Source organism: Hyalella azteca, unplaced genomic scaffold (genome assembly GCF_000764305.2).
Source record: "Hyalella azteca isolate HAZT.00-mixed unplaced genomic scaffold, Hazt_2.0.2 contig16719, whole genome shotgun sequence".
Classification (NCBI taxonomy): Eukaryota; Metazoa; Arthropoda; class Malacostraca; order Amphipoda; family Hyalellidae; genus Hyalella; species Hyalella azteca.
The window spans coordinates 58,362-130,450 of NW_025946528.1; the positions used below are offsets into that span (position 1 = coordinate 58,362).

Consider the following 72,089-nt stretch of genomic DNA (forward strand, 5'->3'; position numbering starts at 1 on the left):
GGAGACGTTCAAGAGACTACTGGACGTGTTCCTGGGCACAATCCCTGAACGACTGCCCTTGCACCACTACCAGCGGCGGAAAGCCAAAAGCTATAATTTTTTGGCCAAAAAAACTTTACAAATACCACAGTAAATTTGGCTGAAAAGTTTTAATACCAAAAAATTTATTTCTATCATATTTTTATTTGATCTTTCTCGCCATGATTTGCTAAACCAAAACGTAAATTTCACCAATTCCAAGATAGTCATAGGAAGTCTCACAAGTGACTGTTAGGTACCGACCAACCATTGGCTTTATAGGCACGAAAGGAGCAACGAAATACCCTGAAGTGAAAGTTCCTGGATGGTTTGCAAAAGTAGGATTCAAAGAATACTTTGAATTATTTCCAAGCCGAATCCGAAGGTACTTAGCCCAGTTTGTAGCACCGATGGCAATCCTAATTTCGTTGACCCTAATTGGTTCAAAAAAATCGATGTGGTAAAAGGGATAACCCGTCGCTACAGAAAGAAAACCATCATACTTTACAGAAGAGTTAGGACAAAAGTATCCATCTAATGACCTAGAAACATTCCGGTTAGCATCATGAAGTGGTGATGAAGTGACATTGGTGTTTTGATTTATGATGTCGTTTTCGATGGCTGTTGCCGAATAACAAGCGTCTACGGCCACTGTAGCAGCGGGCGGTTGTTGGTAGCGACGACTGACGTACGATGAGGAGAGAATACAAAGACGCGTTGTCTCTACTGTTGAAGTACAATTATTTTAGTAAAATATTCAACTCGCTGCTGAATTTTTTTCGAAACATCTCGTTTCGCAAATAATTTGGTCGAAGTGAACGTTTCAAGTTAGAATGAAAGCTGAAATTCTTTCAAAATAGATCCAAAATAGTAAACTGGACAATAGTGGACATCAATAGTGCCAAATTAACACTTTTAATTTAAAATGAAGCATCAAATTTGCATTAAAAAACATGATAATCGGCAGAATAGATTCATGTAAGAATAAATATGCAAGAGTATTGAGTCACTTAAGTTAACAGTAATGTAATCGTGTATAATATAAGTTATATGTTATTAAAAATTAGTAAAATAAAATAATAATTCCAACCTATAGGCTAATTTTTGTGCTGACCTGTGATAGAGTATATATAGCTATTGATTGTTGATAAATGACGTAGACGCCAAAGAATTAAAAGTGATATTTTATATATTAAATATTTAAAGAAACTTACATGAACCATGCCTCAAAAACGACAGTAATTCTAGAAGACCATAAAAATTGCGTATCCATTTTGCCTGTTAGATTTAACAAAAAAAAAATCATATCCGTGCAAAAAATGTGTATCGGTTGTGATCAGGGCATAAAGATTCTAGGAGCGCTACTGCGTTGCAAATACCTTTTTGTAAACCTATTTATTTCTGAGCTAATAATATTCTATCTCACGACAGCAACATCTAGTCATACAACTCTTGCTTTTGGACACTAACAGTTTAATTTCGCATATTTGAACATCACTGATGAACAATGAAAATCTTTTTATATTGATAATTTCATCAGATCTGTTAAATTTACTATTCTTTCATTGTTTCATGTCACCTTATTGACGACAAACCGAACAAAGCTGCTCTCGCAATTGAAGGGCCTGAACGTCAACGGTCCCTTTGCAGGGCTTCAACAGACGACGCGACAGGGAGTAGCGCCTTCATGCACTAGCGCAATAATTTTTAAATAAAATGGTCTTACCAGAGCAAAATAAATTGCAAGTGTCGGTTTGAAGGCACAAGGAACCACAGAGCGCCACCATATTGCCTCGGGCTTGCACAGGCTTGCTGACGAAACAAGCGTCCGGAAGAATTTTCGTCACGTTTGATAACTGGAATAATTTCAAATTCCAATTCAAACTTATATCTAGATTTTTCTTGAATTTCTAGACAAAAATTTAAATAAATTTCCACGTATCGAGTATGAAGAACAGGTCTTTCCTTAAAACAAAATCGGCAGACTCCAGGAAACTGCTAAATATTTTATGATTGAAAAGAAGTAATGTTACTTAGCATGAAATACTTCTTACTGCTAGCCGGTGTCGGAACAATTTACGTGAAATTATATTGATTGGAAATGGTGGCATAAAACCTTCATTAATATAATTCATCAAATATGCTTTGTACACAAAATCATTCAGATGAAAAACAAACTCATTGCGTTTGAAAACACGTGGAGATATTATTTTCAACGTGAGAACTACATTTTTAGCTTGTTTTCATTCGTGTCAAATTCTATATTCTTCTTCTCGTTTTACCCGCTTTTAAGGGAAGAAATTAACTCTGCCGATTAACCGACAGATTTATTGCTTTATTTCTACCTGCATTGATAATTTAATCATATACCTACTAATTGATTTTAACATATAATGGTATTAGGGATAATAATATTATAAAAGAAAATAATATTAGAGCGGAACGAGAAAATTTTTTAAATAATTTTTTAAGTAGCTCATATGGAAAGGTGGAGCCTAAACTGGAAATCTACATTATGCCGTGTCCTGGATTAACTCTAGTATTTACTGTGTTATTTATTCTATGTTGAGTTAAACTGAGAACTATGTTGTATTTATTGATACACCAGTTTTGTTTTATCATTTCTCACGCTCGCTCACCATCTTAAACGCCACCTGAATTGTAAGTAATTAGTCATCTTCGTCTGCACGCCTATTTTAAAGGCAGGTGACACCTTTGAGCACATTGACATTAATTGTATTTTTTTATACATAATTTTGGACAAATGTGATTATTGTATCGATAATATGGCAAAAAATTGTTATTATGTCTATATCTAGAGCAAAATATTTTAATGAAAATGTATCGTTGATAATTAAACCTGCATCACGTCACCGAAATATCACAATGGAAATGAATTTAAAAAAAATGAAGAAATGCCTACTTGCAATCCACTCTACCGAAATAATAGGCGTTGAAATGAAATCTCCCGAAATACAAACTTTTTCTCACCTGCACGAAGGTTTTGTTCGTGATGATGGCTCGTACTGCCAGCGGGCAGCAGCACACCAGCAGGGCAATCACGATCGGATTTTTTCGTTGGTCAATCATAGTCACGAAATAGACACAGTGTAATTAAAATAAATATTGGTCCTTTTACGGAGGGCTTACTCAAGCTTCAGTTCAGAATAGGTATATACCTTTTAACCAAGTGTAGTTAGAGGGTTTTGCAAAAAAAAAGATTAATGAGTCAAATGGTTGTTGAGGTAAATTTCTACAAATGATTTGTGCATATGGTATATACAAACTTCCTTCAAAATTGGTTCTCCGTTTTTTCCAGTTAGAGTCTTACTTGTCACACTGAGCAATATATTGATGAATTTTTTGTTTGTGGCAATCCTGGCGATTTCAACACAATTTATTTATTTATTTGTAACTTTGTTATGTATGAGGGATTTCTAAGAACTAAAATTGGCGATTACGATGCTTCTATGCTGGTGAGAAATTAGATCGAATTATTTCAGAAATAAAAATGTCAGCTAATAAAATCATTTACAGATCATAACAGAAGAAATATTTGAGAACGCTCTTCATTTCATATAAATAAGAGTTCTTGTTTGCGAACTTAAAAGTTTGCTTGTGAAAATTAATTTTCGAACTCAGCCTTGTATGTTGCACATCTCCTAAATCACCCCCTGTAGAACAATGTGTCGTATTTTCGGTGGCCAACTGAAAACGGATGGCCACTCGTCCATAAATCATCCTTGATATAAAACCAAATATCATTAATTATTTGATTTGAACTTTAACTGCATGTTAAACAAAGAGATTTACCTTTTTCTCTAATGGTCATCGCTTTGAATTCCTCTTGGGTTTTGTCTCGCGCAAACTTAATTTTGAATCCAAACATAACAATTTTAAAGTAACAACGAGCACGTCATTATAAAAAACTTAATCTGCAAGAACGCGTTACATATGTAATTATGTATTGAACAGCGAATTTTAAAAAGTGCTACATGAGCCACATATTCTCATGGAATGCATTTAACCTGCATAGAGTTTTGCCTGTACTTAAAACCATTTTTCATATAAAGAGGTTTGTTCTGAAAATAATTTTCGCATGATCCCATTTTATTCGCGTTTATGCATATTTTGTTGAAACATGATACATTCGTAAATTTGGCAGGAAAAGTGGCAGGAAATGTGGATTAGAAAATTCATGACATTACCTCATATTTCTTTAATACCTTTCCATTCTAAGGACAAAACACTACTGGTGGAACACAGCACTTCAGCGTTCAGGCGTCTGATTGATCGAAAAAGTTGGCGATAGTTATTGGGGTACAGGCAGAGCGGGGTAAATGCTTAGACTGCGATTATTACCTAGGAGTTACTACAAAAGTTTAAGTGTGTTCTCCAAGAGACATTTCGCCTTTAGACACTGAATGAGTGGCCACTTAAAAATCCAATCTCACAGCGAATCATATCAGCATATAATTTGCGAAACTCTGTTATCATTTCGTGCTGGGGCAAAGCTTTGAATTTTTCGTTTGGCTGATATTTCAGCAGGCGAAGGTCCTGTCCATCAACCGACTAACAATCTCATACCGTGACATTACGAATCAACTTAGAAACTTTATTACAACTTTTAGCCTGTCTATTACCTGAAAAGCGATTCACCATCGATAAGTATATTCGAAGCTGAAGTAACAGCTCGAGAAAAACGTATTTCATACGATAACGCACAAAAAATTTTTGTTCCGAGCAACGATATATGATTACGTCCGGGATCTATCGATGTGTAAGTGCATACGAAAAGTTTTTAGTGCTACTCAGATCAGTCGCTCTTTATGACGGGGTAGTTATAGCTGGACAGTGAGAAGTTATATCTAAATTTCTCGCCGTTACTCGATCTGAAAAGTCCATCTGTTCATTTCAAACAACAATATTAAAATATTTTCATGTGTTTCTGGGATGTCCAGTCAGCGAAGTCAGTTTGCAGTAATGCGAATAAAAAATCAGTTCTATTTGGAGTTGTTAAATTGACAGAGGGTCGATTATGTCAACTCCCTGCACGACAAAAATTACCTATCTAACGTCAATCCAACGTAGGCCTTTAATATAAATGATCTATTCTATCAGCAAACCTAAATCTCAACTTTCTAGAGAAATTCAAAGAGATTTATATTTATTTTTCAAACCATGCAAACCGAAGTTGTGCCTAGAATATAACGGCTTTTATTGATGAGCTTCAAATTCAGTGCCGTATCTGCTTATAGTGCTGACTGTAGTCTATATATTTATATAATCTCATTTACTCAACTGTGGTAGTGGCCTAATTTTGCTGTTCCGTTAGTTTAGTTTCAGTCGAATTGATGATACGATTCATGTGCAACGTAATCCACGTTGATATTCATTTTCCCCGGTTGGCCTAAATCTGTGATACTGCTTGTTACATTTTAATTACAAATGATGCATTAATATCGCTTTCATGTCTCTCGAAACTCATGAGTTAATATTTTATTATCAATTTGGAATTGAATAATAATAATTAAAATAATAAATACTTTAAAAGTTAATTTTCACGAAAGAAATTAGCAGCAGATTTTTGTATTTCATATCTAAGTTTTTTAAACAGGCACTTTTATCTACATTCACAATTTGTTGGACATGAATAGCATTTGCGAACATGCATGCAATGTGCATGTTGACTTCCAGCACCGACTTAAATACATTATCATGTTATCCAGCACTTAAAAAATACATTTTTAATGTCATATAATTATTACACTCAATAGATAAAATATGACGAGTAGTGAACATGATTAGCTTTGGAGTAGTGAGTTACGGGTTCAACTTACAGTTAGTTGCAAAAATTTTACGATGTCTCAAATGCGTTACAATCCAGACTAGATTACTAGTATCATTCCTTCATACCTTTCTCGTATCACTCTTTCTTACCGAACTATTCCCACTTGTTCATGCTGAATTATTACTACTCGTTCTTACCATTCTGTTATCACTCGTTCATACCGTTCTAGAATCACTTGTTCAAACTGAACTATTGTCACTCGTTCAAACCGAACTATTGTCACTCGTTCAAACCGAACTATTGTCACTCGTTCAAACCGAACTATTGTCACTCGTTCATACACCTGAAACCCTCCCCGAGGCACCTGAACGGCCTCCATTATTAGATGCAGCAGGTGAAGGAATACCGCGCGAAACCACATCCGAGTAACTAGGCAAGGAGGCTTGTTTTTCGACAAGGAGGTCAAGGTCGCACTGGAGTTTGGAATTTGTTGAGATGAGGTTTTCAATTTTGGTCAACATTCTAACATTTAGGGAATAAACTGAATTATTACTACTCGTTCATACTATTCTGTTATCACTCGTTCATACCGTTCTAGAATCACGCGTTCAAACCGAACTATTGTCACTCGTTTATGCCGATTTATAATCACTCGTTCATACCGAACTATTCCCACTCATTCATACTGAATTATTACTAATCGTTCATACCATTCTGTTATCTCGTTCATACCGTTCTAGAATCACTCGTTCAAACCGAACTATTGTCACTCGTTCATACCGAACTATTACCACTCGTTCATTCTCAACAGTGCTAGCAGTGGGAGTGCAATTCATTACAAAGTTGTAAGTGACAGCATTGCAGTGCACCCTGATAGCCATGAATTGCACCATAGTGAAGTGCAAAGTAATGTACTGGACTATTCAACAAAAATGTTCTGGACTAATATTCAACAAAAATATGTGAGCATTCGCAAGACAGGCCTTCTTTTGACAGGTGGTAAGATTAGCTACTTATAATTCGCCTGGCCTAGCATTACATGAAAATATTCATCTGTAGCAAAATTTTGAATAATGATTTCAAGTAATCACAAATCAAGTAATAAATTTCGATGGTAGGATCACCTGTCATGATATTTTATTAAAAAATTCGTGGGGATTCTTTCAATTATGAAGCTTTTCAAGTAAAGCTAATTTTAAAGTCTAATTTGTATGGCAATTTGAAAAGTTGAACGGTTATTGACAGGAAAACCAATATTAATTTAAATTATTTTTTCAATGAAGAAATAAAGAACATCGGCTAATAGCAATGATTGATTTTATTATAACAAATAAAATATGTAATATAAATTTTGGCACTATTTTCCACCAAACAAATTTCACTAGGAAGCAGATGTATTGACCAATGATTGATATTAATATTACGCAATGTAGTACGTTTTGGTCAATTTAGTACATATTGTCATTATCACGGAAGCGTACTTCCACGTCGATACGTAGTAATTCCCTAAGCCAACTGAGCCATTATGGCGCCAATAATGATGGCAAAAACCAACGTGAGAAGAACTGTTTGGACCAGAAAACTTTAACTTTCATTTACGTTTCTTCGGAGTAAGGCAATCAAAATTTGAGCTATATCACTGTGAGCAGAAATTCTAGCATTTAAGAACTAAATTAAACCTTGTTGTTGAATCATGGCTTATCTGTTGCTATTAAGAAACGATTTAGGGAAGTTTCTCAGACAGCGAATTAATGATCCATCCATCAGAGAGCCACACATATGACTTTCACCAACCTTATTTTAATAAAAATAGCAAGTTAGAGAAACTTAATTAGTTACTAATTTCAAAGCCATTCCGGCGTTGCTTGATCAAATTTATGGAGAAAAATATCGAAATTTCTTATTAAAATCTAAGATGCACTAACAAAAACAAAATCACACACCGTCACTGAGACCCAAATCATGAAATACATCTTTATATGCTTTCACTTTATACGCAGGCATAGCACGTGTTGAAAAGGAAAGTTGATAGAGGCGTCAGAGCAAACGTAATCAATTTATTTAGTATAACAAAACAGACCAACATACCGTTTTTATTGAAAGACTTTGAAAAAATCAGAATGTTGCTGCAAAATTTTCAAGATATCAGTTACATCACGCAGATAAACGATCAGTAGTAAATAAAGGCAACCACAAACACAGGAGCTAGAAGTTGAAAATGAAACGTCTTCCATGAAACGTCGTACTGACGTTGCAATGCAACGTTATATCAATGTTGCTACTACGAGGTTGCTGCAACATTGAATTCTCTGGATGAATAAACGTTGAAGAACCAACCTTGTTTTCGACCGTAGCAGGATTCGATCCCGGGATCGCTGGAGACCTATAGCTGTCCTGACCACGGTAGCTCGCGTGCATGGGCAATAAAAATAAGCTACTCCTTTTCGACTGCTTGAAAATTGAAATGCATTCTCTGGTCATTATTCGTGTACTTACATATATGTATATCATTTAAGATTGTTGCGATAACATTAGTTCCATGCTGGTAAATAGCTAAACATTCAACTTACCGATATGGACCATTATTCAACGTTGAAATAAGGTTATTTTATGTCTCTTCTTGTGTCGATCAGATTACAACGTTGATTTGTCATTTAATTTTGGTTGTTCAGCATTTCAACCTATATAATCAACATTGATTCGGCGTTTAAAAATTAATCAAGATCAAACGTACCAATATCGACGTTATTTCAATGTTGAAAAAGGTTGTTTTACGTCCTTTCTAGTTTTGGTCAGTTTTCGACGTTGACTAGACGTTCAAGCTAGGTTGTTCAGCATTTCAACCTGAAAACAACGTTGATTAAACATTTAAAAATAAATAAACACTTAACGTACCAATATCGACGTTATTTAACGTTAAAATAAGGTTATTTTACGTCCCCTCTAGTTTTGGTTAGAATTCGACTTTGATTGGACGTTTAATTTCGGTTGTTCAGCGTTTAAACTTGAAATCAAAACGATTCAGTGTTTAAAAATTAGTTATTACAACGTACCAATATCGACGTTATATCAACGTTGAAATGAGGTTGTTTTAGAGTCCGTTCTAGTTTTGGTCAGATTTCCACGTTGATTGAACCTTTAATTTGGGTTGTTCAGCATTTCAACATGAAATCAACATCGATTCAACGTTGAAAAAGAATAAACATTCAATATACAGATATCGACGTTTTATATCAACGTTGAAATAAACTTGTTTTACGTCACTTCTAGTGTTGGTCGGATTTCGACGTTGATGACGTTTCTTTTGTTGTTCAACATTTTAACCTAAAATCATCCAATAATCAACGTTGTTTCAACGTCGGATGGTTGCTGGGTTACTGCTATCCCATATAACAGAATTTCCTATTACCCATATAACAGAAATCCTTGTTATTATTATTAGTAAAATTACCGCGGTCAATTTAAATACAGTATGACACCAAAAAGATAAATTTAATCTATAAACGTGCCATTTTTTATTAACTATGATATACGCCGTATCTATAATAATTATTTTTATGTATGATATGTAATTTATATATGAACAATTAACTAAACGCCAAGATCAAAAATAGATTCGGCATGTTTGTCTCATCACACAACACTCATAACATAAACGTATGTTTGTCTGATCACACAAAACTCATAGAAGACACGTATGTTTGTCTGGTCACACAAAACTCATAGAAGACACATATGTTTGTCTGATCACACAACACTCATAAAAGACACGTATGTTTGTCTCATCACACAACACTCATAAAAGACACGTATGTTTGTCTCATCACACAACACTCATAAAAGACACATATGTTTATCATAAAAGACACGCATGTTTGTGTCATCACACAACACTCATAAAATACACGCATGTTTGTGTCATCACACAACACTCATAAAAGACACGCATGTGTGTCTCATCACGCAACACGCATGTTTGTGCCATTAACGACACGTAAAAAAATGTGTGCGAGTGTCTCATCACACAAGACATATTAAAGACATATCTTTTTCTCGTCACGTGATGCATATAAAGTATGTAAAACACATGCTGGGTGTAGCAGGGCGCTACGCGGGGCCGCGGCCATCAAGCTGCGCAAGAGCCAATGGGGCGACCGCAACCTCGACGTCATTAATTCAGAAGAAGGCGGCAGAGAAGCAACTCCTTGGACTCAAATAAACTTTACATTACTTGCTGCTCCTTCTGTTCAAATAATGTCAATATTATTGCGCTCTACCCGGGTTCAAATTATGTCAATATGATTGGGTTCTCATTCCATTTTATTCATGTTAAAATTATCGGGCTCTTCTCAGGTTTAAACAAGTCAAATTATACTGGGCGCTCTTCAGACTGGAAAAATCACAATATTAGCGAATGTTCCTTGTGCTTAAAAAATGTAAAAGACATTGGTTACTCTTCCGTGTCAGATGATAAGATATTTTTGGGTTCTACTCGGGCTAAAAAAATATTAGGTATTGGATTCAGCTTGGACTCAAGTAATGGCAATATCATTAGATGTTCCTCAGACTTGAAAAATCCTAAGTCACTCGAATAAATTCAATATTATTGAGTGCTCCTTGTGCTTAAATAATGTTAAAGTTGTTAGTTGGTAATGGAACTCGAATAATTTTCAACTTTTTTGCGTACCAAGAGACACTTTTAATTGTATTCTATAAGTTATGTGTCGAGGTAGCACTTCGTAACCCTCGCTCCTATCTAACTTGATTCAATTATGTGTCGTTATGTTTCAACTCCCTTTACATGCTGGATCTCGTCTCGTCTTTGATACGTGAATAATGAAAGCTCGCTATTAAATTATTTCCAATTGCACTAAATTAAAATGTGCACTTATACCGTACGCTTATTATTATACTTGACAGAAATAATAGCAAGAATAGTGATGGCTATAATGACAACAGTATGTCTAACTTACTGTGCTCGATATGCAGCCGAGCTATATACAGTGTTTGCCTCTCTCAAATTTACATTTGTCACGATATTAAATATTGTATAGACAACAGAAACTAATTTACTGAGCGTGAGTGCATCAATTCTGTGTATAACGCTCTATCACCACACACGTGACATGTGCTGTTGGAAGCCTACATCAGTCTTGCTTGCCATCATCAACACACTCGTGGCATTAGCAGTTCTATGCCGTCGTCTGTCAAGCTTCCTGCTCGCCATGCTGTTGTTTTAATTGCCCATCCTGGTAGTGGCGACTAGGGAGAGGTGATATAGATCAGATTTTAAGAGCACTGAGTCCACTGGTAGTTCCACGACCATCACTGGCTCACTGACCAACGAAACTATTTTTGTTTGCATTAAGCAACACCAATTGGGCAAGCCAAGTACTAATTTATCAACCATAATTGGATGGATAGCTGAGTTAGCCAGGAGCTGAAAGAACTCGCCTTGGATGAGTGTGAGAAATAGTCTGTAACTGAACGAATTGTCTGGAGTAACAAATTTCCTGCATACGATCTGCGACAACTCAATCGTATTCTGAAGGTCAATTCTTTCGCTGTCACGATATCCGGGATAGAAAGATACTGGAAGAGAATATTAGATACAAGCAGGGTTGACTTCCGCATTCGAGACATTTTCATTGGAAAATCGTGCACCTCTGTCCAGAAAACACAAGTCGTTGACATTACAGATTTTTAATAAAATAATGCACGTTTTCTTTGTTTACTCAGGTAGTTGGAATGATTAATGAATGTGCATTATGGCTAATTTCTTATAACCAGGATAAGAACAACGGTTCACAGTAGGTTGTATAAATGTAGATCAATCAGTTTAACATCCGTCAGCGCTGCCGTGTTGATATTAACTTTATCGATTCTAGTTTAGGTTTTGTTCGTTAAAAATGAGGGCTGTGTCATATGACTTGCGTGCGTGCATTAAATGACGCACTCAAATGTAAGTCTTGGTAATTCGATTTGAATGAATTAAGTTTGACCACCAAAAGATTTTTGAATAATGGTGTCATGCTCTGCAAATCTTCACGCAGCGAGTGCTGGAACTATATCTGATGATGATGATTATTATTAAAGATGAGCTGGGATGCTGATTGCGCTACAAACAAGGTCTTACCATATAACGTCTCCTTACTATTCTTTTTTAGCGCAGTAGAAATCAGCCTTAGTTCAGTTCCTAGTTCAACTAAAATGTTGAATTGTTAAAACTTTACATACTATGAAAGGTAATGAAACCACTCACCAATTTGTTCGACTTCAGAAATGTGTGAGTTCGAAGGCCAGCTCTACAATCTGAACGCAAGCATCGGGTGCCTTCTCTGTACCACAGTCGGCGTCACGTACGGTGGTAAGTCTTGATAAAATTCGATTTCACTGTTCTTATTCTTAACAACTGTTCAGCTTTCGATATACTCAATTATATTGAATCTTATCAACTTATGAGCTGCCGATGCGCTCTCACCAATTGACTTGACGGATAATTTGTTGAACACATCGGTCTTGAATGTGGAGAATGGGCTACACCTGAGGATATAGTGTGGGTGATGGGTTACACCTGAGGATATTGAACGGGTGATGGGCGACACCTGAGAATATCGAACGGGTGATGGGCTACACCTGAGGATATCGAACGGGTGATAGGCTACACCTAAGGATATTGTGCGGGTGATGGGCTACACCTGAGCATATTGTACGGGTGATGGGCTACACCTGAGGATATTGCGCGGGTGTAGCTCATCTTTCATATTAATTAACGAATGCACTGTCGCTGCGAGTGATCAATCACGTTAACTCACCGTCTGATCGTACTGCAGAAATTATTATGACGATGCTTTTAAAAATGAACTTTTGCTCAATCTAATAATCATCGCTTTTGCATGGAGAAGGCAAAATTTTTTATAATTTGTATTTCCCATTTACATTTCAGTTTCGTATAATCTTTGTCTCATTCATTAGTTTACTCTCATATATAAACCAATTCTAATAAATTTCAACTTTCACTATTTCAACATTCTCTGATAATTCTATTTTTCCACCTATGTTCCACCGTTCCCAAACCTTTGTATATTCTCGTACATATAAAAGGTCTCCAGCAATTATATGTTACCACCACAGAAAGGGAGTCAAGGCATTCAAATCAATGGTAACTAAGATACGCTTAGCTCACCGATGTCGCAGCAAGGGGCCACGCCCAACACCTTGGAATGTCAGGCTACATAATTAGCTGAATTTTCGATACACGCAAGTGATTCAAAATTCCTTTTGAATATTAGGTCATGTAAGTAAAATTATCTATCTGTGACATTCCTTTTAAATATTCTATCATATCAGTTAACTTAAATGTCTCGGAGTGTGCACTACGTAACCGTGCAGTCAGAAATATTTGGCATGCGTTTAAATGGATGCGAGTAAACGCTTCTGCCTACTCTCAGTATTCCACATACATTCAGACACGTATTTAAATTACTGAAAAGTGTCCACTTTCCTGTTCAAGCAACAGACCAGAGTCCTGTTATAATACAACTCACGATTTTGTTTCGAGTTTTGATTAGATATTTTGTCGATGGATTAGGCATTTTGCTTTTAGATTAGTTCCCGATTGTAGAAACAATGTTTATTTGGTCGACGTTCGGTCGTCTGGGTCGCGGCATCGAAGGCAACGAGTTTAATTAACGCTGCTTAAGTCAGAGGCAAGATTTACTGCTGCTAATGACATACAGTGGTCAATTTGTTTTAATATATTTTGTGTATTCTGTATATTACAATATATTATCTGTGATAATATGTTGTACAGAGCTGTAAATAAGTACTCTTTCGTGTACCTAATATTATTATGAATTTACATGAATAAATATAATTGTAATGCGATTTATTCTCCAACTTATTAGAATAATAAACATTAATTGATAATTAGAGCTATTGGAGCCCTAGCTGGAGCGTCGTTGTCTTAGATTTCGGCCTAAGAATATTATCTTCCATATAGAGGAAATAAAAGGTATCCAGCAAGCAAGTTAATAGTGAATAAGTGTCATGATATAACAATAACATTTTACATCATTACAAAAACCATTTCTAAGCATACCTTTGCCCAGTAAAGATTAGCATATCTACGGCCGCTTTAACGGAAATGACCTAATACAACACTAAAAAATTCCCAATCGCCGCGTTTTCCCGCATTTCGTTCTCTCATTTCATATTTATTTACTCCGAAAAAGAATCGGAAATTCTTTCAGTTCATCGGAAATTGACAGTTCATCTATATAAACATACGCCCGCGAAACTTGATCAATTATTCGTATGTTGCATTAATGATTCGTATGATGTATTACAAGATTCAACTGATGCATTATATTATTCGTCTGTTGCATTAAAAAATTCGTCTGTTGCATTATACGATTCTTCAGTTTTATTATATGATTCGTCTGTTGCATTAAAAGATTCGTCTGTTGTATTATACGATTCTTCTGTATTATTATATGATTCGTCAGGTTCCACCAGGGTGCAAGGTTCCACCAGGATGCAAGGTTCCACCAGGATGCAAGGTTTTACCAGGACGCAAGGTTCCACCGGCACCTTGCACCGTTCCAACATTTTTTGCTATGTGCATTAGCATTGACAAGACTGTTAATGTTATCTCTTTATTTACGAGTACATACAGTATATTTAATGCCTTGATATCAGCAACTGATACGGTCTCTCGTCGAGTGTTTATTGATGCAACACTGCGAATTGAGTGAATAATTATATGAGGGCTATGTTGAAAAACTGAACTGGTTGAGAACAACGTTTAAGAGAGCAACTTACCAATTGCCCGTAGTTGACTGATTTTAATTTATTTATGTATAGTTGCATTGAAGCATGAGATATTTGGGAAAATTTCCATCAACCACAGACACAGTCGTCGGAGACGTTTTCCTCACCAAGATCCAAACAGCCAACGGGTCTCTGGCGAACCAGCGGGGTCTCTGCCGGGCAGAAGGCGGCGAGCCTCTCGTCATCAAGACCAAGCAAGTCAGAGACCAGGCAGTGCAACTCGTCAAGGGTGAGATTTGCTTGTTCTGTGTGATTTTGAAAAATAATGAATTTAATTCGGGAAATAACTTACATAGAACACTTTGATACCATCTTCTAGGTTCCTATACAAATTTTGTCTTTTCATTTCTGAAAAATCTTTTCTCCAGTTGTCTTACACAATTAATGTTGTTACCATCCCAAATCATACGGCACGTCATCACGCATGAATACCTACATCACAAACTCATAACGATAGCGGAGCTTCTCAAATTTCACTTCGTCCAGGACTTGGCAAGACGCAATCGTTATCAAGTCTATACGCGGCTATGTATTGCAAAAAATTAATGAGAATATTTGTGATTCATCAGCAATTCAGACTTTTTCCTAATTATACGAGTGCAAGTTTCTCATGTAATTATAGGAAAAGGGCAAATTATTAGTGTCTACCGCCAAAGAAATCAATAAATTGGAATATCTCTTGCGCGACAGCGTCATTAAAATATTAGTCAATTTTAATCGATCCCTAGTCAATCAGTCAGATTTTCTTACCTCATATTTTATAACAGGTCCTAATTATCATTGCTTCTTTGTTGTTCATTGAGTCCGTCATTATTGACCGCTCTACTTTCAACAGATAACGGCACATTAAATTTGAGTAAAGAAAAGTTTGCCTGGCTGAGCGCCTCCTGCAACGACTCCAAGCCCTACCAGAACTTCGTCTGGCCTGACGGCACCGACATCCACAACTGCGCCTCGCATGCAACAGATGTACAGGACTACTACTTCTCTGATGGACCAGCAACAATGCTCGTGGGAAACAACGTGATCCAGCGTTCTGCAGTTCAAAGAACGATTGGGTACCCGGTGTTGTGTTCTAAGTATTAGGTTAGATCATGAACATCTAGTAGTTATTCTACTTTTGGTTCCTTTTTCAGTAACTTAGTCTTTGAAGGGTTTACACCGACAAATTATTAGAATGCATCTTAAACTACAGTCAGTTATCCTCCAGTGTTAGCTCTACAATCTTCATACAAGTTCCAACCTTGCTGACCAGCTCGAATGACCCTAACCGTAAAACTTCAAAGTAACATTACCAAAATCGCTTGGTTACATAGACCACTCAGTGATATGGTTAAATTAGAGATCATACTCCAGAGGCTACTTGAACTACCCAGCGTTTGCTCCCAGCAGTAATTATCAATCACATGCACGCAAAAGCATCCTATTATGTACTAAATAATCCTACAAATTCATATCAATTTTACGAAGTATCTATGCAGGTCTGAGGCTGTCAGAATATCTGAGGTTTTATTGTTAGGGTTTACAATGCACATTCTCGCCTACTTAATTATGGCAAAAAAACTTTCCGGCCGCACTGTAGCGAATCAATTTATAACTTATGTATAATTTATTTATTTATTCATATATGTATAACTTGCAATCAGTTAGTATATTTATTAATAATTTATAAAACACACAATAGTTCAGCTTAATTGTACACTAAGATTGATTGGTATTTTCACAAATATTCTATTTTCATGAGATGAACGAAAGTTTTAAAGCTGACTTTGGGATTTGAATATTGTGCGCTAGAGATTAAGCGCAGGATTAGTTGCATTCAGGCAAATATTTTTAAAATAATGAATAGTGAATAAATTTGTTATAACTACAGCACTAATCGGCAGCCTAAGTACGAAATATTTGTTTCATTTGGCGAAATTTGTGTAAGTCAAATTCTCACACTAAACTGCGCGGTGTTAGTAGCGTGTCGTTTGCAATGCGATTGATTGAGTAGTTAGAAGGATATTCTTATAATATCCGTACATGCAGAGAGACAAATTTGTCGCACAAACTAAAGCACAAACAGAATAAGTCATTTAGATGAGTCTACTGAGCTCGATGCTCGATACTTCTTGTTGTATTTATCAGAACATGTATTTTGATTAATACATAGTAAAATAGGCGTTCATTCTTCTGCGTATGATATGATTTGCGATGATCTTTACTTAATTTGATTACAAAAGCCTCATTGTTGTTAACATGAGATTAGGGATTACGGGAATGACATTATTTGGGAGAACAAGATTCCAAATGTGCAGGAATCATTTAGCTCGTCCACCCGTTAGTGTGTGTTGTAAAACTCCCAAATAATATAAATGGGCTGCAAATAGATTATTAATAAATAATTTTTTCTTGGAGATGTTGACCAATTGAAGCAGAGTAATTGATTAAATGTTTTACCTTGCTGGCACCTGGTGACTCAACAGAGGCTAGTGCCTCCATATTACACTCGCTTCTCTTCACTAACGCACTGTTGACTCATCAATAATAACATGCACTGGTTGCACTTTTATTTATTCCTTGCATTCAAAACGTAAGAAAATTTATGAGTTGAGTTTAACGTTTGATAGTAAGCAAAATTAGGAAGAATCAAAAATTGCGTTTAACGAGTGTACAGATCTTAGTACTATTATTCCGACATACGCCGAACTATATTGACAAATTAGGGGACGATCGCATAGAACAGGAAATGTTCCTGTGCGAAGGTCTAACGAAGGGATAATAACCCCTCAATACCAAGTAGGCACTATTCATTATCTGGAGACAAGGCGACTTGCGGTTTTTGACCCTGACTATCTCATTTGGTGTTGGCCCGGAGCTCCTTCACGTTGGAGATCGCTGACTAGGAACTCGAGAGCCTCACTGTCTGATTGAATCTATGCAAATTGTAGAGTGAGGATTTACTCAGACAGCCGTTCTGGTGGGGACAGAATTCTGACCTTTAACTGCTGGGAAGAAGGTGGAAGATCTGTGAGCTTCACGGCAATCTCAACTTCTGTGAAGTTGTATGGAACTAGCGTCTGAGTTGGTACGTCTCACAATTAGCCGTTAGATCAATTGTATTGTATGGGTAAAATTATGGTGTTTTGAGTGTTTAGAGGGAGGTTCTTAGCGATGTCAAATAAAACTCCATTGCCTCAATTGTCTAATAGGTTTGTGTTAATTTCCCACTATCCAGTCGGGATAGCACGTATATGTTGAAGCTCTCCGCTTCCGCAACAGTATTATTCAAAGTAACGCGTGATTAACTCTACTACCACGACACCACCAACGCCCACCATGAGAGGCAAGAGCTAACGTGCAGGGCAGCATTTGTCCCCGACAATTCACCATACAGACATGTGACTGTAGCTGCTCCGGCCCCACGGGGTCTTCGCGAGATTCCCTGTCAAAACTTAGATGCCGCTGTCGTTCGGGTTTCGGTTGCCGCTCTCGGATTAGAGATGAATCAGATATGAAATGGCTGCCTCCCCTAATCAGCCACCCAATTGGTGTTATTTTGTGTGGTTCCATGGTAAAAAATATAAGGGTCAAATTACACACGAAATCAGCGGTTGGTCAAGCCACCATTGGCTTACCCTGCTCAGTAGCTGGCATTAGTTCTTGGCGCGAGCGTGACAAGCCTCTGAATCAAAACCCATATACGATCCAAGAGTAGGCGCACGAGTTTCTAAACGCGTGGTTTCACCACTCATGCATTGCGTGTACGTCAACGTGTGGGCGTTACGTTTTCTTGATTTGAATGTTTTTTTTTTTTGCTCACGCAAGCCGCTTCAAAACTTTTGGGACAATATTTTGAAATGAAATTTTAGGGTCGCGCCAGCGTTTGTGCGAGCTTCATTACGCCTGCAATGATTGTCCATCGGCACGCGACCATTACGCGTGCTTAACTAACACGCGTACGTTGCGTTGTATTCGACCCTCATGCCAGGCGTTCATGTCATGACGCTTGCGATACGTTTCAGTGAACACGCTTGCGTACGCTTGTGCGAACTTTCTTGCGATATGCGTACATGAACACGCGAGCATTGCTTGTAATACATCAAGATGCGTGTATTGCGTGCAGAGGCAGGGGTACCAAAACAATCCCCTTTATACTCCCTAATAAGGAGTGGGAGGTTAGTTATCAACTACCCGGCTTGAGACAAAGCAGTGAGAGGTAGTTCGGATTGCGGAAGCGCTGATCTTGAGTAGTGATATACAGTTCTTCGTCCCGTGCGGACGTCGGTTGATGCACGCATCTCATTCGAGTTGCGTAATCTTATCGTGTATAGTGAAGTGAAGTATAGTGGAAGTTGAAGTATCGTGTATAGCGATCCATCGTGGCCTGGGACTGCTACGTCCCAAACAGGTACCAAGATACCAAGATACATCTTGCAAAGAACTCAGTGTTAAAAACTGAATATTACCATTTTTGACATTTTCAGCAATACAAATTACTTACATTTTGCTGTCCAGTGCTTTCTTAAGTGAAGTTCGTTGCAAGACTTCTCGTCGGTAGGCAGCATTCATCATGACTGCGCAATTTGAATTGTGCGTTCAAGATTTATGCAACGGTAGAAATTTTCAACTTTGGGCATGTCGACACGAGCATGTTATTTTAGCTGCTCCTGTTCATATGCTTAAGGTTCTAATTTCTAAATCAACACGTCAATTGGATCAATTTGTATAGCTGAACAACTTTGGTTGAAGAAACAGTCATCGTCCGAAAAAACGAGATCGGCTCAATTTGCGCCAGAAAAAAATAAAGCTTATATAAAGCAACGTAATTAAAAAATAGGCTACCTCTTCGAAGTTTAGCGAGAGCAATAAGAGGAAATCCTAAATTATGTAATACTCGGGCAGCCCATCATAAAATCGTACAGGCAATTAGCTAGTGAAGAATGGAAGAAATTAACAGGCTGTTAGCTAGTGAAGAATGGAAGAAGAATGTCATTTGATGAAGATCCCAAATAGAAAAACAGAAGTAATTCTGCTTGCATTTTCTCATAATTCGATTAATTCATTCACTTCACAACGATGATTGCGTCAAATTAACCTTATTATATACAGAGGGGGGAAATAAATATTCGTACACTTGAAAAATCGTATTTTAATGTATGTAAGTACACAACCTGAACAGGAGAAGTGATTTATATTATGTATAGAGGCGCATTGTATTCAAAAATAGCATCAATAGAAATTAAATCTCAATGCAACAAAAATTAATGCAACATGTTAACTTCTTCGGGTCAAAAAAGTATTCGTACAAAACAACTTTTGACTAATATTTCACACCAGAACATTCCAGAATGTACTAGAAACATGTAGCACGTTCCAGTAATGTAATCAGTAACCATAGTTAACGTATTTTGCAACTACCAGATCATTCTGCAACAAAAGGTGTTGGTAACATATCACTTATAGATGGTAGGATGAATGCTGCAAACTACCAGAGCATCCTGGAAAATAATTTGACGACTTCTGTTGAGAAACTAGAGCTACCTGGTGATTGGATTTTCCAGCAGGATAACGATCCCTATCATACTGCAAGATCCACAAAGAAATGGTTCGCTGATAGAAATGTACACGTTATGGAATGGCCAAGCCAGTCGCCGGAATTAAATCCGATTGAAAATTTGTGGCGGTATTTGAAGATTCAAATTAAGAAAAGGTCCCCAACAAACATTGAGAATCTTAAGGTGGTGTGCCAAGAAGTATAAAATACCAGTCAGCATCTGCAAATCATTGGTCGAGACGTATAGAAATAGACTGGAGTCTGTTGAGCTGAATAAAGGGTATTCAACCAAGTATTAAATTAAAATAATGCGGATTTATTGTTTTGTACGAATACTTTTTTCAACCCGAAAAGTGAACATGTTGCATTGTTTTTTGTTGCATTGAGATTTAATTTCTTTTGATAGTATTTTTGAATACTATGCGTCTCTATACATAATTTAAATCACTTTTCCTGTTAAGTTTGTGTACTTACATACATTAAACTACAATTTTTCAAGTGTACGAATATTTATTTCCCCCCACTGTATCCCTTTTGCACGGCCAAACTATTCAAATTTAGAGCCCGGAAATAGCGCCTTAATTTATGTCAAGGCACTCGCTGAAAAGATTCATCAGACGTTTCTAACAATCAATCAATCTTGAAACATTTGTTCCCTCGAATCTGCGCTCTCACCTGAAAAATTATCTCGTTGGTGATGGGCGACTTCAGTACCTTTCATTCCTCTGCAACTAAAACAATCATTGAATAAAAGAAAACTGGTGATTCCTATCTCAGGAAAATGTGGCAGGAATCTCAGAAAAATATGGGAGAAACCTCACTCAAATCCTTCAAACTGAGTCAGAGTTTGAACTCGGAAAACGCATGGACAATTAAGTCCAGAATGAAGATTTTCGAAATTTCGAGATAATATCGAAGGGACTATCTTTTCCATTGAATAACCGAGTGAACCACCAATATTTTATGAATCGTTAATAAATTTTCAATTAAATAATAAATTAAGGTAAAACATTATAATAATAATTGATATTGACATATCCTTCCAACACTTAGTTGCAAAAATTGATTAATTGGTTGTAAAAACTGATTAGTTTTCAGTTAATTTTTCATCTAAGTTACAGTACAGTAGTTCACTAAAACCTTCAAGAAGTTTTACAAATAAACTGACTTGGTTACTGCGACTTCACATAATAAGAAGGATACAACATGAAGGATAATAAAGTTGCTCGTTGCTAATTATATTTTATAAATTCGAATCGAACCGATGAACATCGTATTGATCGAAATCGGTCCAAGGAACATCAGGTGATTGGATAATTTGTCCAGACACATTGCAGTAGTATTAATAAAATTATCATAGAAACAATATTATAAAACTATTTCGTTGCATTCGGTTTCAAGAAGTATCATTTATTCATCCCAAAATGAAATAATCTCATATCTTCGATGAATATATTCCTAGGAGAAGGCAAATCGTATTATCATTGCTACAATCAATACACACCATTAACCGCAGGTTGTTTAGTCCACGGCAGTTCACGGCATAGATAAGTAGATCTAATATTCAGCAATCATGACGTTCAGTTCAAAAGAAATTGAAATCTTGTTTCAGCGAAGACCATGGATTGACAAATATTAAAAAATGGCAAATTTCCCGAGCTCATTTGGATTAAGCTCTACCTGAGGATCGGGTTACGTGACTAAGTTAGTGAAGGTAAGACACATGTGCCTAGATAGCATATTTTATATACGCGGTGGTTATATACATTACGTCATCAATCTCTATCAGGTCAAGTGAATATTACGTGCCAATTACATACAATAAATGATTATAATGAGGCGCCATATTGACACCGGACTAAAACCCTAAACGCAACGGTTAATTGAATTAACGCATTCAATATCTACATCAAAACAAATTAATAATAAAATATTATTATTTTACCCTCGTTATTCCTCAGTATTCAAGTTATCGTGCTCAACTGTTGCACATTTAGTACGAGCTTAAAAATAATTCTACTCTTCAATATCAAGAACGTTTGAAAATGGAATTGAAATGTTGGTTTAGTAAAAGAATCAAAGACCAACGAAATTTTTGAACAGAGACGTAGAAGCTATGCCCCAACAGCTCATTGAATTAACAAATCAAGCACTAAAACTTAAGCCAGCTACTTATGAAAACGTTATTATTTGACATTCACAATGCTTGATTTTTTAGGTTCTTATCAATTTCAATGTAGGTCGATACAAGAACTTTAATAACGTATATCAAGTTTTACTCTCATCAACGTTCTTCACCAGTAAAATCAGCGGTGCTAAATACTTTCTCTAGTCAAAGCTGCTGGCGGCCCGAATGTTCTAACTGCGTCTGTAAACACTGTGTAAAATCCGAGTGCAGACAACAGACAAAGTAGAAAGAAACTGTGCACACTGCCGGCTTCCACTAGATAGAGACTCCTAGCAAACGACCGACTGCTGAAAATGTGCAAAACAGCCGTTAAATCATTTGTGTTCCATTATAGACTGCAAGCTGCGATGCCAGGCTAGGGCAAAATTCTCACGACTGTCCATATAAAATATATTATTGCCTCTCTAAGAGTATCATATTGGACACAGTGTTGTAGTACTCGAAGTAATATGTAGTTAACTCAACTGCAACGCCACAACCCAAGCTCACCATGAGTGGCGAGAGCTAGCGTGCAGGACAGCATTTGTCCCTACAAGTCACTATATAGACATGTAGCGGTAGCTGCTTCTAAGAGTCACTATATAGACATGTAGCGGTAGCTGCTCCTACAAGCCACTATATAGACATGTAGCCGTAGCTGCTCCTACAAGTCACTATATAGACATGTAGCGGTAGCTGCTCCTACAAGTCACTATATAGACATGTAGCGGTAGCTGCTCCTACAAGTCACTATAAGACATGTAGCGGTAGCTGCTCCTACAAGTCACTATATCGTTGTCAATGCATGGTGAATTTGCATTACTGAATAAATATTCCCGAAATGTGAACTAGAAACTAAAAGAAGAAAATAATATTTCCGTGGGAATATTTTGACGTGCAGTAAGTCTCTGTGGCGTTTAGCACATTTTAACCACTTCCACGAGTACGATTTTGACTATTGAGACGAGGATGTCTAGATTGTACGACAAACTAACATTAAAGATAAAATATTAAACCAGATACCAGAATAAAATGGATTTTATGTTAAGGTTGAAATAGTTTTTTATGCGGAGAAAAAGGCAAGACTGTTAAAAGTTTATCTATTTGTGAGAACAGACTATAGCAATCACAATGAATATTTACTTCGAAGACTTTTCAGAGAGTTCTTGCGCACAGCACGGGCAAAGCATTGATGAAGACTAGTTGTTCTGACAACATTCCAATTTTTCCATCGTCACGGAGCACGGATGCTTCCGCTTTATCGGCGAATAAAGCGGGAAAGAAGTCGTTTGCAGTGAAGACGCAGCCAATCACCGGGGAGTTGTCTGGCCAGTGGTAAGGGCCGTTGTTAGGAGTGCGGTAAGCGCTCAGCCAGGCCACCCGATTTGCACCCCACATGAGCCATATTCCATGGTCTGCAAGTAAGCCACAAGAAATTAGTGCTGTGAGATTGTTATCTCAAGGTTCAATAAACGTTCAACATTACTGGGTTTAATAAACTAAAGATATTTACGAGTCTAATTATCCTATCCATTAAGCCGAGAGGCGCATAAGAGTTAACGGAGGGCAATAATGAGAGTAGCGACTAGCGACGTAATGAGAGGAGTCGCGAGAGGAGAAGGACTCCGCTGTGCCCTAGAGGACGAACAACAATACTTACAATTAACAACAATGAATGAATAATATGACTATATTAGCACGATATAACCTTCACTAATAACAAATATAGAAACAATAGTTAACCTCGTCAAACTCATCCCTTAGAGTCGTGCTCTGCAGCCTAAGTAGCTCAGACCACCTCGCAGGGACATACAGGACGAAGTGCTTCTAGTTCTATTACTAGGCTCAAAGAAAGGTTGCATGCCTGTCAGTAGTACGGAATGGGCTTACAATACTACAAGTGCCAATTTACATCATTTCCCTGTTGTAGCCAGACCGTTGTACCTACAAGGGATGTATATATTCCATCATCTGCAAAAGATCCCTAAAAAAATTAAGTACAAGTTCATTTTCATTCACTCAACATTGGGAACTTCGAGAAGCTGATTTCTCTGATCAGCCCGAGCTAACTCATTTTTTAACTCAGCCCTAGCTAACTAAATTTTGTTTTAAACCTATTAATTGTGAATCAAGCAGATCTGAATCAAAACTGGAATGTTTTCATTATATGTTCATAATTTACGGCAAATAAGAATTTTTGACAAACGAACTACAAGAAGGATGGATGATCGTTCATAGAAAGGCGAAGAAGAAATGAATATTCCGCTAGTTATCCATTTAACTAATGTTTATGGTTGAGCTTGACACAACAACAAATGACCCACAACATTCCTGCATCAGGTTGTCATGTGAATCAAGTTGGAAATATGGCCAAAGTATATTACCAGCGACGAGCTGCCTAGCTTCTCGAAGCAGTTGCTTGGTGTTGATGATGAGCGGAACCCCGCCTTCTGCACCGCACATCTTCTTCAGGTTGTCGGGAGATCCGTTGACGGTTTTGTCTTCGGTGATGAACGCTTCTCGAAGAACTAGGAAAAAGATTCAGTTAGTATACCAAATGGAAACACTTGAGGTCTCTAATACACAATACTGACATTATTTCAGCAAAACTTGCAGAAACATTAATCGCGTAAATTTTCCACTCGTCCCTTGAAGCTTTATTTAAAAAAATGGATTTTATTCATCAAAGGATCTCACCGAACTTGAAGAGGCTGATGACGCCAGGAGCAAATGTTGTCGTGACGTTGCAAGGAGCGTCGTACGTCATGCTGCACACTGACGTCGTAATGTCATACGACGCAGCGCTGCACTTGGGCAGCACGAAGCACTTTGCCTTGCACTCACCTGGGGTAGCCTCAAGTTAATTGTAATAATTGGAAGCAGTCCAGGATAATGTGCGGATTCTGCATTAAATATTTAAGGTTTTTGCGCCGTACTTAAGGCGTTGAACACTGGTATAGGCAGGCGAGTTTCTAATCAATGTTATACCGTTCAAAAAACATGGTATAATTCAACATAAACCTTTTAAATTTTAGACTGTGATTGTTTTATATATGAAATACAAATATGAATTAAGTCAAGGATAAAAATTAGTCAATAAATCTTGAAACGAAAGGATGGCCAACTTTTAATTATTGTTTTACCAATCTTTATTCCTATGCTGATAAATACAATTGTTTTTTCTTTATCCATTGTTGAATAAAGTTTTTAATTTAATTCGATGCCCCAGCATATTATATAGGTTATCATGAAATTCAAACTGAAACTGTCCCTAAAAATTGTCCTCAGAATTACAGAAATTAAATAAAAGCTAATTGGTTGCGTCTTGCAGTGCGCATGAAGCGAAAGTTTTTAAAGCTTTTTAGGAATGCGTCATCTACCAGGAACTCTGTTTTCATAATCTAATCCTTCTTTCCCTTGAAATTAAATCCTTATGAATTACGATATAATTTCTGACAAATATTCATTAGAAATAAAAAATATTGTTTGCCTACTGAAATGCAGAATGCCAAACTTTTCTCCTGCTTGTATGAATGCTAGTCAGCGTTTATCACAAACAATTCATTATTGCAGACTCCAGTACACAAGTTAATTTGTCACTCAATATCTACTATTCTGGTGAATAAATTTTATATACTTATATTTCTTAATGTTATCAAATTATTGTCACGTTTAAATTGACTCACACGCCGCTGATGCCGTCATGTTTAGGTCTGGACGAAGTACGGTCACGTTCATCATGATCGTCTGAAACACCACTGCGTCTGCGGCCGTTCCAAGCAGCGTAACTATCGTTAACAGCAACAGCGGCCCCGCTCGCTGATGGCCATTGTGAGAAGCCATCCTGAGTACTGAAGTGGTCTGGGGAGGATGACGCACTCTTTTATAACCTAAATAATGCGACAAATTGAGAGTTTTCAGAATTTATATTGTCTTCAACTACGATTGATTACCGATAATTATACGATTTCGTTGCCAATTACGATGCGTGATTAAAGGTCACGTTTGTTAAATTGCTTATTACTTCCTGATGAAGCAAGACAAGCTGAAATGCATCTGTGTCGTATATAATCAAATGACATTTTTCTAAATGCCACTAGATGGCTCCTCTCAGTTGACGAACACATATTATTTGCATGCAGAGAATTTGTCGGCTTGAGGTTCGTGCCGATGATTTAAATTCTAATTATGCCATTGCCTTCTGCTCGGATGCTCAATTTTGGTAATATGTGTTCTTTCTTTATTAGTATAGATGATGGTGTGAGTTGTAATGATGACACAATATTAGAGAACTGAAAACAGCTATGACAATAATTTCTTTTGAAAAATCATTCATCATTTGCCTAATTATACATGCGTTGTTGATAAATCGGTTAATAATCTGAAAAAGAATGACGCTTTGACATTCTAAATGGATATCTAATCATACTGCATTTGAAGTAAAATAATTATTTACACGATTATTTTTGGCATTGCTTATTTCTAGACTAAGAAAAATCTAAATATCGCGTGCGTAAATTACCGAATTAAGCTTTTTACCGCAATACTTATTGGCTTTGGAGACTCGTTGAGTTCAACATCTTGAGTGCACGTTGAGAATATTGTGTCTAGAAGTTTTTAACTGCAGGAAATTACACTGATTTCTTCCGATGATCCAATCAATTTGCCTTTCTGAAATACATATATAAGCACTAATTAAGAACTGGTATCAACCAACCCCAACAAAGCAGTATACATCGCATAAGTTGACAAATAAACAATAAACTTATTTAAATAGCTATATTCATGATCATCTATCACATTTATCGATTATGAAGGTCAAAACAAAATAAACAGACATAAACTTAACGCGTACCTCCGTGCTAAACAATGAATAAGTATATATAATGAATAGGTACATCGCCTACCTCCACGTATAACAATGAATAAGTACAGTAAACAATGAATGAGTACATAGCATATCTCCACATAACAATGAATAAGTACATAGCATACCTCCACGTAGCAATGAATAAGTACAGTAAACAATGAATAACTTAATAAGTACATAGCATATCTCCACATAACAATGAATAAGTACAGTAAACAATAAATAAATCATACCTCCACGAGGTGACGTCAAAAGAGACTCAAAACACTAAATCAGAAATGCCTAACTTTAATAAAACTAATCAATACTGATAATCCAACCATCAAGATGCTCCGATATTCATTTATGACAATAATTTTCTTCCGGTTCATGTGAGAACCACCGTGAACTGAACTTTGGTTGATTGCAAGTTTATATGGCAGACTGAATGATATGAAATTGCCGTTGTCAGGATGTAAATTCGTAGAAGATATTAAGTTATTATTTTGCGTTTATGGATATTTCAATTGATATTACTATTTCTAAATCGTACGCGCTGGAATAAATTTATCAAGAGGTTTTTGCAATTACTATTTTATTTAAAGTAGCGCAATTTTTTTAGACAAATCATTCGTTCGTCTGATGCTCAGAAAACTGATATTGATCAATAGGATGTTATTCGGTTAAATTTGAATTGATTAAATATTATCAACAACGAGCAACTTTTGTTTTCATTCTAGCTTATATATTTATTTCATATTATTCATACAAGCGATAATTTTGACCTCTCCTTTGTCCACAAAGAGTTGACCTCTTCTTTGTCCATTTGACCTCTCCTTTGCCCATAACACTAACGTTACAAATTTGGCTTCTTTCAAATGCAGTGCAAATTTTTTAATGCAGTGCTTCTTTCAAATGCAGTGCAAATTTTTTAATGCAGTGCTTCTTTCAAATGCCGTGCAAATTTTATTGTGGAAAATTTTACATTGCAAGACACTCGAGAATGGAAAAATTTGCACCTGAGATGCTGAAATCTGTTTTTCAAACGACGGAGAAATCTATGGTTTGCAAATTGCAAATGTAAACTCACAGATATAGAGATCAAAGTATCGTTCGCGTATGTTATCGAAAGTATAATTTTATCACAATTCATAATGCCTTATTGCAGTCAACGAACACATCTTCATTAGTTCGCTGAGAAAATATTGGTTGAACGTTTTCGAATACAAGACATTGCACTGATTAATGACGTTGATCAAATTATTTTGAGCTGCAATGAGCTGCTCCGAAAGCCATTTATGACAAATGTTCGTTCATTTTTATCATTGCGAAGTTGAGAGTTTAGCAAATATCTTCGACATGAAATCAGAAAGCTTCACATGGTTAACATTAAGTTTTTTCCACTATTAATTGATCGGTTAACTCCAGGCATCTTGAAAAAAATACCCCAGATATTCTAAACAGGCAATTTTCAACCTAAACGGAATTATCGCGAAACATCACCATTTAAAACAATGTTTAAACAAAGACGCAGTGCGATTATTCCCATCATAAATATTTCACATCATACAAATACTACACGGATAATTTCTATCATAGGCAATTGATTTCTTGAGTAAAAGTATATAAACTAATAAATATATATACGACCAAATATACATACAAGTAAAAACTAACTACCGAAATTTGGATCATTAGAGACCGCAGAGACATAAACTAGTATAATCACAGGCACCTAGCAACTTCTAGCCGCTATTTCTCAGAGCGTCTCTAAAATGTGTTCGTCAACAGAGAGGAGCTATCTAGTGGTACAATGACGAAAATAATTCGACTGTTTACGTCACCGATATTCCGGAGCTTGTCTTGCTTCCATGCAGACTGATTAAGCTTTGAAATTTACTTATATTTTTAACCTGGTGACGCATTTTGATTTCAACTCACCCGCCTTCGCAACCAGGAAATAATCATCAATTCAGTCGCGTATGCACATCCACGTATACACGTGACCTATATGTAGCTACGCACAAAAAATTCATTTACAACGAGTGAACTTTATGCACCATGGACGGCAGATCGATGAATCTGAATGAATTTCATGAGAGAAAGTACGGTCTTTCAGGAAACGAGATCCGGCCGATGTCTGTTTGTAATAAAGTTATATTCTTACCGAACTCTTCCATTCCCATCAATGTTATACGATAAAACATTATAAAAATGTAACTAAGTACTCACTGCAGTGAGTGACTGAGAGCGCATTTTCTCGATAACGAGTATCATGGTTACAGACAGACGGGCGGACATGACGAGCACAATAGCGCCTTTTTTCCATAAATGAGAAAATGCTCAAAAACATGTCGAGTTTCATTGCTTTCAGTTTAGTCAATAATGAAGTTGGTGTTTAGCCAATCTTTGTTAAAATTACTGGTGGATTATCACCTGGATCTAGGAATTAATTCACTTCACTATCTGTTAGTATTAGAAAGTACTATGACAGTGATCGCATCAACAGGTTTCTAATCGCGTAAAGTTTGGACTACACTAAAAATTGTAAATATCAGACGATATCCGCTTGGAATTAAATTATTTTCTAAGTGAAAGTAAGACGTTTCAATGAGACCTTGTGTTTATATTTGTGAATTAAACGCGATTATTGAGCCTGGACGATTTCCGATGACTAATTTAACTCAACTGCTAGAAATGCTGCACGGAAGTTAAATTTTTTCAGTAAAGAATTGAACGCCATGTTGTTGGGGACTAATCAATAAATAAGCATTCTCTGACCCCGAACACTTGACCAATGATCGCAAATAAAAAGGATGAATAAAATCTGATAAATAAAGAACTATAATAATAAATGAACGATAAATACAAGATGACGAATTACAAAACTATAAACCGTGTGTCTTTCTAGCCCGTGCCCACTAATTCGTAATCACGTCCTAAGTTCGGAGCCTCGCTGAAAAGCAAGAATAAATACAAATTAAAGACGTGAATTAACGCAACCTAACCAATGAATATAGCACACATAAACAATAAACAACATAAATAACAATACACAATATCACGAGGAAGGCCACCACTATATCAACACTGAAGATGAACACGATAAACAATGCAAGCACTAACCTCTGTGGTGGATCACTAGGCAATGACATGTAACATGACGGATCTACACGAGGTGACGTAATAGTTAACTCAAAAAGCAAAATGACAAAACCCGTAGCCTAACTATCTATGAAATTATATCTAAAGGCGCTCCCTAACATCACCCCCCCCCACCAAGTGCAAAAATAAAAATTCTATTATTGCACTTAACAATCCTATAATACGTAACCATATACGGGTGATGAAGGTTGAAGCATGAATCTAATCTAACGCGAAACAGGTCAAGATTTCTTTTCTGTACAACTTTATCACACATAAATATACACGCTAACTGTCTTAAAATTCTTACAGGATTCTTATTTACATTCAATTTACAACGTGACAAGACCAACACGACCAATTTAGAAATAACGCGACCAATAGGTAACATTTATGATAAACCGACAAATAGCGCGATCTTTAAAAAAATTCAAAATATGGACATTGCACGAACAATACGAAACCTCTAAAATCATTCATTTAGCACTAACTCTCTAACGTTAGGTGAAATTTCTGCCTAGATAAACCTGAGGCCTCCTGAACAATTTTACCTTCATACTTTCCGCACCAGGGTTCTGCCACGCCTGCTTTATAATCTCTAATACTTTCACGCACAGATTTCAAATGATTAGCCACAACCTTCAGTGCATTCTTTTTCACCATTTCATACATCGAATCACTTTTTCATCCTCATCATCACTCATTTCGATCAAATCTGCCCAGTCTTTTCTCCAGTTCCGGTCCAAACCCTTCGATATAGTCGCTACTCGCTTCAACAAATCTTCTTGAACAGACATCGCCTGCTCTAACCATTGAATGAAATTATCTCGTGAGCGACTATCCACTTGTGAGTCAAACTTTCAGTCTCCACTACCATAGCCGTCGAGTTAGACACATTTACCTGCCCACATGGAACATTCTGGCCAATTGCTGTCGAAACTTCATGCTCCACGGTTTCGAGTCTCTTTTCATCAACTATTTCTTCTACCTCATTCTCATAAGTCCAGTCTAACGATTTTTTTTTCGTTGCGGTTTGTGGCTGTTGTTCTAGATAAGCTTCTTTGACGTCTTCCAAAGTGAAGTTAAGACTATATTTAGATTTCAAGTTGTTAAACTCTTGAACTAAACTACGATCACTCATGCGCCCGGGAACATATTCATCGCTTATCTCAACACTTTCGGAACAACAAAAGTGACGCTTACTGTTACAGCCATTCACACCATATTCCACATCAGCGCATCCATCATTTGCTACGGACAAAAAATCCTCGAAATGCTGACACGCCTTTTGTAATCAAATCATTTCTATTTATGCTAACTGCCGAGTCAACAGCTGAACGATCTAATGATTCACAAAACTTACAAGGATATTCTGGCTGTAACGCTCTTCGATCGGCTAACTTTCTAACACGAGCACGTCTGTAACGTGGGCATTTCCGAAGAAAGTGCAAACCTGAGCCACAAATGAAACACTGCTTCAACCGGGTACGGCATTCGCGACTTCCGTGACCGGCGCGTAGACAGTATTCACAAACATCTTCAGCAAAATTGGAGCACCAGCCATCACGAACTGCACGTTCGCCTTCTTCCCTTCCTAGACGGTCTTTTGACTTGGCCTGGGCTTTCGAACAATGGGGTCGAAGGCAAAAATTATCGTGCTGCCGAAACCTGTGTGACTCGTTGTCGTTTGAAGGCGCGTACTTGGTTGCGGTGTCACGGATTATCTTGCGTCGCCCGCAGTCGATATTTTCCTCAAGAGTTACTTTGCTGTTAATATGGAAATACGGCGCCCATGTCCTTTTGAATTGCGTCAGCACGTTCTGGAATTCACTGGACAAAGACTGCTCCGTGATCTGAAGTCTTGAAAATAATCGTGAGAAATATTCCAGGTTTTCCACGAAGAAAGAAGACCCATCGGCGTGGCTGGACAAGGCACAGTCCTCATGGCGTACATTAGTCATTTCGGAAGCGTTACTTCGTGCGGGCAACAATCGAAAACACATCGGTCGAGTTCAGAAATCAGCTGCGCTGAACACGGGGATCCACCACCAGATACAAGGCTCCGAAACGCACGGTATCATGAACGTTTCTACTTTACTTTACTTATACGTTATTTCGCTTTACTTTACGTTACTTTACTTTTACATTGCTTTACATTACCCAGTCACGACTCCGGCTGGCACGGCACCATTATGTTGGGGTCTTTCCATAAATAAGCAAACAAATTCTAGTTTCCCCAAACTTTTTAATAAATAACTATAAGTAGTTACATAACCGAGCGCATGGCGCCATTTTCCATAAACAGCTTAAATCATAGGTTACCCCAATCTTACCCTCGAATATTACCAACAAAATTACCCAATTACTCCTGAATAAAACCAATTTAAGCTGTTTATGGAAAATGGCGCCATGCGCTCGGTTATGTAACTACTACTATAATAATAAACAAATGACGGATACGAGAATCCAAAGGAATTAACCGTGTATTTCCTTAGCACTTCTCTTAACTCCAGCCTCACGTTTCGGAGCCTTTCTCTGTGGTGGGATTCCCATACAATGAAGAAATACAAAGCGCATCTAAACGAGGTCACGTCAAAGGTGAATCTAAACGCAAAACGATAAATTTCAAGAGTCCTACTGCAATCCCTTACAATGTAAACTCACCACATCTTCGTTAAAAAGTTTTGGAGATGAGCTCGATCTTCTTGTTTCTTTATTCTGGCAAGCGCTCTGACAGAAGATGCCGCACTGCAAACATCTTTCATGGCCCGTAAAGGTCATTACAATATAAAACGGTTATTTATCAATCGGCAACATTGTTCAACAATATAAACATTAATTGCAGGTGCTTGCGTGAAAAAATTCAACATCAAACCTAAATTTTAAACTAACATATTTTATTTGTTCTATCCATCTAATTTGTATGATTCCTGATTTTTTTATTCATCCAAGTACACTGAGAACGGTGATTTTCGAATATTATTAATCCATGAACAATTCATCTCACATATTTAAGATTCATCCAGTCACAGAGCCAGTGTAAAATGGAAAACGAATCACGATTATTTTAAATCCGATTTCATTTGCAACAGTCATCGGCTGATGACCAGGGGCCGTATTATCAAAACTTCGTAACTCTTTCAACTTCCGACAAAAAAGTTACGTGTTACGTAAGTACACCCTAATTTTGGCATTATCAAAACATTCGTACGTAAGACTTAGCTAAAAGCGTACTATCAAAACCATCTGGCCAACTGACCAATCAGAGGCTTTGGATTTGTTTACATTCTGTGAACTTCGATGGCGGGAATCGATGCCTTCAATGGCATCGACTATCGAATGCTGTCTGTCGGTATTGAATCGGTATTGCTCCTTGTTGGCCCAGAAAAAGCCGTTCCAAAATAGTTGTGAACTCTTTTTAATAAACAGCGTGAGTTGAAGAAGAAATCTGTGTACGGACCTAAAAATTATGGTTGGCAGAGATATGAAGTACAGACTAGAAAGAATGAATGAATTGAATTTTTGAAAATGAATGAAATTTTTTTTTTAAATGAATGGAATTTTTTTCCAATAGCACTGTTTAGCACGATCACATACTTTGATCGTGCCATCAAGTAGTGGAGCCATCACAAGTAGGGCAGCTAGGGCCAACATTCTATGCGTGTATAATCCGCACTTTCGGATTATTGACAAAATTCTATCACAAGTCAAAGTTTTGCTACTTGCTAGTAAATCAATAGTTTCCTATCGCTTCAGCAGACACTCTAAACTTGTGCGGAACTCCACTTACGACATCTCCAAGCAGGCGTACAGTTACGTTACGTATCTTCCCGCGCAAATGTTTTGATAATACCAGCTCGAGAGTTACGTCATCAAGTCAGCACTTACGCCACTCGTAAGTCGATTTTTGCGTACTTAAGAAGTTTTGATAATACGGCCCCAGTTCAAAAACAACTCAACTCACGCATCAGCTGTTCATACGCACAGTCAATGCGCATGTAAGAAACGAACAATTTTCTCGAGTTAAATAGAAGCGCATGTTTATTTGCGACTGCAATTTGCTTAACACATAATTCAGAGCAACTCGCAACACGTAACTGGCCGTTTATAAAAGCAATGCGCTCAGCTCACACATCTGATATTCCTGCTGCCAATGAGCGCGTATGAAATTTCTTTAGTTTAGTGAATATTCAAGTTCATTTTCGACATTCACAGTCCGAAAAATTTCGGATCGGGTCAATTTGCGCCACAAAAATAAAGCTTAAAATAAAACACCGTAATTGAAAAAAAAACTTCCTCTTTGAAGTTGGCGAAATTTCATGAAAGCAATAACAGAAAATCCTAAATTAAATAATACCCAAGTAATCCCTCATAAAATCCTAATCAGTTAGGCGGTGATGAGCGAAAAAATTCCTGGCGTTTGATGAAGATCCCAGATAAAAAAAAAGTAATTCTGCTCACATTTTCTCATAATTCGAGGAATTCATTCACGTCACGACGAAAGCGTCGAATTAACCTTATTATATATCCCATTAGCGCGGTGACTATCCCGTTGTAACTACTCAAATTCAAAGACAGAAGATTAAGCTCTAATGTATGTCATGGCACTTTCTGAAAAGATTCATCTGACGTTTCTAACTATCAATCATGAAGCATTTATTCCCTCGAATCTACGCACTCACCTGAAAAATTATCTCTTTGGTGATGTGCGATTTCAACACCCTTTATTCCTCTGCTACTAAAATAATGATTGAATAAAAGAGAGCTTGCTGGAGAGAGAGCTCAGTCAAATCCTCAAACTGAGTTTGAGTTTGAACTCGGAAAACACATGGACAAATCCCGAATGAAGGTATTCGAAATTTTGGAATTATATCGAAGAGACTAGCTTTTCCATTGAAAAGGCGAATGAACCTACTAATATTTTTTGAATCATGAATATATTTGATATGAAATAATGAATTTCGATTAAACATCATTATAATCTATGATGACATATAGTTCCAAGACTTATTTCTACCAATTGGTTCAGTAAATTTCTCATCTAAGTTACAGTGCAATTCAGTAAAACCTAGAAGAAATTTTCCAACCATAACTTACGTAGTTACTGCGACTTCATATGATAAGAAGGATATAACGGGAAGAAAAATAAAATTCGATCGTTGTTAATTATGTTTTCTCAATTTGAATTGAAACGATGAACATCGTTTTGATCGTAATCGATCTACAGAACATCTGGTGAGTGGATAATTAATCCTCTCACTGCAGAGGAAGAGGGGGACGATTTTTTTAATCACGTAGTCAGACTCGGCCAGAGCTGCCCCGATACGAGGACGACCCTAATGCAAAGGCCACCAGAGTAAGGACCAGTCTCTCGTAGCTGTCTGACTTGGGATTGGAATGTGGACCAAAAAGCGGACATAGAGAAGCTGATTTACTATGCTCCCCGAGTCCTAGGCGTTCCCTAATTCAGAGTCGTCCTCGGCTCTAAATTTTGTTAGGGTTATAAAAACGTTATTATTTCACGCTCAATATGGTTGAGTGTTTTTGGTTCTCATCAACAGCAATGGAGGTCGACACAATAATTTTCAAAAAAGATTCCAAGTCCCTCTTTCATCAATGTTTTTCACCGGCATAATCATCGGTGCCATATACTTTCTCTAGTAATCTAGTTAAAGCAGTTGGCGGCCAGAATGTGTTAACAGTGACTGTAAACAGCGTGTAAAATCTGAGTGCAGATTACAGATAAAGTAAAAAGATAATGTGCACGCTGTTGGCTAGCACTGGATGTAGACTCAGGGCAAACGACATGCAAACGCCGAGTGCAGAAAACGTGCAAAACGACCATTAAATCATTTGTGTTCCATCATAAATTACGAGCTGCAATGACAGGCTAAGACGAAATTCCGTATAACATATGTTAATGCCTATCTAAGAGTATCATTTTGGAAATTAGTGTTGCCGTACTCGAAGTAGTACTAGACATCCGGTGGAAGTCTAGTAGCTATTTCCAACTATCGTCAGTCCTGAACAGATCCGGTCAAATGACATGAATTTAGTTCTTCTGTGAACAAGTCACGAAAAAGTAAAAGAATCGGCAACAGGCCACATCAGGCCCACTCTTCAGCGCCAACATCACTATGCTATGCTATGTTAAGTAATATGTAGTTAACTCAACTGCAACGCCAAAACCAGAGCACACCATGAGTGGCGAGAGCTAGCGTGCAGGACAGCATTTGTCCCTACAAGTCACTATATAGACATGTAGCGGTAGCTGCTCCAACAAGTCACTATATAGACATGTAGCGGTAGCTGCTCCTACAAGACACTATATAGACATGTAGCGGTAGCTGCTCCAACAAGTCACTATATAGACATGTAGCGGTAGCTGCTCCTACAAGTCACTATATAGACATGTAGCGGTAGCTGCTTTGTCTCCCGGTGGGACTCATATTGATAATAAGCTGACACTCAGCTTTTGTATCAGTATAAATGTAATAAAAAAACTGAAAATAACCAGTGTGCCTTGTATATTAGTTTCCTTCACGGTAGCACTGATTGATTTTTGTCAGGATAATACAAATGTTATTTGCATGATGTGAACAAACTGATCTGGTTGGACTTTCGTGATGAAGTGCAAATGAGCCATCGCTATTTTGAATTTGGAAACTATTCTGAATTACTGAACTATTCTATTGGAAACTATTTCGCGAATTCTGAATAGAAGATAAGGACAATGATAATGGTTGTCAAGCGTGAATTTTCAGTTATGAATAAATATCCCCGAAATTTGCTATTAGTAACTTATAGAAAAAAATAACATTTATTAAGGAAAATTTTTACATTGGTCTCTCTTGCGTTTCACACATTTCAACCAATTTCACGAGTATGACTTTTGATTATTCGAACGATGATATCCAGATTCTATGATTAACTTAGATGAAATGCAACATTAAAGGACCAGATACCAGAAAAAAATGATTTTATGTTGTTGGTAAAATGAAGAATGATTTTTTGTATGGAGAAAGAGGCAAGACGGCAAAAGTTGATCTACATGCGATAATATACTATGGCAATCACAATGAATATTTACTTCAGAGACCTTTCACGGAGTCCTTGCGCACAGTACGGGCAACTCACTGATGAAGGCTGGCTGTTCTAATAACGTGCCAATTTTTCCATTGTCACGGAGCACGGATGCCCCAGTACCGATGACAGAAACAGAAGAGAAGTCGTTTGCAGTGAAGACGCAGCCAATCACCGGGGAGTTGTCTGACCAGTGAGTGGTAAGGGCCGTTGTTAGGAGTTTGGTAAGCGCTCAGCCAGGCCGTCCGATCTACACCAACATTCACCCATTTTCCATGGTCTGCAAGTAGGCGCAGAAAATTAGTACGAATTCACTTAATTTCAATATCAATTGGAAAACTAGCCAGACCATTAAACCGAGAAGGAGTATTCATACTCCATCGTTTGCAAAAGATCCCTAAGAAAACTAGGTATAAGTTCATTTTCATTCACTGAACATTGTGGACTACGAGAAGCTTATTTCTCTGACCAGCCCTAGCTAACTCACATTCGTGTTCAATTTTAGTTTAACTCTATTATATGTAAATCAAATATATCTGAATCAAAATAGGAATGTTTTGAATAAATGTTCATATTTGACGTTTAATAAGAGATTCTGACGAAAGAACTACCAAGAAGGATGGGTGACCGTTCTTAGAAAGACGAAGAAGAACTTAATATTCCGCTCTCAACCATTCAATCAATGTTTATGGTTGAGCTTGACACAACCTTAAACCACAATATTCCTGCATCAGGTTGTCATGTGAATTAAGTTGAAATTATGGCCAAAGTATATTACCAGCGACGAGCTGCCTAGCTTCTCGAAGCAGTTGCTTGGTGTTGATGATGAGCGGAACCCCGCCTTCTGCACCGCACATCTTCTTCAGGTTGTCGGGAGATCCGTTGAAGGTTGTGCCTTTGTTGATGAACGCTTCTCGAATAACTGCAAACAAGGATCAGTCAGTATACGAAAAAGAAGCATGAAGTCTGTAGTACACAATACTAACATTCTTTCAACAAGACTTGCACAAGTAGTAATAGCAGCAACACTGAAATTTCATAAAACAAATAATTTTTCTTCAACGGAGGATCTCACCGAACTTGAAGAGGCTGATGACGCCAGGAGCAAATGTTGTCGTGACGTTGCAAGGAGCGTCGTACGTCATGCTGCACACCGACGTCGTAATGTCATACGACGCAGCGCTGCACTTGGGCAGCACGAAGCACTTCGCCTTGCACTCACCTGGGGTAGCCTCAAGTTTATTGTAATAATTGAAAACAGTCTAGGAAAATGTGCGCATCCTTGATTTGTTATTCAATCTTTGTGTGTCGTGTTTATAGCGGCGGTCAACAATGTTAGGGAGGCATTTCTCTAATCAATGTTATACCATTCAAAAGCTACACGTAATTTAATTTGAATATTTTATTCCCGATGATGTGATCGCTCAATAAATGAAATATACAATTTAAAAGACATAGATAAAAATTATTTCCTAAATCTTGAAGCATATGAATGGCCAACTTTCGAGGACTTTGCTGTAACCTTTTATTGCTCTGCTGATGAAAATAATTGGATTCTTTTATTCATTAAGGCTTATTTCGAGCCCATATTTCTAATTTGATGCTCCAGCCTAATTTATGAAGTATCATAAAATACAGACCCAATAAATTAGAAAATGTAAAGAATTTATCTTCTAAATTAAATACTGTGGAGCAAAGAAGCGGCACCCAGGCACTCCAGTAACAATTTTCCTTAAAAATATTTTTAGCTAAAAAACCCTCATTTGCACCAATATTGTCGGTGGTATTGCACAAGCCATATACAATTCATTATCGTTTGCAATAATCACGCATCACAGTTGGAAGTTTAGCTTACCGTATTATCGACGGCTGGGTATTTCGACCCCGCTAACACACACAAATAGGGCAAAGGCATGCAATTAAAATAAGTAAGTTTAAAACATAAATATCATTCATTCTCCTTCAAATGGCAATTAATAATTAAGGCCTTAATGAATGTGTCATTCAGAGCACATGAAGCCAAAACCTTGCAGGATTCCATATTGTATCAGAAACTCTAAGTCCACGGTCGAATTCTTATGATTTTCCGTCCCAATTTCTGATGCATATTCATCAGAAATTCATAAATAATTATTTACCCGCCTGATCGAGGAATTCCAAACATTGATTTCTTCGCCGGCATGTATGAACGCAAGTGATAATTCCTCATTAATTCTCCAACAACCTCATTAATACTTCAATGCTCAAATTACTTTTTGACTCAATATTAAAATTTCAATATAAGTCCGTCCCTGAAGTTCAAGTAAATTAATATTACTGAGATTTATTATTCTTGAAAAATTATATTTCGTATTATATTGACTCACATTCCGCTGATGCCGTAAAGTTTAGGTCTGGACGAAGTACGGTCACGTTCATCATGATCGTCTGAAACACCACGGCGTCTGCGGTCGTTCCAAGCAGCGTAACTATCGTTAACAGCAACAGCGGCCCCGCACGCTGATGGCCATTGTGAGAAGCCATCCTGAGTACTGAAGTGGTCTGGGGAGGACGACGCGCTCTTTTATAAGCTTTTAGATATGTTCAGTTGGGAGTATTAAAAATTTCAAGCTGTTTCAGGACCACTATTTATTGTTAATAATTACGTGGCATTATTGCAAGCTACGATGCTTAATTAAACGGAACGTTTGATGAATCGTTCATAACTTTCTGGATGGAAGCATGAGAAGCTCCAAAATATCGGCGCCGTGGATAATTGAATTATTTGCTTCATCTTACCATTAGATGACTCTTCACAGTTGACGAACAAGTTTTAATGGCACATTAAGAATATAACGGACAGAAGTTTTTAAATGCGAAGGATTTCACCAGTCCAAGCCAATGTTTTTAACGTCTCGGACAAATTTACGGCCGGACTCGCGGCTAATATCCAAATTCAATGACCAAAGAATATCACCCAAACCAATGAACGTGGCTCTATAAAACTTGGTATACGTATTCATTAGGACCTAGCGGTGATTTTTGGCTCGGTAAATTTTTTTTCCATTTCACCTTAACTCGTGAGTTATCTGGTAATTCGGGCCGATATTTGCAGTGACCAAGAAATTTCTTCTAAACTACTTAACAGATTTGAATGAAACTTTGAATATACAAACCTAACCTCCTAACGGTGATATTTAGCTCGTGAGAATTTTTTCGATTTGCCTTCGCTCGCGAGTTACACGGATATACGGAGAAACGAACAGCATTTATGAGGTCGATTTTTACATTTGCATTGCCAAAGAGTCGTATACGTACTAGCGGCAGAGTTATATTAAAACATTCGTTAGTTCTGATGTCTCTATTTCGTAGCTTGAGTTTCGTTCAATGGATGCATTTTTAAATATACAATCATACTTTAACTTAATATCCAACTATTCCCACCCACAACTCGTTGCGAATTTATTGAGCATTAATGCGATAAATATTAAGGGGTAACGATAATTGCTGATATTACTGGTATGAGTGGTAGAACCGTACGTATTACCTGGGATAAATACCTCTGGTATTTATCCCAGTGATATTACTGGGATAAAGTCTATACAATTATGTTTCGTTTATATATGCTGTACTGCTCATATTGATGCAAATTATAATAGTGTAGTTTATTAAATATTTGGACCAAGCGGTGGGCTCGACTCCAGTTACGAGACTGGCCAATCGCAAGGAAGATGTCGCGTAAATTTGAATGTCTCATTATTGCTGACTTGGTTTGTGTACCTAAGTCGAGGTATAAATTCATTTAACAATGACAATATATCAAAATAAATTTCAAAAGAGTATGTTTAGTCTCTCATTAAACAAATTCTGACCAATATCTGTAGGTAATATAATTCAGTTTTTGCCGTTCTGTCTAACTCCCATTTCACCTAATTTGGCGAATACATTCATTTTACAATTGTGCATTAATTTCACATGCACTTGTAAATTGTTCGTGGATTCAAACCTCGGTCAAGTCTAAATATTTCACAAGTTATTATATGTGGTGCTGAACTGTCGCGACGTTCAATAATTCAATTAATTAATTCTAGTTGAACAGATACGAATACGAGATTTAACGTGACATTCAATAAGTCGACCAGAGCCCAAACGAAGGCATGCAATGAAATCCTGACGTGTTAGCAGAAATCGATCTAAAAACCTCAATTCCACTAATAATGTACTTGGTGAAACGCTGTGATAATAAAAAATAAACGACTCCTACGATGGAAACAATAAAAAATTTATCAATAATTTAAAATATTTTATGTAATGATTACGTAGAAAATGACTTCCTAGGGAGCAATGCTCCATGGTGAGCATGGCACGCACACGTGGGGTGAGCATGGCACGCACACGTGGGGTGAGCATGGCACGCACACGTGGGGTGAGCATTCAGCCATGGCATATGCATTGCAAAACGCTGATACCAGCTCCTAGCAATATAGCTATGACAGTAAACTGCCACTCAATACCAGATGGTACCTATCACTTAGAGGGTAATACCGTCTATGGCGTTCTGATCACGACAAGCTTGATTATACTACAAATGAAAAATTTCCAGTGATGTCTTTTAATGTTTGCGCTGAAGAAAAGATTGTATCGACTCTTCTGTCTTCTGTTTATAGAAGAAATTATTTCTGTCGATTCTCGAGAAGCTCAACGACGAAACAATAATTTTATGTTCGCTCTCCGACAAGCCGAACACAAGCTAGTTAATACAGATAACTTTTTCGATATAGGACCTAAGCAAGTTACAACAACATCGTTGCAAGTGCTGACGTAAATACGACAGCCAATAGGGAAATATTTGGCCATATTGAACAAACATCGATTGGCTGTAGCCTTAAAAGGAGAGCTCTGAGGCCCATGAATTCATTAAATACCAAATATGTTAGAAGGAGGCCCATTAAATTTATATCATCTCTATAAAACAATATCGAGAAGCTATGACGTATCAAAACAATTATGCTTGATGAAGCGGTTGATGGAATACTGAGAGGATGTATTGTCAAGCAGACGACGTACGCTCGGAATTTCCTTCTTATCTTTAATGAAAAAAGGAAGGTTCAATGAGACCTGGTGTTGATTCTCGTAAATTAAACGCGACCGCTGAGCCTGAGCGATTTTCCATGCCTAAAATAAACAAGCTGCTTGATAAATCCGACACGCTGCGAGGAGATAAATTGTAATCGTTCATAGATCTTGTGTTGTTAATAAAATAAAAACAAAGAAAACGCAGATGTATGAAGTATGATTTGTAATAATTGGATTATCAAATCTGAGGGTATGCCTATCATGATAAACACGGGTTCTAACAAAGTTCCAAAAAATTTCTGCCAATACTTGAAAAATCGCAGTAATCTCTGGCAATTATCAGGCAATAAATCCCTCAAAACTGGGTTCCCCCAAAATTTAGGCGAATCTCGGAAAACGCTTGGATAAATTCCTGAATAAGCAGATTTGGAATAGCGGAATCCACGTATTGAAGTAACTTCAGTAATTTGACTACACCGGGTATACAATTTCATTAATTGCAAATGAATTTGTACGTGAATTATACTGTATAATAACAATAACATATACACTTAAAGTCTCAGATATGTTAGAGTTATAGCAGAGTATAGTGCATAAAATATGAAGGATATAAAATGAAGGAAAATAAATGTCGCTCGTAGGTAACAGTTTATTATATTTAGCCAATTGGAAAATAACCGATGCATCATTGATCAACTCGGTCAGCTGAGCATCAGATGAGTGAATAATTTGTCCAGACACATTGCTGTCCATTCAATGAAATAATCATGAAAATCTAATTAAAAATTCTTTCAGTGCATTCAGTTTAGAGCAAAATAAATTTATTCATCCCACTATTAAATAATAATTTCATATCTTTGATGTTTTTATTTCTGAAAATGTCAAATTGGTGTTAAGGCTATAATCTTAACAAACCATCAACCACAGATCATAAAGACCATGGTGGATCTCACATGAACCTGTTCGGTATTCACATCAAGTTTCGAGACTCATAGATAATTATGATATTCAATAATCAAGAGGCTTGTAGGAAATTGAAATTATTATTCCTTCAAGGACCAAATACTGACAAGTATTTTATAATAAAAGAGAAAAAGTCAGCCTGTAACTGTTAATTAAATTAACTTCTTATAAGTCACTATCGAAGCAAACCAACAATGAAAAATAATCATTATATTCTCGTCAATCCCTTGGTTTTATGTTAATTTAACGTGCTCAAATATTTCATAATTCAAACAAAGTCATTTTTAACGCAATATTCGATATCAAGGAATTTGACAAAAAGGTAGATTTAGGTTTAGTCACTGAAGACAGGAAACTTTTTTAACTGTGAAGTAAAGGCAGCTTATTGAATTAACAAAAATTCAAATTTAAAAAGTTATAAATTTTTGCTAACAATGCTAGATTTTTTATATTCTCATCAATTGCGTTGGAATTGAAAAAGTTATACATTTTTGCTAACAATGCTTGATTTTTTATATTCTCATCAATTGCATTAAAATTGATAAAGTTATAAATTTTTGCCAACAATGCTAGATTTTTATATTCTCATCAATTGCAACGAAGTAGACACACAACTCTCATAACATATTCAAATCCTTTGCTTTTCAATGTTTTTCACCAGTAAAATCATCGGTTCCAAACACTTTCTCTAGTCAAAGCTGTTGGCGGCCAGAATAAGCTATCAGTGACTGTAAACATCGAGTAAAATCAGAGTGCAGACAACAGACAAAGTAGAAAGATAATGTGCACTCTGCCGGCTACCACTGGATGTAGACTCCGGGCAAACGACATGCAAACGCTGAGTGTAGAAAACGTGCAAAACGACCATTAAATAATTTGTGTTCCATCATAGATTGCGCGCTAAGATGCCAGGCTATAGGGCTAAATTCTCACGACTGTCCATATAAAACATATTATTGCCTCTCTAAGAGTATCATATTGGACACAGTGTTGTAGTACTCGAAGTAATATGTAGTTAACTCAACTGCAACGCCACAACCCAAGCTCACCATGAGTGGCGAGAGCTAGCGTGCAGGACAGCATTTGTCCTACAAGTAACTATATAGACATGTAGCGGTAGCTGCTCCTACAAGTAACTATATAGACATGTAGCGGTAGCTGCTTCTACAAGTCGCTATATAGACATGTAGCGGTAGCTGCTTTGTCTCCCGGTGGGACTCATATTGATAATAAGCTGACACTCAGCTTTTGTATCAGTATAAATGTAATAAAAAAACTGAAAATAACCAGTGTGCCTTGTATATTAGTTTCCTTCACGGTAGCACTGATTGATTTTTGTCAGGATAATACAAATGTTATTTGCATGATGTGAACAAACTGATCTGGTTGGACTTTCGTGATGAAGTGCAAATGAGCCATCGCTATTTTGAATTTGGAAACTATTCTGAATTACTGAACTATTCTATTGGAAACTATTTCGCGAATTCTGAATAGAAGATAAGGACAATGATAATGGTTGTCAAGCGTGAATTTTCAGTTATGAATAAATATCCCCGAAATTTGCTATTAGTAACTTATAGAAAAAAATAACATTTATTAAGGAAAATTTTTACATTGGTCTCTCTTGCGTTTCACACATTTCAACCAATTTCACGAGTATGACTTTTGATTATTCGAACGATGATATCCAGATTCTATGATTAACTTAGATGAAATGCAACATTAAAGGACCAGATACCAGAAAAAAATGATTTTATGTTGTTGGTAAAATGAAGAATGATTTTTTGTATGGAGAAAGAGGCAAGACGGCAAAAGTTGATCTACATGCGATAATATACTATGGCAATCACAATGAATATTTACTTCAGAGACCTTTCACGGAGTCCTTGCGCACAGTACGGGCAACTCACTGATGAAGGCTGGCTGTTCTAATAACGTGCCAATTTTTCCATTGTCACGGAGCACGGATGCCCCAGTACCGATGACAGAAACAGAAGAGAAGTCGTTTGCAGTGAAGACGCAGCCAATCACCGGGGAGTTGTCTGACCAGTGAGTGGTAAGGGCCGTTGTTAGGAGTTTGGTAAGCGCTCAGCCAGGCCGTCCGATCTACACCAACATTCACCCATTTTCCATGGTCTGCAAGTAGGCGCAGAAAATTAGTACGAATTCACTTCATTTCAATATCAATTGGAAAACTAGCCAGACCTGCGCTCAGCCAGGCCGTCCGATCTACTCCAACATTCACCCATTTTCCATGGTCTGCAAGTAGGCGCAGAAAATTAGTACGAATTCACTTAATTTCAATATCAATTGGAAAACTAGCCAGACCATTAAACCGAGAAGGAGTATTCATACTCCATCGTTTGCAAAAGATCCCTAAGAAAACTAGGTATAAGTTCATTTTCATTCACTGAACATTGTGGACTACGAGAAGCTTATTTCTCTGACCAGCCCTAGCTAACTCACATTCGTGTTCAATTTTAGTTTAACTCTATTATATGTAAATCAAATATATCTGAATCAAAATAGGAATGTTTTGAATAAATGTTCATATTTGACGTTTAATAAGAGATTCTGACGAAAGAACTACCAAGAAGGATGGGTGACCGTTCTTAGAAAGACGAAGAAGAACTTAATATTCCGCTCTCAACCATTCAATCAATGTTTATGGTTGAGCTTGACACAACCTTAAACCACAATATTCCTGCATCAGGTTGTCATGTGAATTAAGTTGAAATTATGGCCAAAGTATATTACCAGCGACGAGCTGCCTAGCTTCTCGAAGCAGTTGCTTGGTGTTGATGATGAGCGGAACCCCGCCTTCTGCACCGCACATCTTCTTCAGGTTGTCGGGAGATCCGTTGACGATTTTGCCTTCGGTGATGAACGCTTCGCGAATAACTGCAAACAAGGATCAGTCAGTATACGAAAAAAAAGCATGAAGTCTCTCGTACACAATGCTAACTTTCTTTCAACAAGACTTGCACAAGCAGTAGTGGCATTAGCATGGAAACTTCATAAAACAAATAATTTTTCTTCAACGGAGGATCTCACTGAACTTGAAGAGGCTGATGACGCCAGGAGCAAATGTTGTCGTGAGGTTGCAAGGAGCGTCGTACGTCATGCTGCACACCGACGTCGTAATGTCATACGACGCAGCGCTGCACTTGGGCAGCACGAAGCACTTCGCCTTGCACTCACCTGGGGTAGCCTCGAGTTAATTGTAATAATTGGAAGCAGTCCAGGAAAATGTGAGGATTCTTTATTAGATATTCAAGATTTTTGTTTCGTACTTGGGGGCGGTGAACACTATTAGGCAGGCGATTTCCTAAACAATGTTACACCGTTCAAAAAAGGTCACATAATACTAAATAAATAATTTATTCTTAATACGGTGGTTTTTCAATATTTGAAATACAAATATGGATAAAGTCATAGATAAAAATTAGTCGATAAATCTTGAAACGAAAGGAGGGCCAACTTTTAATTATTGTGTTGCCAATTTTCATTCCTATGCTATTAAATACAATTGGTTTCTCTTAATCCATTGTTGAATAAAGTTTTTAATTTTAATTTGATGCCCTAGTATATTTTATACATTATCATGAAATTTAAACTCATTGAATTAGAAACGGGAAATAATTTAAATTCTAAGGCGAATACCAAGTTCTATAAAAGTAAAGGGATTATGAACGTATAATTTTATTTGTCCATGAAAATTGTCATTAAAAATACAAAAATTTTACAAATACGTGTTCATTAAGAATATTTAATTTTTAGAGTCGTATCGATGGCAGTGCATAATAATTCATTATCCTTTAAATTCATCAATAATCACGGTTGAAAGTTCAACTTTACGTATCGCTAGCGGCTGATTATTTCGACCCCGCGAACGATCACACTCGAATATACTTGCACTCTGTGGAACTCGAAACAGCGAATCTAGTTAAAACATAAATATTATTTATTCTGCCTAAGGTAGCAGTAATTAAATGAAACCTTTCGATCCTTCCTAATCCTTCTCACCCTTGAATTTAAAACATTATGATATTACGATTTAATTTCTGACAAATATCCACTTGCAATAAAATAAATTATTTACCTCCTGAAATGCGGAATACAAACATTTTCGTCCGCATGTATGAATGCTAATCATCGTTTATCTCAAACAATGTCATCATTATGAACTTCAGTACTCAAATTATATTGTCACTCTATAATTACAGTTAAAAATCAGGTAAATAAGCGTTATGTACGGAAATTTTTTAATTTTATTAATTATTGTCTCGTTTAATATTGACTCACACGCCGCTGCTGCCGTCATGTTTAGGTCTGGACGAAGTACGGTCACGTTCATCATGATCGTCTGAAACACCACGGCGTCTGCGGCCGTTCCAAGCAGCGTAACTATCGTTAACAGCAACAGCGGCCCCGCTCGCTGATGGCCATTGTGAGAAGCCATCCTGAGTACTGAAGTGGTCTGGGGAGGACGACGCGCTCTTTTATAATCTAAATAATGTGAACAATTGAGAGTTTTCAACATTTCATGCAGTCTTAAAACATCTGTTTATGATTGACTGATTATTCCAAGCTATGATGCTTTATCATAGCTTTATTACCGCGTTTGGTGAATTGTTTAGAACTTTTAGGATGTGAGCGGGTGAAGCTCGAAAAGTTTCGGATTCATGAACAATCGAATTATTTTCTTCGTCATGCCATTAGATGTCCATTCTCAGTTGACGAACAAGTTTTTATAAGGCGTTGATAATGTAGCGGCTAGAAGTTTTCAATTGCAAGGGACATCACCATTCTGTGACAATGGTTTTTAATTATATTTATACCATTGTCGTCTGCTCAGATGCGGTAATGTTTAGGTTTGTACGAAGTTTGATGGCGCGTTGAGAATATGGCGGCTAGAAGTTTTCAATTGCCAGAGACATCACCAAACTATGCCGATGGTTTTCAATTATATTTATACCATTGTCGTCTGCTCAGATGCGGTAATGTTTAGGTCTGGATGAAGTTTGATGGCTCTGTGAAAATTGGGCGCTAGAGACATCACCAACCCATGCTGATGTCTTTAAATCTTTTTATGCCATTTCCGGCTGCTCCAAAATTGAATTTTCGCATTTTGTGTTCATTTTTTTCCATAGTAGGTATGATGGAATAGATTTCTAATATTCTTAAATGAATTATTAAAGAACGCCAAACTAAACTCTGATCATTCTTTCATTTACAAAATCAATCAATAATTTTTTAGATATTCAATGCTAGCCTTACATATATATATGAATTAATAAATTAATAAATTCCTAATTAATCGGTTAAAATCTATTCAATGACTGAGGTGGTAAAATCTAAAAGGGCAATCTAGTTGCATCGCATTTTAAATGGTAACTAAACATTTTTTTCAAGCGATTATGATTACGAAAACTTAGTTCTGAACGAAAGAGTGAACAAAATTTTCACTCGAGCCATTTATTTAATATATAATTTTTTATCATAATGCTTATTGGCTCCTCGCAGTATATGAACACATTTTGGTGGCGCACTGAGAACATAAAGATCAAAACTTTAAATGCATTATATGCCACTTATTACTGCCGATGATCTCATTATTACGAGCTGCTTCGATCCTCATCTGCGGCAATGTTCGCTCATTTTAATTTGCCACTGTAATTATTTTTCAAAATTTTCTATGACATGAAATCAGCATGTCTCCCCTGGTTAACATTATAAGTTTGCTCTCGGAGTAAATCAGTCTCTTAACTTGAGCAGTGGTGGGCACAGTTCCGTTAATTCGCTAATGCTAATTAGCAAAGCTAACTTTTTCCTTATCGGATTAGCTCTTTAGCTACCTTTGAAAACCATCAGCGGACCAATTAGCTTCCGCTAAATTTAGTTCCGCTAACTGGCGTCCGCTAAAAATGTTGAACAATCTCTTCTGATAGAAAATTCGGGTGTTAATATTTAATGCTAAGTATCGCTAGCCGTGTGTCATACTGATGGCTGACTACGTCAACATATGTACGTCAACCAATCTCGTTTTGTGTTACTGCTACTAATGTAGTAGCACACGACGTGATTGGTTGATGCAGAATTGTGTAATTCTGCAGTTCAGTTCAATTTGGACATTAGTCACGTAACACGTTACAATCCAACAGTGTCGGGGACGACAAGGCACGTTATTATAAACATGTCAAATTGCTGAGTCTATAAGTTTTTGCAATGGAAAGTGACGACACTTTTTTTCCGCCTGAAGAGGGTAGACCGGTTGAGAAGGCTGCAGTGGCTGTAGATCATGGAGCGGGGGCTGCCGAGGCTGAGCGCCAGGTCTGCCATGACAAGCCTCAGAACCCATGGCCCCACCTAGAGGATTTCTTTGTCTTTAAGTCAGTGGATAAGAGGAACGCCAACCTCATGTTTTTCCGGTGTGTCTTGTGCCAGCCCAAGGAGACAACCTTCACGCGACACACATCATGCCTCTACAACATGAAGTCACATGTTGAGAGGAACCACCCAGCCCATGTCATCAGTTGAAGAAAGGTTCAAGGACGGCTCTTCCCGTGGGAAACACAGGCAATCTTCTGGTAGCAGGAGCAAAAGCAGCAGCCAGTCGTCGCAGGCACCTGCAAATGGTGCCTTCTTGGATGAGCATCAGTTGATGGACCTGTTCGTTAGTGCAACACAGCCATCCCATCCAGTTTTGCAGTTGAACGCCTGTTTTCCATAGGCAAGGACATCTTGAGGGCCAAGAGAGCCACCCTGTCAGATGTTAACTTCGAGAGGCTGATGTTCATCAAGGACAACAATCATCACCTTGAGGAGATAGAGGTAAAGCCAGAGTAAAAGCAGTGTGTAAACCTGCTTTTACCTGTGTGTTTTATTTCTTAATATTTTTTATTCGCTTAATACTTTCTTATTCGTTTCACGAACTGTATGTTGAATGTACACTGCTGCTTAATTTCATTTGTTTATTTAATTATTTATGTACATCGTGATCATCATCTTATCTTGGCATGTAACACCATTTTGGAAAGCCCCTTGTCAATGCTACAATATATTAAAAGTTCAGCTCTATAGTTATGTTTTTCAGTGTTTCAGAACCCCTTAAAAATTAAGCCAAAGCTTTAGCGTTATAAAAGTTAACTTTTCAGGTAGCGGATTAACGGTTATCAAAGCTAACTTTTCGGTTAGCTGTGCCCACCACTGAACTTAAGTCATCTAAAAGATTGTCATGCAAAAATTGTAATATAAATTAAGGCGCAATTGCCGAAATTCTACAACTATGCCCTCATCGCACTGAATTTATCAAACATTTTCAGATATATAGAAATGATCAAGTAATCGGGTATATTCCTCAACTCTACGGAATTACAAACACATATTTCACAATCTTTGGCGTAAATCCCCTACAAACGATTCTTCAATTCGAAAATGTGATTTCAATATATGGAACCCACATTGCTGCTATCTTACTCTGAGTCTGCATGACATTGCTATGTGGCGACAACATTGTACAAATAAAGCATTATACATTTTACAACAATCTACANAGCGTAACTATCGTTAACAGCAACAGCGGCCCCGCTCGCTGATGGCCATTGTGAGAAGCCATCCTGAGTACTGAAGTGGTCTGGGGAGGACGACGCGGTCTTTTATAAGCTAAATAATGTGTCCGCTTAAAAGTTTTCTGAATTTTATATTGTTCTAAAACCTCAATTTATGATCGATAATTATTGGGCATTTTCGTGAATTATGATGCCTAATTAAACGCAACATTTGATAAATTGTTCATTACTTTTTGGATGAAAGCATAAGAAGCTATAATATAGGAGTTGGAAGTTTGTAATTGCACGCTATAAGAAAAATTTATGCCAAAGATTTTACTTCTATTTGTGCCTTTGCCGTCTGCTCAGATTTGAATTTTGGTAATTCTCATTATTTCTTTTTATGATGAATAAAATGACGAAGATTAGTTTCAGTTTATTGATGGTCAGGTTTGGCGATATTTCTGCTCGTGATGAATGAGAGATCTAACAATTGCCGGCATAAATTATGGAATTAATATTTTTATCGCAATGCTTAGCGACTTTTCGCAATCAAAGAACATATTTTATTTACCCGCTGAGTGTATAATGACTCAAGTTTTTTAATGCAGGATATTACGCTGATTTATACTGATGACCTGGAAATTTTTGCTGCTCCGATCTTCATTTATGACATAACTCAATTCTTTTTCTGCGGTACCTGAGATTTAAGATTTTATACGACATGAAATCAGAAAGTCCGTCCTGCTTAACATTAGGAATTTCAATACTCTGTTAGCAGTAATTCTGTTTTAAAGTCTATGCATTAATAAATTCGACATTTATTCACGCATGGCGCTGAATTTTTACACAAATTACACATAAATGAAATAATCCTGTCACATAATGATTATTGTCGTGAGAGTGTAGGGAATTCCAAACATAGATTTCAGTATCTCGGGTGCTAATCATATTCCATTTCTGACTATTATTCAAAGTGAAATTTCCCTTTCAATATTTTATGCAAAGCAAATTACTAATAAAATCTTTACTCTTTTGGCTGAACTTTATTCACCCGCACATGAGCTCTGTGGTTTCCGTTTCGAAGCATTAGTTACGCATGTTGATTAATTATTTGATAAACATACAAATACCTGACGAAATATTCGGCCAGTCGAAGTCACTACAAAGCTTTGAAAAACATTAGCCTTAAATAGGGTGGATTTGGAGGATAATGGCGGAGGATTATCCACAAAAACGACGTATTCTATTTAAATCTATCTAAATCTACGGGAGTCGCGAGAAAACTATGTGCAACGGTGTTTTGTTCATTTATGCGGTGCGGTTGCGATTGAATTGTTGAATTATACTTAACATTATAATTCAACTAAACTTGAATTTAAGTTCAATTAGATAAATTGGGCTTTTATAGCTACTTAAACTCAGGCGAATATTTTGGCATAAGCTTCTGCCAACCGACGCTTGCCATGCCGGTAGCGCTGAGAAGCGGGTGGTTCAATAAGTTCTAACCTAGTAAAAATAAACCAAACTGCATAAATTACAATAATAAATTTATTAATAGTTAACAAACGACCTCTTGGAGAGCTTGATTGACAGCTTGAAGACAATTATTGCTCTAAACTTCACGTTGAATTGGGATAGTTAATCATAACATAGATATATCATAGATTTATTAACGGATAATACATTCATTAAGCATTTTATATTGCAATAAATTCAGAATAGAAATATTATTACGGGCAATCGAGCCATCCGTTGATTTCATAAAATACCAAACAATCGAACCCGTATGCTTTAATAAATTATGTACGATTAAGAGGATATGACTGTTATAAAAACCAAAATAAACCGTTTTTTTCCAATTGAGTGTAATGCGCAGGATTTCAAAATTATTTATAATTGGGAAACATAAAGTTTGGATCACTTGATTTATTTTAGGCTTTCGTTACATGAATGCAATATTTTAGTATTAAGACTGTATAAGTATTAGGTTCATGAATTGAATGCAGTGAACCTAAAGTCACCAGACAATTTAAATACCATTTTTCCGTAGAAAAGAGGTATAATGTGATGAATCATTGCCTCCTTTCAGTAATTCTTGCGTAACTTTGATGATTATTTCACTCTCATGGCGTCCTGGAAAGTTAGTATACTCTGTTATAAAAATCACAGTTAAACGTTTTTACTTGCGTTTTAGTAACCGACCGGCGCGTGAAAATAAACAACGTGTTACCAATTTTATTCCGATTTTTTACACTATAAACCCGTGTGACATCTGAAAAACAGCAAAAAGGTTTATTTTCACGGGGCGACAGGTTGATAGAACGCCGGTAAAACCGTTTGTTTCACTGTTTTTTTACAGTGAATGTATAGTCCAACACTGTATAGTCCAATGTAGCGCATGGTTCACAGTGCCGTCAAATGCAGCCGCGACTGCATCAGTCCGGACAAATTGCTTTGTTGGAAAATAAGAGTCATTTAATTACTTCAAATATATAATTGTGCACAATTCATCTGCATTCTTGCACGAAATTATGATTTTTTATGGTTAGGATTAAACCGTAATTAGAACACAACCTTTCTAGATAATAGAATTGAAGCTTAAGCATGAACATTTTTTAGTCTTTTTTTGCCAATCTTAATAAGTTTCTGTATTCTTGTGCAATATATTTTGAACTATCATATTTTTCAGCGTGAGGTATTCAAGCATCAATTAGTTTTGTTTGAATAAACATCTAACCAATTCCTTGCTGAAGTTAACAGTTTTTAATGAAGGCAAATTGATGATATATTATCTCTCTGTTAAATGATATAACTTGGTAACACGACGGTTAAATGAATCGTCTGACGATCCATCGGTCGACGGTTGGCTGCATCATCCAAATTCAAAACAAGCCGACTGCTTGAATAGTCTTAATCAATAAATTTGATCTTTATCTTCATTGGTTATCTTGACAAGTCAGAGGCTGATAGATCCGTTTCCTCTATAGTACAGAGATAACACATAAATAAAGACAAATGCCAGTATTTTTTTTTATTTGAAATTAATTGGTTCATAATCTATGAGTAGAAAGCGATAGAACAAGTAAATTCAGATAACGCTAGGCAACTGTTACTGCTAGGCTAATGATAAAAGATCAATGAATAAGTTTAGAACAAACCAAATAATAAATAAATTATTTAAATTTGTGTACATCTTATGGCCGAAAAAATGTTGCTCGCTATCAGTAAAAACGCATATGAATGTCGTATGATGAACGGGAATTTATTTATTCACTTTTTAATAGACTGGCTTCACATTCCCTTCCGATGAGAGTGAATTTCATGCTACAAAATGAACTATTCTGACCATGAACAATATTCAACATATTTATAATCTAATAAATCTTAAAATTTTGCAAAATTCCCGTGTAAACATCGGGTGATTTGATGTCAACTGGCGGAGTTCTTCCTCCGTACAGTTACTGAGCTAGTTACTGAAGTGTGCGGTTCAGATGTGCCGTGTCTACGATCATTGAAATCTACGGGCTTACTTCTCTCCATCTTACATTCAAAGATCACTGCAAAACTGTGACTGTTCAATCGTCAATAGCATTAATGCCAAATGCTTAGCCCGTCTAGCTTTTTTAATCAAAATATTTTTTATTGAAATTGAAGCCAAAAACTTATAAAAAATTATTACTTTATGCTCACAATGTTTGATTTTTATGTTCTCCTCAATCGCCTTAAAATTTGATTTAGGGAATTTTGTTATAGATTCTAAATCTTTCGTGTATGTATGTTTTTCATCGGTAAAATCAGCAGTGAAACTTTGTTCTCCACTAAAGTCTATTGAAATTTTGTTAGGCTAGAATAGGCTAACAGTGAATATAAACATTGTGTACCGAGTGCAGAGAAAAGACAATGGATCAACGTAGAGTGCACGCGGTCGCCTGCCACGGGATGCGGACGTTGCGCAAACGACATGCAAGCGCTGAGTGCAATAAACGTGCAAAGCAACCACAGAATCATTTGTGTTCCATCATGGATTGTGCGCTGCGATACCAGACAAGGACAAGTTCTTACGAATTACCATATAATTAATTATAATACCTCTCTACGAGTATATTTTTTAGGAACTGTGCTGTAGTATTAGAAGTAAAATGTAGTAAACTCAACTGCAACGCCACAACCCAAGCTCACCATGAGAGGCGAGAGCTGGAGTGCAGGACAGCATTTGTCCCTACAAGTGGGGCTCCGGCCTTACGATGGGTCGTAGTGTTTATAACCTCACACTCATCTTCATTTTAAACTGTTTTTAATGAAAAACTACTTTTCATCAGCGAACCGTATAAATAATTCTCCTACACTGTAGCAAAGATCGATTCCTCGTAAGGATATAATAAATTTTATATATGTAAATTTCATTACTTGAAGATTTGGTTGGACTAAGATTCGTGATGATGTTTAAATGGACTCAGATTTGTGATGAACATGAGCTAAAGTTCATTTTATTGAGGTATGATAATTTTACAGCTCATTTCAATAAACTCCTTGGGTGCGATTTTTAATACATAAATGAAGATTTCCAAACAATCAAAGATATCGACAGATTTCCATAAAATTTAAAATTAGGAACCAGATAGCATAAGAAATTGATTTTTGGTTATATAAGAATTATTTATTTCGCGGAGAAAGAGGCATGACTGTTAAAAGTTATTCTATCCGTGAAAACGGACGATTGCAATCGCAATGAACATTTACTTTTCATTTTTCAAAGAGTCCTTCCGCAGAGCACAGGGAGAAGGCCGTCCATAAAGAAGAATGTATCTTCTCGTGACATGGTAATTCTTCCAAATTCATCGAGCATGGGTGCCGGCGTCGCGCTGTTAATTTCACCACGAAAGAAGTCGTTAGCAGTGAAGACGCAGCCAATCACAGGGGAGTTGTCGGGCCAGTAGAAGGTGCCGTTGTTGTGAGTTTGGTAAGCGCTCAGCCAGGCCATCCGTAATTTCCAAAAAAAATTGATACGTTCCACGGTCTGAAAAGAAACCCCACAAAATAAGAGACAATCAAGTTCATTACATGTCGTACTCAATTGAAAAACTAACCAGTCCATTGTATCAAAAAATGGTATCGATATTACATCGTCTGCAAAAGATGCCAAAGAAACATTTGCTAATTTCTTTGATCAACTCAAGATGACTAACGTTTCTGTTTAATTTAGCTTCATACTTATTGCATGGAAGTCAAACAGACCAGAAGAAAATTGTGAGATTCCTCATTAACTGTTAATAAAAGAGTTATAAATTTAGAAAAACTAAATTCCAAGAAGAATGATAGTTCTTCAAAAGAGGAGGAAACCTGAAAATTTTGATGTGGACCATTCAACCAATGTTTGATTTTCAACGTACATAACCATAAATGAACCGTAACATTCCTGCATCAGGTTGTCATGTGAATCAAGTAGAAAATATGGCCAAAGTATATTACCAGCGACGAGCTGCCTAGCTTCTCGAAGCAGTTGCTTGGTGTTGATGATGAGCGGAACCCCGCCTTCTGCACCGCACATCTTCTTCAGGTTGTCGGGAGATCCGTTGACGGTTTTGCCTTTGGTGATGAACGCTTCTCGAATAACTGCAAACAAGGATCAGTCAGTATATGAAAAAGAAGCATGAAGTCTCTAGTGCGCAATGCTAACATTCATCCAACTTGCACAATCAGTAATAGCTGCAGCACCAAAACTTCATAAAACAAATCATTTTTCTTCAACGGAGGATCTCACCGAACTTGAAGAGGCTGATGACGCCAGGAGCAAATGTTGTCGTGACATTGCAAGGAGCGTCGTACGTCATGCTGCACACCGACGTCGTAATGTCATACGACGCAGCGCTGCACTTGGGCAGCACGAAGCACTTCGCCTTGCACTCACCTGGGGTAACCTCAAGTTAATTGTAATAATTGGAAGCAGTCTGAGGACTCCTCATTAAATATTAAATATTCCTCATTCCATCAAATGTGAGGATTCCTCAATAAATATTCAAAATTTTCGTATTGTGCTTAGGGGCGGTGAACGCTAGTAGGCAAGCGGGTTCGAATCAATGTGATACCGCTCAAAAACGAGACATAATTCAACAAAAATATTTCATTCCTAAGATGGCGGTTGTTCAATACTTGAAATACACATATGGATAAAGTCATGGATAAAAATTAGTCGATAAATCTTTAAACGAAATGATTGCCAACTTAGTTATTGTGTCGCAAATTGTTATCCTTATGCTGATTACTACAATTACAATCCAATGTTAATTCAAGTTTTTAATTCTAATTTGAGGCCCCAGCATATTTTATAGATTATCATGAAATTCAAACTTATAGAATTAGAAACAGGAAATAATTGAAATACTGAGGCTAATACTAATACTATCATGAAATAATTGAACTTCTAAGGCTTTACTTTTCCAAGGTTCTCTTTTAAATGTATAGGGACAATGAACGAATAATTTTGCTTGTCAATGAATTAAACGTGTCCTAGAAAATAGAGAAATTTTTCATATATACGCGTTCATTAACAATATATAATTATTCTTAGTCATATCGATGACAGTGCATAATTATTCCTTATCATTGAAAATAGTCAATAATCACGGTTGGAAGTTCAACTTTCCGTATCGTCAACGGCTGATTATTTCGACCCTGCGAACGATCACACTCGAAGCACTCACACTCTCTGGAACTCGATACAGCGAATCTAGTTTAAAACATAAATATTATCTATTATGTCTAAGGTAACAGCAATTAAATAGAAGCTTGCAATCCTCCCTAATCCTTCTCTCCTTTGAATTTAAATTCCTATGATATTACGATATAATTTCTGATAAATATCCGTTAGCAATAAAAATATTCATTTTGTGCGAAAATGCGGAATACAAAACTTTTCGTCCGCATGTATGAATGCTAGACATCGTTTATCTAGAGCAATGGCATTATTATGAAATTCAGTACTCACATTAATTTCTCACTCTATATTTACAATTGAAAATCATGTAAATAATGTTCCATACATAGATTTTACAATTTGAATAATAAATGTCTCGTTTAATATAGACTCACACGCCGCTGATGCCGTCATGTTTAGGTCTGGACGAAGTACGGTCACGTTCATCATGATCGTCTGAAACACCACGGCGTCTGCGGTCGTTCCAAGCAGCGTAACTATCGTTAACAGCAACAGCGGCCCCGCTCGCTGATGGCCATTGTGAGAAGCCATCCTGAGTACTGAAGTGGTCTGGGGAGGACGACGCGCTCTTTTATATCCTAAATAATGTGACCAAATGAGAGGTTTTTAGACTTTTATGCAGTCATAAGGCCTCTATTTATGATTGATTGATTGTTGCAAGCTACGATGATTTATCAAACCATAGGTAAATTGTTTATAACTTTCAGGATGTGAGCGGGTGAAGCTCGAGAAGTCTTGAATTCGTGAATAATCGAATTATTTTCGTTGTCGTGCCATTAGATGTCTATTCTCAGTTGACGAACAAGTTTTGATGGCGCGTTGAGAATGTAGTGGCTAGAAGCTTTCAATTGCAAGGGACATCACCAATTTATGACAATGGTTTTTAATCATATTTATACCATTGTCGTCTGCTCAGATGCGGTAATGTTTAGGTCAGTACGAAGTTTGATGGCACGTTGAGAATTGGGCGGCTAGAAGTTTTCAATTGCAAGGGACATCACCAATTTATGACAATGGTTTTTAATTATATTTATACCATTGTCGTCTGCTCAGATGCGGTAATGTTTAGGTCTGAACGAAGTTTGATGGCGCTGTGAGAATTGGGCGCTAGAAGCCTCACCGATCCATGCTGAAGTTTTTAAATATATTTATGCCATTGCCGGCTGCTCAAATATTTAATTTCGTTTTTTTTGCGTTCTTTCTCTTTCCATAGTAGAATGATGAAATGAATTTCTAATATTTTGAAGGCAATTATATCCGAACGCTAAAATCAGCTCTGATCGTTCTTTATATATAAAATCAATCAATAATTTTACTTATTCAGTGCTAGTCTTATATATATATATATATAGATATGAGTTAATAAATAATTACTTAATTAATCAGTTAACAATCTAATCGATGAATGAGGTGGGAAAATCTCGGAATGCAATCTATTTGCACCGCATTTGAAATGATAAATAAATATTTTTTAAACTATTAGGTTTTCGATGACTTAGTTCTGAACGAAAGAATGAATAAACTTATCAATCAAGCCAATTATTTAATTAATAATTACTTATCACCATACTTATTGGCTCTACGCAGTATATATATTTTGGTGGCGCACTGAGAATCTATATAAAGATCAAAATTTTAAATGCATTATATGCCACTTATTACTGCCGATGATCTAATTATTACGAGCTGCTTCGATCCTCATCTATGACAATGCTCGTTCGTTTCAATTTGCAGCTGTGATTGATTTTTATAATTTTCTGTGACATGGAATCAGCAAGTCTCACCTGGTCAACATTATAAGTTTGTGTTCAAAATTAATCAGTCTCTTAACCTAAGCCATCTAAATGATAGCCATGCAAAAATTGTAACATAGATTAAGGAGCAATTGGCGAAATTATACCTTTATGCTCTCGTCGCACTGAATTTGTGAAACATTTTTAGAGATTTAGAAATGATCAATTGATCGGGTTTATTTCAAAACTCTACGGAATTACAAACACAGATTTCAGTATCTCTGGCGCGGATCCCCTAGTAACGATTCTACAATGCGGCAATGTTATTTCAACATATGGGACTCACATTGCTGCTATTTTACTATGAGTCTGCATGACATTGCTATGTGGCTACAACATTGTACAAATAACGTATTTTACAATGTACAACATTGTATAAATAAAGCATTGTGCAATGTACAACATTGTACAAATAAAGCATGTTTACGTCTGAACCAAGTACGGTCACGGTCTTCATGATCGTCTACGAAGTACGGTCACGTTCATCATGATCGTCTGAAACACCACGGCGTCTGCGGCCGTTCCAAGCAGCGTAACTATCGTTAACAGCAACAGCGGCCCCGCTCGCTGATGGCCATTGTGAGAAGCCATCCTGAGTATTGAAGTGGTCTGGGGAGGACGACGCGCTCTTTTATAAACTATCGAATATGTCCACTTGAAAATTTTCACAATTTTATGTTGTTCTAAAACCTCAATTTATGATCGATAATTATTGGGCATTTTCGTAATCTATGATGCTTAATTAAACGCAACATTTGATAAATTGTTCATTACTTTCTGGATGAAAGCATAAGAAGTTATTATATAGGATTTAAAAGTTTGTAATTGCACGCTATAAGAACAACTTTTGCCAAGGATTTTACTTCTATTGTGCGCTTGGCGTCTGCTCAGATCTTAAATTTTGGCCATTTACATCATTTCTTTTTAGGATGGATAAAGTGACGGAGATTAGTTTCAGTTTATTGATGGTCAGGTTTTGCGATAATTCAGCTCATAATGAAAGAGAGATCTAAGAATTGCTGGCATAAATTATGGAATTAATATTTTTATCGCAATTCTTAGCGGCTTTTCGCAATCAACGAACACATTTTGGTGGCGCGCTGAGAACATAATGAATAAAGTTTTTAATGCATGATATTACACTGATTTATACTGATGATCGAAATATATTTTACTGCTCCGACCTTCATTTATGACAACACTCAAATTTTTTTGACGGTACCTGAAATTTAAAAATTCTTATGACATGAAATCAGAGAGTCCCTCCTGGTCAACATTAGGAATTTTAAAATTCTGTTAGTAGGAAATCATTTTTTTAATTCTATGCATTAAAAAATCAACATTTATACCTGCTTGGAGCTGAATTCTTAAGAAAAATTACATATAATCGAAATAATCCTGTAACATAATGATCATTGTCATGCAATTCTACGGAATTCCAAATATAGATTTCAGTATCTCGGGCGCTAATCATATTCCATTCTTGACTTTTATTCAAACTAAAACTGCCATTCAATACTTTATGCAAAGCGAATTACTAATAAATAATATAATAATAATATAGTGGTTTCAACGTTTATTAGGCCGCAGGCCTGTCGTCGAATCTTAACATCGCAGAACATCCACAGCTTATTGCGGTATCGAACTCGCAACTCACTGCTACAATTTTGCTGTGCTTAACCGCCCGGCCTCCTCGCCGATTCTGACCAGAAACTGGCGCACAGAGCTGGGATCGAACCCGCGCCTCTCTGCGCCAATCTTTGTACTCTGAACTTTAAACACTAGGCTTTTATTAGAACTAAAATTGCCATTCAATATTTTATGCAAGGCGAATTACTAATAAAATCTGTACTGTTGTGACAGAACTTTATTTACACGCTCATGAGCTTTGGAGTGTCCATTTCGAAGCATTAGTTACGCATGTTGATGAATTATTTTATAGACATGCAAATATCTGACGAAATGTTAGGCCATTTGTAGCCTCTACAAAGCTTTGAAAACATTAGCCACATATATGGTGGATATGGTGGATTATGATAAAGGATTGGCCACAAATATTGCGGATATTCTATTTAAATCTGCGGGAGTCGTGGAGAAAACTATGTGCAACGGTGTTTTGTTCATTTATACGGTGTGGTTGTCAGTAAATTCTGGAATAATTAACATTATAATTCAACTAACCGTGAATTTGACTTCCATTAAGTAAAATTGAGTTTTTTTTTCTAGAGCTACTTAAACTCAGATGGCCATTTTGGTATAAGCTTCATCGAATCAACGCTTGTCATGAAGGTAGCCCTGAGAAGCAGGTGGTTCAATTAGTTCCTACCTAGTAAAAATGAACCAAACTGCATAAATTACAATAATAAATTTATTAATACTTAACAAATTTCCTCTTGGAGAGCATGGTTGAGGATCATTGCTAATATATAAAGATTATGAATATAATCGACCTTATGTCAGAGCTGTGAAGATGTTACGTACCGCAGCAGTGGGTTCAGGGTAATTATTCATTACCCTACATAAGCAATGTAAGTTAAAAGGCATACGTTGTAGCGGGCCAGATATTAGTCCCGCTTTGTGTACTAGATTTGAAGCCGCCGCACTACTCGACAGGTGACTGCAGAGAAAAATGTGCTAGACTAACTGTCGTCGGATGTCGTCTGTCTCTAGTAGATAGCAACTTCTTCATACCCATTGTTGTGTCCATAACGATTTTCGTCAAATGTACCTTTCAAGTGTTATTGTATTTTGCGTTTTCAAGTCATTTCTGCAAATCTCTTGAGTAAATATTCTCCTGACTTCGTCCTTAGTCGTTTCAACCTTCCACGAACCGCAGGACCTGCTGGCAGAGACCTCTAAGTGTTTAGATGTTGTAGTTTCCCGCTACAACGTGTTTAAGCATTTAACCTACAGTTGGAACCCAGCCAATGACAAGAGAGCTGTCCCGCCCAGTTGAACGTCTTTCTATGGTCGTGACAGGCACTTAGCCATTAGCTGTGCTAAAAGTTAGGGATGCGTGCTCCACGAGCTGACTTTAACGGGCGAAGACAATTATTGTTCTAAACTTCACTTTGAATTTGGATAGTTAATCATAACATAGATATATCATAGATTTATTAACGGACAATACATGCATGATGCATTATACATTACAATAAATTCAGAATAGGAATATAATAACGGGCAGTCGAGCCATCCGTTGATTTCATAAAATACCAAACAATCGAATCCGTCTGCTTTAATAAATTATGTACGATTAAGAGGATCTGACTGTTATAAAAACCAAAATAAACGCGTTTACTTTTTTGTCCAATTGAGTGTAATAGGCAGAATTTCAAAATCATTTATAATTAGGAAACATAAAGTTTGGATCACTTGCTTGATTGCAGACCTTAGTTCCGTGAATGCAATATTTTAGTATTAAGACTGTATAAGTATTAGGTTCATGAATTGAATGCAGTGAAACCAAAGTCACAAGGCAATATAAATAGTATTTTTTAAGTAGAAAAGTGATATAATGCGAGGAATAATTGCCTCCTATCACTAATTCTTGTGTAACTTTGATGATTGTTTCACTCTCACGGCGTCCGGGAAAGTTAGTATATAGTCCCCTGTAGCGCATGGTTCACATTGCCGTCAAATGCAGCCGCGACTGCATCAGTTCGGTCAAATTGCTTTGTTGGAAAATAAGAGCCATATAATTGCTCCAGATTCAAACATATAATTGTACATAATTCACCGCATTCTTGCACGAAATTATGTTTTTTACGGTTAGGATTAAAAGTGAATTAGAGCACAACCTTATAATATAATTTAAACTTAAGCATTAACATTTTTTAAGTAAGTCATTTTGCGCCAATCTAAATTAGTTTCCGCATTCTTGTGCAATATATTTTGAACTGTCATATTTTTTTCAGCGTGAAGTATTCAGGCATCAACTAATTTTGTCTGTAGAAACGTCTAACCAATGCCTTGCTGAAATTAACAGTTGCTAATGAAGGCAAATTGATGATACATTATCTTTCAATTAAATCATATAACCTGGTAACTTGACGGTTAAATGAATTGTCTGACGATACATCGGTCGACGGCTGGCTGAATCACCCAAATTCAAAACTAGCCAAGTAATTGAATAGTCTAAATTAGTAAGTGGATCCTTATCTACATTGGTTATCATGACAAGTCTGTGACTGATAAATCCGTTTCCTTAATAGTACAGTGATAAGACATTAAATAAATAAATACAGACGTCAGTATATTTATATTTAAAATTAATTAGTTCATGAACTTTGAGTAGAAAGCGATAGAACAAGCAAATTCAAATAACGCTAGACAGCTGTTGAAATTCATCAATATGCACCATTTGGGTCACAATCTTGGATAATTTTTGAAAGCCTTATGATAAAAACTACTGTATAAGTTTGGAACAAAGCAAATAATAAATCAATTTTTCCCTAACGGGCTCGTTGAAATCCATTTACATCTTATTACTGAAGAAATGTTGGCTCGGTATCAGTAAAAACATATTTTAACATCTTATTTTGAACGGGAATTTATTTATTCATTTTTTAATAAACTAGCTTTTCATTTCCCTCTGATGAGATTGGGTTCCGTGCTACAAAATAAACTATTCCGACCGTGAATAATTCAACATATTTATAGTTTAGTAAGTTTTATAATTTATACAAAATTTCCGTGCAAATATTGGCTAATTTGATGGCGACTGGCGGAATTCTTCCTCCTTACAGTTACTGGGCTAGTTACTGAAGTGTGCGGTTCAGATGTGCCGTGTCTACGATCATTGAAAAAACGGGCTTACCTTTCTCCGTCTTATATTCAAAGATCACTGCAAAACTGTGACTATTCATCCTCATTATTATTAACGCCAAATTCTTAGCTCGAATTGAATTAATGTATTCAACGTTGAAATTGAAGCATTCAACGTTAAAATGAAACAGTAACACTAAATTTCCTAAAACAGAAACGGGAATGACTGAGGTCTCCAACCAAAAATACGGGTCGTATGCTGCGAAAATACAAAAAAAATACAAAATGGTGAAAAGTATGTGGGCAGACCTATAACACTAGCTTGTGGTGGACCTTATGAAAAATTTAGTGAATTTGCGGATTACTTTCTGTTGCCAATCGTAAAAAATCAAAATACATATTTGAGAGACAGTCATTAACTGCTAAATATATTGAAAACGCTAAAATTGGGCCCAAACGTGCTCCTAGTACCAATGGACATTGTGTCCATGTACGCTAACATCCCATTAAGAGACGCAATCGACGTTAATCGGGAATGTCTACGATGGTAGTGTTTTCCCGTATAAAATTAAAATGATCAATACGATGGACTTCGGGGAAATCCTAGAGCTGATTTTTTAAACCATCTTACTGGAATTAGATGGAGTTTTCTATTAGAAAGAGAGTGGCTTTGCCCTCACCCGATATTGCTCATATACACCTACACTCTTTGGAGGGAAACTTTGTTGACCAAATTCCCAAAACTATTATGTATCGGAGATACAGAGATGACGTTTTCATTTTGGGCGAAACAGGTGAGGATTATCTCAAAAGTTTCCTATAAAAAATTAACATGATACACGAATCATTAAAATTTACGATGGAAATCAGCACACAGCAGCTCAACTTTCTCGACCTCACAGTACATACAGAGAGGAAATTTTCCATAAGAACGGAATATTGGACACCAAAACTTATTTCAAACCTGCAGAAACGTTCCAGTATATTGAGGCCTCAAGTGCTCATCCCTCATTTGGTTTGAAAGACTTTGAGAAGGGCAAAATACTAGGGCACAAACGGAATAGCACTAATGTTCCGGACTTTATGAAAACTACCCTTATTTTCTACAAACACCGCAGACAAAGAAGCTACAGCAAAGCACTTTTCTTGGAGCAACTCAGAGATGCCCAAAGCGGAAAACCAAAAAAAAATCAGAAAGATCACAACGATGCAACCTCTTCTTTACATACTACAAAATATAACTCACAAACAACAACAAGCGACCTGAGGCGAGCCTGAGCTGAAGCATTGGCACCGGATCGAAGGAGGTGAGGGTCTTCGATCACTCTTCCCGATACCGCCAACCATCTTATACAGACGGTATAAGAACCTGCGCGAGTTCTTGGTGACGTCGAAATTCTGAAAACCAATCACAAAAAAAACGAAGATCTAGATATCTTAGTTAACTTCTTATGAGTAACAATAACCTAATATAAAAAAAATGGAAAAATCACATGTGCCTGTTGAATAATGAAATAGCGTCATTGTCCTTAAAGATCTGAACACAGTAAAAATCATTGATAAACAAGAAAAAGATGTTATGATGGTACTCAAGATACGAAACAAGACTACCATGCAAAACAGACAGTATAAAGACGATCACAGCCGTAGCGCTGATTATCGTCGTCTATCGTCTCGACTGCCGTACTGCATAATATACGCGTCGAGGATGCCAAACATTTATCGTAATTTATTCCATTTATTCGACATTCCACAACGTTTTCTGTAAACAATACAGAAGAAAATATGCATAACTATACATACAACGAAAATTTATTTGTCATTATTTCAGAGGAAATATTCAGAGTATAAATTAATTAATCCTCACCAACAGTGCGGGCACCGTGCTGTCGCACCAGACGCAAGCCGTAAACAAAGATAATTACTCAGGTACACCTGGGCTTGCCTAGTACTGCGTAGTGTCTTGTACAGTAATCTGTACGAAACCGAAATCCTACAATGTGCGCTTGCACAGTATCTGAGGGTTGTGATATCTAGTACAATTGAAATGCATCCAAGTTAATTACATAAAACCAAATGAAAACTATAAAACACACGAATAATAACGAAACCAGCCTCACTTGGCGTGGGGTTTTCTGAAGAAAAAACAAGCGGGGCGAAAGGCAGCTGGTCTCTTGGGTAGCCAATCCTCTACAAACAATACAAAAAATACATATATTTGCTATTTTTCCAGTGCCTTTCTCCTGCCTACATCGCGGCTTTTCTGTGTGGACATGCTTCTGCTATTTTTCCCTATGCCTATCTCTCGCCTTTCTATGTGAGCTTGTCGGGCTCTACCTAATCAAAAATCTTGGCGGCGCGCGTGTTCATCGGCCTGGAAAGCGACTATGAGGGCAAAGCTGCAGACTGGCCGTTTTTCCCAAATCTCGGCTCGTGGACCGAGAGCAGACGGATTGGCCGCAATGCAACCATCGGCGATAATTAACGTGACACTTCTAGGTTGATTTTAAACGAGGGTCCACCTGCTACTTACGACCATGTTTCGGTTGCTCGTACTATGAACGACTCTGCAATCGAACTCGATCGTGTGTGTGTACGTTGGTGCCCAAACCTAAACTTAGGCTTTGACATCCACACCTATTGAATATAAATTGTTACTTATATCATCTATCGATGTTTACATAGAGCTACTGCATTCATACGCATTTCATAGTACTGTTATTAGTTTGTTAAACAGAATACGGCAAGAGATCTGAGAAAATTAAGGTGAGTTCGATGCATGATGTGTCTAATAATCTAATTTATTAGTTAACATTGAACCGCTTTTTAATGCATGATTAATTTTAGAAAAATTTGTTCAGAAAGTGTTTGCTGTAACTTGAGAGGCATTTCAGAAACTATATTTCTGAAATGCCTATTGAGAAATTGAAATGCCCATTTCTATTGAGAGGCATTTCAGAAACTCCATATCCACTAAATATTCTATGTAAAAAATGCATGAAATAATATTGTTTATGTTGAAATTGGCTCGTATTGTATAATTGTGGAACTGAGCAAGTTGTCAGGCTGGAGCTGGATTGATCGTGGATAGATGAACCTTAATCACTAGAAATAGAATTCCATCCTGCTGAATACACCTTAAATACACATAAAGTTAAACTTTTTGGGGTTCCCAGTCATGGCCTTTGGATAATTCAATCATAATTGGATTTATTACCATTGATTCTGTAATTTATCAGGTATTTTAAGAAAAGAAGTTTGAAAACTGCCCATTAGGCTGTCAGTGACAGGCCTGTGCAAATGTGCATAGCATGTTTCCTCTAACGGTTTTATAGAAATGTTCAATATCTTAGCCCAATATCCAAGGCATCTCATAAAGTCTTTGGTCACTGCATGGTCACTATTTTAACAAGTTTCCTTAGAATTGTTGGTATTTAGATAAATCTTTCAGCTCAGCAAACACTAATTACAAAATAGATTAAATGATTTAAAATTCATTTTAAAAATTTATTTGTTACAATAAAATCTTACTCATGTGCAACTGAATAAGACCAATTCATACTTTTTTGTTAATTTTAAAATTATGAAAACGTTTTATTCGCATTATAAACTGATATCAATATCAGTAATTTGATATAATTATCAAGTTATTGACAAGTGTATTATGTAGGCAACATTTTTTTGTTACGTGATTGCGATTCCAAAATATGGATGAGAAACGTCTGTGATGTTTGGAAACATATATTTATTTAGTTATCAAGGCAATATAGTATATATATTCATTTAGTTATCAAGGCAGGACGTCTTCGACTTCATGCAGTCAGTGGATGCCCACCATGGATGTTGTCGGAAAGGCAGCCCATGGCCACCGACCTGATCGAGTTGTCCGCTAAGCCCAAGTAGTATGACATCTTGGGAAAGTAAAAAATGCAGGATGAACATTGATATGTGCGCTATGAATATGATTAGAGCTAAGAAATACCGAAAAAAAATCAACAGCTTTGGCTGCGCTAGAAAGTAATGAGCACTTCGTTGATGTTCGCTAGTTATGTTTCTCTGCTCGCCCATATATCCTGTCATGGCGAGATGTTGACCTGCAGGGCTTTGAGAGGTCAGCTAAACTTGCCTCAGTGAGTGAAGCAGCATTCTCAAGTTAGCGTACATAAAAGAAAAAGCCTTCAATTTCGGAACATGGCGCTGTCCATGTCACATTTATACAACAATGTATAAATTTTTATTTATACAATGTAATAAATCAAAAAAATAGATTATTTGAAATTTTATACAGAGCACTCGGTCACGGTTCATTAGGCGCTCAAATGCAAATGAACAACATAAATGAAACAATATCAAATCAATGCATTTGGATATTGTTACAGTGATACCTTTTGTATTACGATCATTATGCCAATTTTTTTTACACACACAATTAATATTTTATTGCTGTAATGACCATCACGATACGCTCGCTAGCAACAGGAGAAAAACTCTCAATAGGACAGACAAAAAGGACACGTAAATTTTTTTTGATTCCTTACTGATGCAGCTGTAAAGTAATTAACGCCGCTGTCGACCCAAGGATACACGCACACGGCCTCCCCGGTGTAGTTCTGGCCCCTGCGCACCAATGACAGCATTAACCTTCATCAGGCTCGAATCCACGCTGTACGAGAAACGTTTCTTCACTTTATGTGAAGCACGTATCCTCACATCATGTGGCACAGATCCTTACTTCTAAGTACCCATCTGCTAGCATCAATATTCCCGTACCTCTGCTACCTAAACAGGGCTGTAATCTGTTATTATCAACGTACTCGCTTAATCGTATCTACAGTGCACTGCTGCTCTCGTTTTTAGAAGCATTTACTTTCTTGTGAAGTACCTGATTGCTTACTACGCTTATCATCAGATGCGTAAACTAATTTCCACCATATCGTAAAAGACGCAAAACTAAACCAAAGCATATACTCGTCCCTCAGATATTTGGGTTGAATTATCACACAAGACGTACGTGAAGAAAGTCCATGGCGATTTTCCACTTGTAATCAAGGAGGACACCTTCATATCCAAGTAGGCGACGTCCGGGGCGTTTGTGTTGCCTTTGAATTCATTGCTCGTGAAGCCGCCTCCCTGGTAGAGGTTGTAGTAGTCGTCGTCCACACCGTCGGGACTGCCCGCGTACCGCAGAGAAGATATCTTATCCTGCCAGGAAATAGAAGTAAATGTTAATACATCCAATGTGATACATACACTCAGTGTTTTTTGTATTCCCATTTATTAAATGCATTCGAGTTATAAACCCTTCTGTTTGCTTACATAGTAATAGGAATACGCATAGTTGTGGCACCCGTTGCCATTGATGAATAAAGCAGGAACTTCTTTCTCTGCAGCGTAGTAGTACCATCATACAACAACCATCTGAAAGGAAGATGCAGCAAGTTTATGAGGGTTTAAATGCACACCGAAGAGAAGCAATATCTTTAGAGAGAAGTATTAATTATATAATAGCAAATAATATTTGCTAGTCAAAACATCAGGCGAATCAGACGGGGGTAAGTTTTCAAATCTTATCACGAATAGAAGTAAATAATCACCCCTGATCTTATTTTCAGTTGCGTTTCACGATCAAAAAATGAGTTACATGCATGCAGTTACTATGACTCAGAGGTGACACTGGAGATTAGAGAACGAACGTGACACTCAACTTGATGATAAATTTTATAGTCTTGGAAAGATAGTCACATGAACTTCTGTCAACACCATCCTAATATTCCTTCACCGTTTTCGATTTGTACATGATATTTCACCGAAACTCGAATTTGTCGTTGAAAAACGTTCACTCACATGCCAGAGCCGCAGATGACTTTAATGGAGTCATCCATGCCCTGATCCCTCAGGTCGGGGGAGTAGTCCAGAACTCGTAGTAGGGGCCGTTAGGGTCAGTGTTGTTGTAGGCGTTGAGGTACCGCTGGATGGGGACGTCTGGGGTGGTATAGTAAATTTCATTAGTAGAATGATATATAGTAAATTTTGTAAGTTACTTAATTCTGAGACACAAATAGTGTAAAACAATTTTTTTGAATGATATTCATTTGTGCGATTACACTTGCTAGCCTTAATCCCTTAATCCCTCACTAGCACATCCAAAGGTCCTCAGCGATGGCCAGCGCCGTGAAGCAAGATATCGCGGCCACGAGGGCCGGTAAGACGCCTACCAAAGATCCCATCTTCTCGACTGGTGACTTTTAATGCAGCGGCTGGACGAGACACTTGCTTAAATACCTGTAGCGACACATGTGGGCGATTGCCCTGTTATATATTTTATTATAACTTTCAGTATCATATCGGTGCGCAAATACCAGAATGATAGAATCTCAATAGACGAGAAGTAAACAAGGCTGGTATGCCGCCGCATCACAGAAGGATAAGCATGGAAAAATCAGCACGTGTTCCCCTTGTGAATCTCTCACAATTAACGTCATGTCATGCTGTATCATGCCGTGTGATGCCATGTCATGCCGAGTCGTGCCGGGTCGTGCCGTGTCATGCCATGTCGTGCCCTGCCGTGCTCTGCCGTGCCCTGCCGTGCGCTGCCTTGCCCTTCCATGCCCTGCCGTGCGCTGCCTTGCCCTTCCGTGCCCTGCCTTTCCCTGCCATGCTCTGCCGTGCCCTGCCGTGCTCTGCCGTGCCCTGCCATGCTCTGCCGTGCCCTCCCGTGCCCTTCCGTGCCCTGCCGTGCCCTGCCATGCTCTGCCGTGCTCTGCCGTGCCCTGCCGTGCCCTTCCGTGCTCTGCCGTGCCCTGCCGTGCCCTGCCGTCATTCATGGTCTCTATAGGCATTCATGGTCTCTATAGGCACTCATGGTCTCTATAGGCATTCATGGTCTCTATAGGCATTCATGGTCTCTATAGGTATTCATGGTCTCTATAAGTATTCATGGTCTCGATAAAGTTCAATCAGCCACTCTACTAGAAAGAGAGTCAAAACGGGTGTAGCGTTAGTTGACATATTGTTGTTAGGGACTAGCGTATGCAGACAACTTCGCTAGACCACAGACAGTCGTCTACTGACTGAGTGTACTCAGTGTAGCGCTTGTGTTGCATGAGGCAGGGCGACTGCGAATCGCTAGCTTGCCAATAGCTTCGTTGCCTACATGAAGCGATTGACGCCCGTGTGTTGCCCCTAGTGTAAACGGGCCTGAAAGCGAATGACTGAATTTCAGCTGAAAACTTTAATAGGGTCGCTGTGAATTCCCAGTCAACTTTTTTCAGTACTGCTACTATGATGTTCAACACAATTCGGCTCATATCAGTCATGCAAAATAAATGAATTCTACCATAACGTTAAACGAACCTTACTATACAACTCGCACACTAGGGAGATGTTTTGTGCCCGAAATAAAGTTACAATGTCGACACCTAGCCTGCTGAAGTTCTTCAGAATGAAAGGCGGAAAATAAAGAAATTATTTCGATCTATAATATACAATGACACGTGAGCAAACGTTACAGTTGCATAAAATGTTTTATGAATTAATGGATCCGAAGTAAACTTCTTCACAATTAACTTACTGCTTGCCAAGGTATTTCTTAGGTCCGGCTTCTCCTGAAGGAGTTAAAGTCAAGACGGATAGGAATGGCTGAGCAGTTCCATCAATAGTGTCGAGGTTGGAGCAACCATCTCGAACCGCAAAAACAGCTGTAATAACAAGTTAGTTAGTTAATTTAGAGGCCAAATGTTTAATAGCGCTTCAGCTATTTAGCTATCTCGCACCGGAAGTCAACATGATATCACCAACGCGGTGGAAGGTCACAGTTATCA

The 72,089-nt window shown here is 37.2% G+C and overlaps 2 protein-coding genes and 1 long non-coding RNA gene across 4 annotated transcripts; 1 reads left to right on the top strand and 2 right to left on the bottom strand.

Moving 5' to 3' along the window:
• The first annotated feature begins 12,091 nt into the window (after nucleotides 1–12,091).
• Nucleotides 12,092–16,222, top strand: LOC125179336. Its single transcript, XM_047885016.1, has 3 exons — nucleotides 12,092–12,176; nucleotides 14,721–14,870; nucleotides 15,477–16,222. Exons 1-3 carry the CDS (start codon nucleotides 12,092–12,094, stop codon nucleotides 15,725–15,727), a joined length of 486 nt encoding a protein of 161 aa, XP_047740972.1. The 3' UTR covers nucleotides 15,728–16,222.
• Nucleotides 16,223–23,459: 7,237 nt separating this feature from the next.
• Nucleotides 23,460–30,338, bottom strand: LOC108676411. 2 transcript variants are annotated; one of them, XM_018164489.2, is made up of 6 exons: nucleotides 30,323–30,338; nucleotides 26,887–27,018; nucleotides 26,034–26,208; nucleotides 25,045–25,191; nucleotides 24,732–24,875; nucleotides 23,460–23,762 (listed from the first exon to the last, which is right to left on the bottom strand). In XM_018164489.2, exons 3-6 carry the CDS (start codon nucleotides 26,188–26,190, stop codon nucleotides 23,503–23,505), a joined length of 708 nt encoding a protein of 235 aa, XP_018019978.1. In that variant the 5' UTR covers nucleotides 26,191–26,208; nucleotides 26,887–27,018; nucleotides 30,323–30,338; the 3' UTR covers nucleotides 23,460–23,502. The 2 variants fall into 2 exon arrangements, with proteins under 2 accessions (XP_018019978.1, XP_047740973.1); XM_047885017.1 differs by having other exon boundaries at nucleotides 26,870–27,018.
• A 37,698-nt stretch (nucleotides 30,339–68,036) lies between these two features.
• LOC108676421 lies at nucleotides 68,037–70,248 on the bottom strand. The gene is made up of 5 exons (XR_001931174.2): nucleotides 70,114–70,248; nucleotides 69,586–69,687; nucleotides 69,281–69,471; nucleotides 68,808–68,886; nucleotides 68,037–68,180 (listed from the first exon to the last, which is right to left on the bottom strand). It is a non-coding gene; the product is annotated as an uncharacterized LOC108676421 (long non-coding RNA).
• Between the last annotated feature and the right edge of the window lie 1,841 nt (nucleotides 70,249–72,089).

Bases quoted from the DNA above. Each gene is read 5' to 3' on its own strand.
- LOC125179336 (XM_047885016.1), top strand. From the start codon at position 12,092: ATGTGTGAGTTCGAAGGCCAGCTCTACAATCTGAACGCAAGCATCGGG. The intron at 12,177-14,720 runs GTAAGTCTTGAT...CATCAACCACAG, and splicing joins AGTCGGCGTCACGTACGGTG to ACACAGTCGTCGGAGACGTT. The intron at 14,871-15,476 runs GTGAGATTTGCT...TACTTTCAACAG, and splicing joins GGCAGTGCAACTCGTCAAGG to ATAACGGCACATTAAATTTG.
- LOC108676411 (XM_018164489.2), bottom strand. From the start codon at position 26,190: ATGGCTTCTCACAATGGCCATCAGCGAGCGGGGCCGCTGTTGCTGTTA. The intron at 24,876-25,044 runs GTGAGATCCTTT...TCTTTTTCCTAG, and splicing joins CATCAGCCTCTTCAAGTTCG to TTCTTCGAGAAGCGTTCATC. The intron at 23,763-24,731 runs GTAATATACTTT...GCTTACTTGCAG, and splicing joins AGCTAGGCAGCTCGTCGCTG to ACCATGGAATATGGCTCATG.